At 36.6% G+C, this 70,934-nt stretch overlaps 5 protein-coding genes across 6 annotated transcripts; 3 read left to right on the forward strand and 2 right to left on the reverse strand.

The window, feature by feature from the left end:
- The first annotated feature begins 6,258 nt into the window (after window positions 1-6,258).
- LOC578099 (translation initiation factor eIF-2B subunit alpha) lies at window positions 6,259-27,714 on the forward strand. Its single transcript, XM_778287.5, has 9 exons — window positions 6,259-6,369; window positions 7,642-7,743; window positions 8,261-8,400; window positions 8,908-9,024; window positions 9,834-9,946; window positions 10,334-10,402; window positions 10,799-10,874; window positions 11,290-11,418; window positions 26,097-27,714. Exons 1-9 carry the CDS (start codon window positions 6,357-6,359, stop codon window positions 26,250-26,252), a joined length of 915 nt encoding a protein of 304 aa, XP_783380.2. The 5' UTR covers window positions 6,259-6,356; the 3' UTR covers window positions 26,253-27,714.
- Window positions 12,626-19,837, forward strand: LOC105442605. Its single transcript, XM_030980236.1, has 4 exons — window positions 12,626-12,989; window positions 13,716-14,624; window positions 15,100-15,354; window positions 16,073-19,837. The coding sequence occupies exons 1-4, from the start codon at window positions 12,840-12,842 to the stop codon at window positions 17,189-17,191; spliced, it is 2,433 nt and encodes an 810-aa protein (XP_030836096.1). The 5' UTR covers window positions 12,626-12,839; the 3' UTR covers window positions 17,192-19,837.
- LOC100890460 (probable Werner syndrome ATP-dependent helicase homolog 1) lies at window positions 19,640-25,320 on the reverse strand. 2 transcript variants are annotated; one of them, XM_003725771.3, is made up of 3 exons: window positions 25,105-25,320; window positions 23,401-23,992; window positions 19,640-23,105 (listed from the first exon to the last, which is right to left on the reverse strand). In XM_003725771.3, exons 2-3 carry the CDS (start codon window positions 23,922-23,924, stop codon window positions 21,830-21,832), a joined length of 1,800 nt encoding a protein of 599 aa, XP_003725819.1. In that variant the 5' UTR covers window positions 23,925-23,992; window positions 25,105-25,320; the 3' UTR covers window positions 19,640-21,829. The 2 variants fall into 2 exon arrangements, with proteins under 2 accessions (XP_003725819.1, XP_030836111.1); XM_030980251.1 differs by lacking the exon at window positions 25,105-25,320 and having other exon boundaries at window positions 23,401-24,667.
- Window positions 27,715-28,773: 1,059 nt separating the features above from the next.
- LOC115922138 lies at window positions 28,774-32,191 on the reverse strand. Its single transcript, XM_030980270.1, has 4 exons — window positions 32,050-32,191; window positions 30,761-30,951; window positions 30,145-30,286; window positions 28,774-29,747 (listed from the first exon to the last, which is right to left on the reverse strand). Exons 1-4 carry the CDS (start codon window positions 32,188-32,190, stop codon window positions 29,472-29,474), a joined length of 750 nt encoding a protein of 249 aa, XP_030836130.1. The 5' UTR covers window position 32,191; the 3' UTR covers window positions 28,774-29,471.
- Window positions 32,192-32,225: 34 nt separating this feature from the next.
- On the forward strand, window positions 32,226-47,764 carry LOC100890524 (microprocessor complex subunit DGCR8). The gene is made up of 16 exons (XM_030980278.1): window positions 32,226-32,295; window positions 35,888-36,853; window positions 37,322-37,464; window positions 39,261-39,399; window positions 40,273-40,440; window positions 41,080-41,149; window positions 41,705-41,765; window positions 42,113-42,164; window positions 42,602-42,703; window positions 43,354-43,452; window positions 44,148-44,221; window positions 44,541-44,641; window positions 45,110-45,209; window positions 45,637-45,693; window positions 46,339-46,422; window positions 47,368-47,764. Exons 2-16 carry the CDS (start codon window positions 35,971-35,973, stop codon window positions 47,569-47,571), a joined length of 2,337 nt encoding a protein of 778 aa, XP_030836138.1. The 5' UTR covers window positions 32,226-32,295; window positions 35,888-35,970; the 3' UTR covers window positions 47,572-47,764.
- The last annotated feature ends 23,170 nt before the right edge of the window (window positions 47,765-70,934 follow it).

A 70,934-nucleotide genomic window follows, 5' to 3' on the forward strand; every position in this document is an offset into this window, starting at 1 on the left:
TTTCAGTATTGGCCCTCATATCTCAAAAATCTCTCCACGTGCGAATATTATTAACATGAGCATTACACACGTTAAGCTTTTCACCCCTACAAAATAATGAACTCATCCGTAAGGGACATCGCATAGCGATATGATGCCAAAAATAGAATTCACAGAAGTTTGTTTTGGTCTGTATGCAAATCAGCTTTCGAAGGAAACCAAATCTTAGCACAGCACGGATGGACTTTTAACCTTGTTGAATTTATGATTATGTTATTGTTTGGTTAGGACAGTGAACCGTTAGATAAGGCGCGGGTTTATTTCTAAAATCGTTTCTTTTGGCGGCAAGGTCGAATGATTGTTTCATTGTAATTCACTGATAAGTCTAATCTAAAAGAGTCACAGAGATTGACCATGGACCTACTACGAAGTAGGTCTATGGATTGACCAATGAAATTCTGAGAAGATATAAACTTCATATATATCAAGAATAAACCATATCATTTCATGAAAAATTACCGTAAGACAAAAAAAAAAAAAATGTTTACGGGCAACAGCGTACATTGTATGTGCACCCCATTAATCGGATGAGTGCATTAAACAAATGAAAGGAAAAAAGCAGAAGAAGAAGAAGAAGAAAAAACGCGTACAATTTGTTTTGTCTAAAACTGGATCGCTTTGCTTCCTCACAAAATAATGATAGGCCTGTTGTTTCTTCATCATCTCGTAATTATGTGCCAATAGCGCTAGATGCAGCTATATACTTAGTGGCGTAAAGAGCAAAAGCTTTTTTGGGGACAGAATAGACGAAAGTGTGACAATAAAAAACGGAAAATCATGTCAGTTCAGTAACATTTGTGAGAAATAAGCCACGCTTGAACACAAAATTGAGGGGGCAACTCTTCCCTCGGCCTCCCACCCCCGCCTCATCAGTACGCCAGTGGAGATGCATGCAGTGCATGGATAGCATTTTGAAAATTCAGAAAGAAATCCAACATTCGAACACTATCTTCCATAGAATTCAGTTTTCATCAGTATTTTTGTTACATTTTGCGCCTCAAATAAATGATAAAGACTGTGCACTGTTAGAACAAGTATTACAATTTTTAATCAAGTTGGTTAAAATTTTAATCAACACTACATTTTTAACCATGGTTGAGCGTTTTTTAAATCAACAATTTTTTAACCCGCAGTTTTGTAATACTTGTTTTAACAGTGTGTAAACAAAAAAGGCAGCAATTCTATTTTCAACTTGAACTTGAACTTTATTGGAACACCTTTTAGCCCCGTGAGGGGGGGGGGGGCAAAAAAGGCTTGCAGAAGGCTCAACATTCAACCGAAATCCAACCTTGCCTTGTTAGCTAGGTTCATGACGTATACAAGTCTTCAGGATTTTCAACAGGCCTGTATAATTGCGCCCAATAAATCATAAATAGTAGGCTACCGGCATTGGTTTTTCCAATTTACAACTCGATTTACTTGTCTATAGGTCTGCATGGGTATACAACTGGGTATTATATTTTGAGGCTAAGAAGTGAAAAATTAAATAATGCTCAGTCGTTAATTGCCCCCCCCCCCCCGCACTCTAGTATATCTATTTATATCAAGGTCTTTTCAGTGTTAGATGCAATTTCTTTATTCAAACCATGCATTGGAGAGAAATCTAACCTTGATAGCAAACTACTTCATATAGAGGAAAGTAAAGAGAAGTAACCTGGTGAAAATTTGAATGAAATTAGACAAAAGATGAGAATGTTATGAACTTTGAAAGTAATTGTCATTGTGGGCTCTTCAAATTGGCTGAATCGGTAATGTGTCTGCATGTGAAGACATGGAGGTGTAGTGACGGACATTTTTCCATTTGCTCCAACAGACAAAATGACTAAAATTTCAAATTTTCTTCAATGTAAGACTCAGGGGTGTTCTTTAGCCATTATATATTTTGAGTAGTGCTCCATGCTGGGAGAGAGTAGAAGAAAAACAGAAATAAATGATATTGAGTTATTTGCGACTATACGTCACAAACTGCCAATCAAAACATTCATATCTTTCTGATTATTGTTCCGATGTATTTCAAACTTTCACAAGTCTGTTTATCTTATTATGCTTTCATACTTAATGTTCTTAAAACAAGGGTTGGATTACCCTTTAATCTGCTTTATATTTTCAACTGATAAGTTTGTGCAGGGGGGTGCAGGGTACCATTCAATTTTATTACATGCTATAATCCCTCGATATAGTCGATACGCATCTGGAGTTGTAAACAGTGCCGTATTTTCTTGTTTTTATAACATCGCATCTAACTGTCGAATTGTGACTTTCATGATTTTTGTTTTTAATTTTTTAAAGGGGTGTAGTTGACGAGCCCTCGGTTTAAACTCTCTCTCTCTCTCTCTCTCTCTCTCTCTCTCTCTCTCTCTCTCTCTCTCCTCTCTCTCTCTCTCTCCCTCTCTCTCTCTCTCTATATATTTTTCTAGCTCACTTTCTTGTCTCCCCTTCTCCCTCCCCTATATTTTCTTTGAAGAAAAAAAGAAATCGAAAGGCAAACAATATTATTAATACTAATGCGTCTAGGTGACTAGTAATCGGGAATGACTAACAACCCAGTATAATTATGAACACTCTTGTACACCTTGAATACATTTTTTAAATGATCGATTATAATTTTTTTTTAAATAAACCTGTATAAAACACACTGATCTACATTCCTTACAAATTCGTTCAGGACCACAAACAAATATAGATGGCGCTATATCTAATGCAGATACCTATTTCCGATTTGGTTGAAATGCGGGAAGAATCCTAAGAAAAATATTAGATATCCATTATAAAATAAGGAAAGGAAAGTTTTTCTTTCATAATTATTGTCCTTATAATGCGATTTTTTTTTCTTCAATATATGGAAAGAGTTTTTTTTTCACTCAAATTTTAATTTTTGAAAGGAAAGTGCCAATGATCAAGAATAAATTGGCCTTCATTTGTTAATTTTGCTCTAGAGACAGTTTAATTATAGAATGTGAATACTCAAACTTGAAAGTTGAATCAAACTCTCGAGCTTTATTCAAACATGACATTTTAAACATATTATCTCTGTTGAAGAATAGTAATGTTGCCAAATTATATTGCAGTCATGTGTGTCTCTAATTTGTTTTGCTCTCTTGAAGTGACAGTACAGCTTGTTGCCATGTTGGGAAATATTATTTTTAACCACTTTGGCAATCTCAAATAATAAAGAATTATTATATAGTGTGCTGTACAACCAGTTGAATTCTTTATAACTTAAATTAATTTAATGTCCTTCAAGTCAGTGATGCTATGTCGGGAAATATTCCTACATTTATCTTGTAATATCAGCCAGAAAATATATCATTTTCTGGCGGTGATTGCGTTGTCCCTATAAGTGGTCTTTCCTTGACTTCACCTATTATAGGTTACTTTGTGTTTATTTTCTGCGCAGTATTTGTAGGCCTATTTTTCTATTTATGTACATTTTAAACTAAAGTTAAAAATAAAAAATCTTCCTCTCTCAGTCACTTTGGAGCTTGAACTATTTGTATATTGAAAATGCTTGTAAATAATAAATGAAATAATATACCAAAATAAATACAAAACCATGTAGGTCTATATTTAAGCAACAAAATAATAAATTGAAAAACGAAAGCAAAATTTATACATAATGGGGCGTTGTCATGTTTAACAAAAATATAATGTATGCCAACCGGCCAACCGTTATGATATAGGTCATTATTAAGTTTTGATTTGATTTTATTTATTCATCATCAATAACATCAGTGATTAAACATTTGAATACATCGTGAATGGTACATGTTCATAAATGAATATTATAGATCATATTAAAGAAAAACCTAACAAAGTATTGATATGCTAGACATATGTCTTTTCTCATAGAATATAGAAGGTGATGAAAAGGAGCCAAATAATAGCACATGTGCTAGTCGAGTCTGGCCCCTGTTCTTAGCACACACTTGGCAAAAATAAATATATCATTATCAAAAAATAAAACTTGACAGTAGAAGTATACATGTTGAGTAATACCGTAGCACAATTTCTACACTCCAAATATAATTATGAAGAGGATATACCAGGTTAAAAAGTCATAGATACATGTATCTACAGATTATTTATACAAAAAATTGCATTTTTTTTTGACAAAAAAAAACAACAAAAATGTAATATGGAGATTATTTACAATATATACATGTGTACTTGCATAATTCAATCACTTATTCATCAAGTAATCGTTGAGATGTTTACGAAAAGTGTTTCTAGACCCTTTGTTTTTGATTTCATCGGGAAGTTCATTCCATAATCGGGTTCCTACACAAGTTACTGAAAATTTGCCTTGTGTTGTTTTATACAGTGGTATACGTAGATGGCCCTTTTCTCTTTTTCTTGTATTGTATCTATGCTCAATTTTATCACAATAATCCGTCAAACAGTGAGGTAAATTATTATGTACTAGGTCATACATAAATGTACATAGAGACAACTCATAGAACTTGTTAATATCTAAGATTTTCAATTCGTAAAACAATGGTGCTGAACGACTCATAAAATGGCTAAATGTGATTGTCCGTATGGCCATCTTCTGTGTATACAGTATGCAATTTAAGTGAGACTTGTAAGTGCTCCCCCACACTTCAATTCCGTATGATATATGAGGTTGAATAAAGGTTTTATACAACAACACTAGGATATTTCTAGGCACAAAATGCCGTAAGCGGAAGAGGATTCCTACTTTTTGTCTGATGCATTTATTAACCATTTGTATGTGGGGTTTCCAAGTCAAGTGTTTATCAATCTTTATCCCAACAAAGAGCGAAGAATCAACTTCTATTATTTCAGCTTCTGATATAGCCAGTTGCCCTTGAACATTAATCTGCCGTCTCTGGTTTCTTATTAGCATATAACTCGTCTTTTGTAAATTAATTGTCAGTTTATTAGCATTACACCAGTCTGAAACAATTTGAAGATTTGTGTTCACTTCAGTCATATCAATTTCTTTTTGCCCTTCAGGAAATGTATGGAATAAGTTTGAGTCATCCGCAAAGAGTCGAAAGTTAAAGTAACGTGTAGCAAATGGCATATCATTAATATAAAGTAGGAAAAGCGTAAGTGTAATGAGTTTAAAAACTCCCCCAAATTAAAGGAAATATCCTGATCGAAATGTGTGGGGTTTTTTAAGGCCTACTTTTTCAGTTCAGTCTACTGTGCTAATCAGCCAATCACAACTCGACACAGTGGTAGAGTTCAGCCCCCCCCCCCCCTAAATTCAATCTCGGAAAGTAAAAGATCCAGATTTTTCTTTTTTCGACATGTATTATATATGAGAGTGAAGAGAAGAAATTCAGTTTTTATATGATGTGGTCATTTTTAAAGTTTAAAATGTCATCACGATTTCTGTCCAATTCACCGTGTTGTGTGATATTAAAGGTAATACAAAGTTTTGGTATGGGGTCATGAATTTGGTTCAAATGAACGTATTGGAAGCATATACGATATTACAATATTCAGTGATCGTTGTCGCGGTCGAAATCGACTCTAAAGTTATGAAATTGTGAATAATAAAAACTTTATGTTGAATAGCTCCCTCTCAAGGTCAAGATATTAATTAAGCTATAAAACAATGTTTATTGACTAAAATTGACAGATTAGCTATTCTCGTTCGGAAATTATATACCGCAACTACATACTCTGAGATGTTCATGGTCGCAGCTACCATTGTACGGCCGTAGGAGCTATTTGAAATTTATCAAAATTTACCGGGAGCACCGGTAAATCTTTATATTCAATTTTTCTCGAAAGCAGAAGTGTTTTAGGGGCTAACATTTCTGGTGTTTTTAATACATCCACAGGGGCATCCAAATATATTAAAATTGTAAAGAATCACTAACCACCCATTTTTCAAAATTTCCCAAAACTTTGTAATACCTTTAAGCCCTCCGATTTGCCGATGAGATCCAGACACGATGCTTTGCATGTGATATTTATGAAAATAAAGAGCAAATATAGGTTTCATCTCATAAAAATTATTATTTAGTTGAATTGACATACAATCATTTTAGTATCCATATAGTTCGTTCGTTCGTGTCTCCTTAGATCAAGATAGTTATGTAAAGTTAATGAATTAATAAAATCTAGTCACTTCCCCTAATTGACATTTCTGTAAATGGAGTTTGCAAAAAAAAAAAAAAAAAAATTCTCTACGATTTGACTTTTGACGACACTATACTAGTGTATCCCTACCATCGAAATCCCTACGGATTGCAATATTAGTCGCCAGTTTCAGACAAGGAAAGTGCAAGCATATGTCGTCAGATTAATTTTAGAATAAACAACGAATTCCCACAATAGCAATGAACAAAGAAGGTAAACTAGCACTATTATGATGTGTTCTTCTTAAAGTAAGATTATTTGTGTGCATATTGTCTTGAATACAGATAAACGCGGCAGATATCTGTTACGAAATATTTATCCTTCTGTCCCAGACGTTGGATTTGATGTTAGGTTTTTATCTTCGGTTCTCTCCAAATGTTACTTGTTACTGTTACTGTGTTACGGTCCCCGGTGTGCGGCCAGCGGTAAACATCGAAGAAAAAAAGTAGTCAATTTGCAACTCATTTATATGCGATTGAAAACTAGATAGGTCTGATATAAATTCGGGGAGCCGAATAGGAAGAAAAGGCGCAGGAGGAGTAAAAAAAACAGGGAAAAAAGAAAGAGATTGAGAAAGGAAAGAAGGACATGTCAATGTCATGATGATATTTCTACAGAAAGGGGGAGAGAGGGGGAACAGAAGACAGAGCCTCAGGCGCAGCTCGAGTCGGACTCCGTCCGGCACGGAGAAAAAAATGAAGGAGAAAGGAAGTATGGCCGAGGTTTGTGTGTCCGGGCGCTTAGCGAAAATAAGGCTGTCACTTTTGCTTTTGGATTTTTTTGAAAAAAATATGCATCAAATAGTCTAGCACAGACAGTAATATAGATATATTCAATCATTCATCCTTTATGATATTGCCCAACAAAGTCGCAAGTCATATACCGAGACGTGTGTATGGTCAAAATTTATAAAAAAATTGTATGTGATTTTTTTCTTCAAATTGTCTAGACAATGTCTGGTTACTTATAGACTCTACAGTTCAATTTGTAGTTTGAATCGCACCGAGGGACTGACGCTAATGTAAATCGCTCATAATTTGATATCAAATTGGCTATGCCTAATGCCTATGCTTTCCAAAATAGACAGCCATTGCAATTCAGCTGTCGAGATGCATGATCAGGAACATTCATGCAATAGTTTTCTTTCTACGATTCTAGTTGTCGGTTTCCTTAAAAAGGGTAGAGTAGTAATACTGAATTCTGAATTTAAAGGCAATATAATATCATCCTAGCAATAAGCCTGTAGGGTCTATACTAATTGTATGCATATTTTTCCACAGATCTATAGACACAGAAACACACACACCCACAAACAAACACTCCCATGAAATACCAACAATCCTTGATTTTAATATTTGTGGATCATAAATTTCCTACTTCTAGGAGTTCATATCATTACCTCTCTCATGCCATATTATTTTATTTTCGTTCTTGTGTCTGTTTCACTTGCCTTTCATACCTGTTATTTTGTTATTTTCCTTTCAGATGCCATTCGCTATTTTACAGAGTACATGTCCACAAACCAGGACATCTCTGCAGCTGTGGCAGCTATCAACACACTCATAGAATACCTCAAACTTAGTCAAGGTAACTGACACAACCGATTTATTACAGGGAGATATTGTTGTCTGCACTGATCGTATGCCTGCATTGAATTTGTAATGCTGTATACATAGTGTTGACAATCTTTCATGTAACATGTAACAATGCTATTACTAAGACTTAGCATATCCAAAGAATCCCTTTACAGATAGATCCATGTATCTTCAACATGATGTTGCACAGAATGAGAGACCAAGAAAAGGTGTTTTTATATTCAAACATTTAAGGATAAACATATCTTGACCTCATATAACTAGACCTGATAAGAGACATGCTATTCAAAATGTTTCTTTGATCAGAATTTCTTTGGGTACAGAAAATATAGCATTCAAAATATTTTTCTTTTCTTTTCCAATGGTTTAAAAAATTGTATTGTAGCCAATTAAAATCAAAGTGTTCTGTGAGCAAGTGAAGGAATATATTTTTATTAATCCATATTGCAGGGTATTTATTTTAGAAATCTGAAGTTCATAATGTATGTTTTGCTTATGTTGATAAATAGCTGAGACGTTAGCTGGTCTAAGGGATGGCTTGAAGGAATGTATCAGATGGCTGATGGAAACAGACAGTTCAGTGACAGCCATCTCATCAGGATGTGAGCTCTTTCTAAGGTTCATCACTCTTGCAGCTTTAGATCACAAGGTATTTGTCTTTTCCAGTAATGACTGTTGTACAAAGGAAGAGAGAGAGAATGAGAGAGATGAAGATAGAAGGAGAAGAAGAAAAACTGAAAAACAAAGATGACAGGAGTTTTCACCATCCTGATCTGTGCTATCTCCATATGATGTAAAAGCAGCGTTTGTGCTCCACTCTCAGAGATGAATGAGGAGAGAGAGAGAGAGAGAGAGAGAGAGAGGTGGGGGAGGGGGGACATAGAGATTGAAAAAAAAACACATCTTCAGATTATGTTAAGGTATCTGCTCCTTCTGCAAAAATGAATTTGAGAGAGGGAAAGAGAGATAGTAGAAAGACAGAGAGGGAGAGACAGAATGGTAAACAAACTAGCAGTAAAAAATACCGCTATCTCACACTCTATCCGACACTCTATCCGATAAATCTCATGCACATTCTCTTTTACCATCCCCCTCTTCTCTCCCATTAATTCCCTCGACCTACTTCTCTTTCTCTTTCTTCATCTTTATATCTCAGAATTTTGATGAATGCAAGAAGATCCTAGTGAACAGAGGGAATATATACCTAGACACGGTAGCTGGATCAAGAGATAAGATTGCCAAGCTTGGTCATCCATTCATCACACATGGAGCTGTAAGTTCAATGCAAGGTCATATTTTATACATTATCCTTAGTTTATTGTGTTGTGTGATAGGCATGCTTGAAACTTGATGATCATATATTTTATTTATTATTTTTTTTATTCAAGTTTCATTTAAAATAGAGGGTAGGTACATTCAGTTTAACAAAACTGCTTTCCAAGTACGCCCTCTATTTTCTGGTTTTTCATAGGAAAAGTGCTGAAACTAAAGACAAGATGAACCTTTTTGTCCATCAGATTTCAATTTAATTCATTGGTTCTTCCAAATAGAAGAAAACTATAGAATGGAACTCCTTTATATTATATGTTCATCTATATTATCTAGCAAATTGCAGAGTTTGCATTGTGAAGATAGACTTGAAATATTAAACCTTAAATAGGATAGCCAGTTATAAGGAGAAATTATTATACAGTGTTTTAACACATATAATAGAGATAAGCCTTTGTGATGAGTTGTAAATATGTTCATTTGAAATTCTGGATACAAGACAATTTTGAGACTCAACCTGCCTTCTACCAACTACAAGTTCGGTGTGTAGTTTTGTTATTTTATGCTGTTCTTTATTATTTGTAGAAGTAAATGAACCTGGGAATACAGACTAGGATTAGGCTCGTGACGACCTTTGATCTCACCAAGCCAAATTATATCATCATAAAGTGAACTTATTGCTATTTGTTAAATCAACTTTCAATTTAAGAAATTTTCTGGTGATATTCCACTTGCTGTTACTGGTAGATTACAGAAAACTATGATTTGCATATTTTTATATAGTTCCATATTTTACTTTTCTTTCTTTTTCAGAATGTTCTGACTCACTCCTACTCTAGGGTGGTAGTGAAGGTGTTAATCGAAGCATTCAAGGCTAAGAAACGATTCAATGTCTTTGTCACAGAATCTTGCCCAGACAAATCAGGGTAAGTAGATGCCGTTTTTGTATAGAGGGATATGATACTTATCTGCTTTTTCCTCTTGAAATGTAGATGATTTTGTTGTACCAGAATGTGGTTGTCTGCTGTGTTACTGACTCTAGTTTTCTCCTCTACTTCTCTCTTTCGTTGCAAAATGTATGAATGTGTCTAAAGCTTTCTATTTTGTCCTCATTAATAAATTGCATACCTAAAACTTAGGACACTCATTGATGGCTTAGTATAATAAATTACTGTAATCACAACCTGTATTTTGCTTCACAATGTAATGTAAAGATGTACATTTGATAAGAGATCATCTATTTCTAGGCAGCTTTTATTTTGATGTATCATCTCTTTATGTTATATTTGATTTTGTTTCTTCTCAATTCATAGACTAAAGATGGCCAAGGAGTTAGAAGACATTGGGATTCCAACTGTAGTTATCTTGGATTCAGCTGCTTGGTAAGCATAAGAAACATTGTAGGAAACCGCCTTATGGATTTCTTTTCGATTTGTTTATATTCACTAATGCCTTTCTTTTACATAGTAGTATAGCACCACCCATTTTGGAAAGTTGTGTACATTGGGCACTTAATTCACAATTTGGGGATTAAATGAATGCAGGCAATTCATATCATCTTGTTTCTATAGGTCCTGTGGGTTGGATTGTAGTCATGTATTATTGTCTAGTCCTTGGCTCTAATTTAAAGTTGAGGGATATCTTGTTAATGAACAAAAACATATATGATTGCTTTCCTTCCATATAATGTGAGATATATATATATATATATATATATATATATATATATATACATTCATGACTTATTTACTCCTGCATATATTCCTTGACTGTTCTAGTTACCTAATGGAGCAGATTGACTTGGTGATAATGGGAGCAGAAGGAATCGTGGAGAGTGGAGGTATCATCAATAAGGTAAGTCTTTCAAGATTTGTAACCACCAAGAAGCATTTTAGACAAATCACAAAATAGTTGGGTTTGAATTCCATCCCAATGCCTATTTTATGCCCTTTGACATGGCATTTCATTTATAATGATTTCTCTAAATTCAGGTGTCATACTGTATGCAATTTCATATACAGTCAAACCTGTCTACAGCGACCGCCCATGGAAAACACAAAAAGTGGTCTTTGTAGACAGGTCCCTTTAATACGTGTTTCAATGAGAAACCATTTTCAAGGGAAACAAAAAATGTGCTTGTTGTAGACAGGTGGTTACTAAAGCAAGTTTGACTGTATATGCAATGCAATATTCTTAGAAGTCTGACTGAGTAGCAAGACAGCCCATGAATGCAAGCTTCGTACTGCATCTGTGTTTTGTTTTATTTCAGATTGGAACCTACCAGATAGCAACCTGTGCCAAGGTGGTTAATAAACCAGTCTATGTTGTAGCAGAAAGTTTCAAGTTTGTTAGGATGATCTACCCACTCAACCAACAAGATGTCCCTGATGAGTATAAGGTAAGATACAGTTAAATATGAGGCTGAGTTCTAGTTAACCTAATAAATCTAAATAATAATAATATTATTGGATACTTATATAGCGCACATATCCACCTAGACCAGCTTATGGTCGTTTTAATCTTTCGCCCTTTCCCAAATGCGCGCGCGTGTATGATATGCGTACTCCCCACGAATTCACCTTCCCCGAAAAAAAACGACCAGCTAATCTCGGCAGCGAGGCCCGAATTTAATGAGCAGTGACCCCATGACCCCGCTTCCCAAATAAGGATCCTCTCATGAATGATGCATGTTTCGTTCCGATCGGCTGGCCTTGCTCAGCTGACCGGCCTGTGTATGCGTGCCTGGGAGCCCTGGGCGCTGGGTGTATGTTGGTGAATGTGAAAGTTACGTGTAATGCTATAGGCCTATGTACTTAATGCGTGCAACACGTGCACTATTGTCCGAATGCATTAAGCATGCATGCATCGTATTGGATAAAAGTTCAGTAGCAATTGAAACTGAGTTTGCCAATTATTGCTGCTTAAATAATGGATAGCGTGAGACCTGTTAGGTGGTGTATGATTTGTGATACTGCCCTAGTTACCTGCAAACACTACATTAATATAAATTCTACGAAGACTTCAAGGAGTGGCTTGCAGAAGAGTTTTAAAGACATATTTGGTGACTTTTCTACGAACAAATCGCAGCATGCATGCGACAAGTGTGTGAAGAAAGTTATAAATGTACACTCCATGAGAAGTCAACAAGTCGAATTAATCTCATCTTACGAACGAACACTTCAAAACCACACCGTAATTGCCTCTTCTAGCTCTTCTAGCCCTTCTACTCCAAAAAGGAAAGCAACGACACCCAAAAGCAAAAAAGGGTCAAATTCGGAGAATAAAAGAGAAGCTTGTTTTTCACCTGGCACACCATCAACAAAGGTAACTAGTAATCAAACAGACAAATTTAAATTTCATCTCTAGATCTAGATCTAGATCTAGGTGTACCTTTCTTGTCGGACCAAAATCCTTCATCGCTTGGTCGAATGTAAAAAAAAAAAAGTGCAATGTCATGAATGTAGGCCTAGCCTACTCGATCTTGCGTCTTGTGACAATCTTTGATTTGTTTTTGTTCTTTACTGTTTCGTTTCTATAGCTTTCTTCCCACTTAAAAAAAAAAAAAAAAAAAAATCATTTTCGCTTTTTTTCTGCTAGATCTACTTAACTCAATAGGATACAGTGAAATGCAAATCTTTGAAATTAGTTTATGTTTGTAAACTCTTTCTTGCATTATTGTGATATTTGTTCTCGCCTTATGTAATGATACAAATATTGTATTCCTGAATGTATGATTTTAATTTTAATTTTATTTGCAAATCAGCACCATCACCTAGATCTATGTTTTTGTATTTTTTAACAAGCAATTATTCATACTGAATGTGTATTTTGATATCCTTACAGCATGTTACTAAGAGGCTACATGGTTCTTCTGGAACACCCAAGTCCAAGACGAGGATCAACTTCCAGCCATTGACTGACAATGAATCTTCAATTGGTCCAGTGCCACAAAGAGGAAAACAAGTTCAGGTGGGGTTTATCAATCTGACATTTGGTGTAAGACCAAGGAGTGCCAGTAACTCCTCGGTTAGACTACAGAATCATATATAAAGGCCAAGTCCAGTCCAAGAATTTCTTGGTATTAATAAAAGCAGACAAATGGACAAACAAATTTTTTTAAAGGAAAATCATACTAATGATAAACAACATATGTATATATATATATATATATATATATATACAAATGTAGGGAATACTAATAGGTAGGCCCTATAGTTATTGCATTAGGAGAAAATTGAAACTATTTTCTTTCTCCCTTAATATCTCAGGTCATAAGTTGACTGCTAGCAGCTATGCACTTAAATATGACAGTTGTTTACTACAGGTACTGTATGTTCCATTCGCAGGCCAAAAAAATGAAAAGGTTAAATTAGAACAGCATTTAAAAGAATACTAATTTAGAACTTCCCTCAAAACAAGCTTTTGTTTTATATTACCAACAAATTCCTTTTTTTTTATATTTGCGTAAGCCTACTGGTATGTTAATCATATTTCAGATCGATTAGCATAATTATGTTGATTTTTCAAGCACTGTGGATGTATTTTTTTTACACTACCTGCCTTATAAATGTATTCATATTATATATTGAAAAAATATTTTGCTATTCATACTTGCTCCTGTTTTCGATAGAACGGGCCTTATTTTTTCTTTAACGATTGATTTTTTTTGCTCATTTTATTACTCATTTCTTATAGGTAAACAGCCAGTATGATTTCTTCAAAGATGCGTTCCTACAGCAAATTCGTGATGAAGTAGATGTTTTGTGCAAGCCTGCGAATAAATCAGCTTTCCGTGAATCCTCTTTGAGTGATTTGAAAAACTTCAACATCAAACAGCAAGCTACTGAATTAAAAAGCAAAGCTCCAACATTACTTTCAGTACTTGAAGCGGCAACCGAGACTCCTAGAAGAGACAGGAATGTTGAGAAAACAAAGGAGAGTGTGCTGCCAAGGGTAGTATCGGCTGCAAGTGTATTGTTGAACACGAGATCACAAAATATGAATGCTCATCAAGTCCTCAATTCACTAACGTTGAAGGCAGGTTGTTCCAAGAAGAGCACTTTCTCAAGGATGCAGAGTAAAGGACTTTGCGCATCCTACACGACAACCTTGATAAAGCAAGTTGAATGTGGGAGCAACTTTGATGATGAGGTAAAGAAATGGGCAGAAGAAGCCCATCAAAATAATGAGAAAGAAAAGGAACTTGCTAAGGAAGGCGGAGAGATGGTAGAAATATACAACAGAAGTAGAACTGATAAGGGGTATACACTTGTCATGGACAATGTGGATATGGTTGTCCATGCACGTCACCCAACAAGAGACAATTATGGCAAGGACTACCACATGGTACAGATGATTGCATATCAAAACAGAGTTACTGCATTCCACTTGTCTAATGCGCCACCTACACGATCAGTGGATTCCGTGGACTCATTAGAGTTCCTGCCCACAGCACAGGAAAACCTAATCCTCAGAAGAGACTGGATGATACTCGCTGCAAGAATGATTTCTCAGCATATTCCTGCTCTTAAGGAAATGATGAATGTCTTCCCATCTGAGATTACGCATGAACATATGGCAGAGATGTCAAAAAAATCCAAAGTGGTAGGTAGTAATAATTGATTATAATTTGTTCCCATGGATGATTTTTAAAATGAGTATATTTTTCTCATAAAAACTGGAATAAAAAAATTAATGTTAAAAAACATTGATTGTTCAGAAATAACTAATCAAAATGGGGGATAATACAATTCTGCATAATAGATTTTTTGGAATGGAAAGAAATCTACAATTTTTTTTTTCAATTACTGTACATTAATAAGTGTTGGAAATGGATTTCCCTTTTGGCTGAGTGTGTAATTACATTAGCCCCAAAATTATGCCCTCCTTTATGTTCAATAATTATGAGTGCCTAATAGATGCTTGAATCATCAGTTTGAACGTTGTTATTGCTAATTCAAATCTTAAGCAAATATGTTATAACTGTTATTTCATGCTTTGTACTGCATAAGTATTGCAAATGATAGACATGAAATTAGCCATTACTGATAGCCTGTTCTTTTTTCTTACCATCATATAGGTCAACTTAGGCGTTCTTAATGAGAATGAAAACACCACTGATGGAATCCTAAAGATTATGCACCATATGCATCAGTACGTTCCAGGCCATTCATCAGAACAACCAACCACCATTATCAGCGCTGGAGATCTTCTGACATGCGAGAGAGAATCCAACTGCATCGAGGAACAGAGAAACTCGTCAACGCCTAGTCAAAGGCTCGAAGGACTAATGCCTGTTATAGCAGACTTTCATGCTTTAGCAAACTTCTATCAGGTATTGAAATTCAACCCCTACATGTAGCTGTTAGGCTGTGTACATTTGTTCATAATGCTGGTGAATAATGAATGAATAAATTTTATTCAGATTAATAAAAAAAAATAGTTTCAGCTTCAAGTGAAATTCCATTCAATGTGAATACTACTTTACACTAGGGCAAAATAAGATCAATTTCATTACTAATGTGGGATTAGGTCTTCCATGTTGTATTTTCATTGTATGTAGTTTTGCTCCACAGTCTAATCAAATTCAACACAAACTTTTGTGATGTGCTTTGATTGGCATATGCTCAACAGAGCCTCAAAGCCATGACTTATGTTACATCATTGTTTGGATGTCCTCAGATTCTTCTGTTATTTCTAAAGTTTCAAATCAAGATAGGGAAAAAAGGCAATAAAAATAGGCTGGCTAAACAAAAGGGGGAGGCAAAAAAAGAAAGCTAGAAGGAACAAGAAAGTAAGAATCAATTATACTTGGCATATACTTGACTTCTTACTTTCAGAGATGTTGGAAAAAAAAATAGTGTAAATATAATAAAATTACACTGGGAATTAGACATGGACTCCTTCTTATGCAGTTTTATGTAACAGTGCATTTTATATACCTAATTTTACACAAACCGACTTGTCTTAGATGTGAAATATAGGATTGTAACGTAGTTGATTATTCCTTATAATTAATATTTTCCAATATTTTATCTTTTCCCCCCTGAAAGGTTATTTGGAAATCTCTTTATGACGCATCCTCAGCTGCTGACAAGGGTACATTATACTCGGCAAGAAACTATCTGGAGGCTAGAGGGGTCACAACAAATCCCATGAAAAACATCAACGCAGCAGCTGACCTTATTGAAAAGTATGCCACTGCCTTAGTTCTTGCTGCAGCTATGGACTACTTTGGCCTTGACAGTTTGGATGCTGAGCCTACAAAGCACACCTTCAACCTGGAAGAGCATCATGACTTCAAACAGTATGCAGAGAAAGAAATGGAATCGTTCATATGTCACTACATGATCCCATCAAGTGAGGAGGTGAAGCTTGATGAGCAGTCCTGGGTGTGCAGCGATTGCAACAAGAAATACGCTACCAGGAAAGGTCTCGTAAACCATGGAAAAAGGGCTCATTCTGGGATGAAGGCAGCATCTGCATCAGCCTGCGGGCCTCAGCATCAAGGAAATCATGATGGAGTGCTGAATTATTCAAGATGTGCTTTGGGAATGTGTATGGTGGCACTGGATTTCAATGATGCTCGTCAGATGGGAGATGGTGGACGTATCATACGTCTCTACAAGATCCTTCTGCTCCATTGCAAAGCAGCTCAAAAACCCAAGTATAGCTTCAACATCTTGAGATTGTTAGCTCAAGTGCAGTGTTTCCTTTCACCAAGATTGTCATATGAGCTTGTGTGGAACAGATTCATTAATACCAAGGGAAAAGCAAAGTGCAATGTTGAGCCTGACCGAGTCCTCGAGCATCATAACGGGGTCTTCAAGGAGCAAGCTCATGGATTTCGTGGCAAGATTACCCAGAAAAGCGTTGACAGGGTGAGCAGATCAGCACAAGCTGTTAATAGTGTACTGACAAATGTTGATCGTCAGTTGGAAGTCAAGAGGCCATCAGCCAAACGGCAATCAACAGGGGCAAATGATGTTGCCTCACTAGCAGTAGAGTTACACCAGGAACAGCTCTTTAGAGAATGTCCTGGTCGTAGGCATTCAGCATTCCCAAACTTCCCAGTCACTCTCCTTGGAACGCTTGAAGTTCCTGATCTTCACAGGTGGATAAGTACCACTTTGAGAACTCTGTCAAGACAAAATCAGTTTGCTTCACACTGAAGAATCATCGGTCAATGTAGTGCATTATCAATTATCAATATAAAGAATAATTGTGAACATTGTTTCATCAAGATTTATACCCTGAAGTTCTTGCTTCAACATTAGTATAAAAATGCTGTTTGTACATGTACCATTTTTTGGTTCTATTGTGTCATAATTTAAAGCATTGCCTACAGAAGCCAGGCATTCCTTGAATTTAGATTATTTGGAGATTTAAAGAACTTGGAATCCAATTCTGTAGTTTAAATGTCCCACCTACATCTTAGCAGTGAAGAAGAGAGATACATGAACGGGATACAGGTGTACATGAACTTTAGTGCTGCACCCATATTTATCTCATTGCTATGAACTTCATGTTATTTCATTTGAAGTATGGTGCTGCATGTATATTCATGGGAAGATAAGATATATATTTTTTTGTTAAATACTATACAGCAGTACTTTGCTTGGGTTTGTGAGAAGGAAGTTCAAAGGCATGTACCAAAGATTTATTAAAAAACACACATATTACTATGTTCTTTCATATGAAGTATGTGTGTGGTATTGTGTGCATTCAAATGCATATTACAGTGTAGATGATACATATTTTGTTTATTCATCAAATTTCACAGTTAACAGTTTGACAAAGTCTATACATCAACATTTTTCTTGATTTTGGGAGAAGGCAGTTCAAATGGATGTACCAAAGACTTTTTTAATGATATTACTATGTATCGTGTTCTTTCATTTGAAGTACATGTATGGTGATGTGTGTATTCTTAAGATTAGATGATATATTTTGCGCATTCTAGAAGTAATGAGATTTGGCAAATTTCTTGTTAGAAAAGAAAAGAAAGAAAAAAGTTCTATACATCAGTTTTCTTGAATTTATGAGAAGACAGTTCAATTACATGTACCAAATATATATATATATATATATTTTTTTTTTTTAAATTCCCATTTCTATGTATCTCATGTTCTTTCATTTGAAGTGTGATGAGCTGCATGTATTCAATAGAAGATTAGATGATATATTTTGTTTATTCTTAGAAGGTATCAGATCGGCAATGAACCTAAAAAGTGAGAAGGCAGTACAAGTACATGTACCAAAAATGAGAACATACATGTAAGTTTTGCTAGATGTCATGGCGATAGAAACGATGCAGGTTATAGTTTTCAAGGTCAATTTCAGTACCGTAAGCTTTTTGACCAATTTTTTTTTTGAAAATGTATTTAAATATAATCTTATCCTTGTTTGTATAAATGCATTATTTCAAGAGAATGATTATAGACATTTCAAAGCAGGATTTGTATGGGGTTTTTTTTGTAGGAAAGCCGTAAGTAGGTGTTTGGTTTGATCATTTTTTACATTTGAAATAAACTGTTTCTCAATTAATATATTTATGTAATTGTTAAGTTCTCCAAATACTTTGCTTTCAAAATGTGATATCATGATAGACATGTTATAATCATTGGAATGACTTTTCTCTAAATCTCATTTCTTGTGTCGTCACTTTGTATGAAAGCCATACAAAGAAGGAAGTAGATAGGTATTAGATTCTCCTTTGAATTTGAAGTAACTTTACATGTACACCCAATGATTGTTAATTTAAGCTACATATTAAAGCTTACCTCATTTACAGGTTATAACAGTTTACTTTGATGTTATTAACATGTTTTGCAGATGATAACATGCTCTAACTATTATGCTCGTTGCCAATTTTTTGTCTTCAAGAGATAATCAGTATTCCACATACATTGTTGTACTTTTTATGCAAGTACACTATTGCTGAGCACTGTTCTTGCACATAGTCCTTGATGGCAAATTACATTTATCTTAAATCATGCACTACAGTGTGAGATACTATTCTGCAAAGGGTAAGGAATTCAAGTTATTCAGTGTTTAACCCATTTGCGACAACAATCAGAGTCCTGAATTCCATGTTTACATATTTATGTTCATCTTCAAGTGAGTGGGGACATAATAGACTTCAAAATGGGGGTGTTTCTTCAGGTGCCTTTGTCAGTGATTTTGACTGACAAATTCGCTCTCGGCTAATCAGATGCAAGGATTTCAGTAAAAAATAACAGTTTGTCTGTAAAAATCACTGACAAGACAATTGATGAAATGCTTCCTAGTTTGAAACATATCATCTGTTACTAGTGTAGTTTAATAGCCCCCTTAGGTACACTATGAAGTTGAAGTCTGTAAATTGGAATGAAAAAAATCTTGGTAAAATGATTACATGCACTACTTTGTGTTTACATCATGTGTAGTGTTCAGAGTGTTTGTGTGATTGAATGATGGAAAAACGAAATTGTTAGCAATTCATACTGTTTTGTAGTGGTTTTCATTGCCCGGAATTCACACTGGTGGTTTAGATTTAGGGTTGGATTTCCCTTTAAAGAGTCAAGGAACTGTAGCAAATTGCAAGAATGCATTGCAGTGCAAGAATGAAAATCTCAATCTCCTTTCCTCAAATATGTTTCATCTTTATTCAGCATAATAAACAAAGAAGTATAAACGTTTCAACCCAGGTCCATGACACAATGTAGTATACAATACACAACTGTGTCACTGGCAGGGTATACAAGACAAGTACAACATAGGAAACATATAAAGCATAAATATCAAAAATGGTTAACAAAATAATGAAAAAAAAAAAATTACGAAGCTGAGATTCCTCAACGGTAATAGGCAATCCGATTCTATTCTATCTTTGGCGATCTTAAATACCAGTATAAATGGTAGAAATGTAGCCATGAATAAGTGCATTATGCTTGATTTTATAACCATGATTTTGATACTAATACTAGTTTGTTGTACGAATGTGGGTCATGATTATTAATTACACCATCATTTTGTGGCTCAATTGTTTTTCCTATATACTCGGATAAATATTATTTACACCGAACATAGAATGATATACATGGAGTATTTAAATACTTAATGGTTTCTTAAATATAAACATTTTTAGATTTGTTCATAGTAAAATTACATGATATATAAGTTCATAACAGGTATTGCATCGTTGTAAACATCATTCGAGCATTGTCGTATTATACATGTAGTTATACATATTTTGAAGAAAAATAAATAAATGAAAGTACATCTTCTTCGTACATGCACTGTTATTCCTCCTTGTAAGATTATTTGTATACAAAATGCAATGACCCTCTTAAATAGGATGTGTTCTTCAACATGTTCAGGGGAAGGGGTGACTATTTAAGCACCTGGGAGTCAGTGACTTATATTATTTACACTGAACGTAGAATGATATACATGTACATAGAGTATTTACAAACTACATGTAAATGGTTTCTTAAATAATAAATATACACATTTTTAGATTATTTTGTTCATAGTAGAATTGCATGATATATAAGTTCATAACAGGTATTGCATCATTGTAAACATAATTCGAGCATTGACGTATTATATTTATACATATCAAATCTACAAGGGAAAGGTGGGCCTAAAGCAAGAGGACTACATACAAGTATCAACAGGGTCAAGGTTAAGAAGAAACCACCATCACTCAATAGAAATCCCCTTTGCCAGAAAGGACGTATACAAATACTCCTTTTTTCCAAGAACTGGACGAGCATGGAATACCCTCGACCAGCAGTCTGTAATAGCTACATCAGTTGATAATTTCAGAAACACACTCTAGCATGCATCACCTGCCATACAAGTTAGCGACATGCGGAATACCGCCCTGCTGACTCAAATTTCAGAAGGTTCAGAAGATTACTGATAAATGATAGAAGCATATGTACCAAGACATATTTATTAATCCCTCTATTCAACCAACACTAGAAGAGGAACTCAACCTTGATGTGACCTACATGTACATCTGTAGAGTTTTGAGAAACTTGCAAGTGGTCCATGCAGATTGTACATTTTTATGATGCAAATCAAATCACAGTTTTCATAAAATGTTATACTAAAAACATTCATGCCCAAACTGGCAGCTACATGGTTCTCTCTCCTTCTCTCTTTTTTTTTTTGGGGGGGGGGGGGGGGTTAAAAATGAATACATGTATGAGTATGCACTGTTGAAACTTACTATAACGAGGACCTTTGGGCCACAAAAATTACCCTTTTTTAATATCAGGAGTCTCCTTATATTCAGAGCTCTTTATAACAAGTTTTCACTGCATAAGATATCATACCACATCTATTTAAGTATTGCTTTTGCTAAATTCATGCATCAAAACTTAGGGGTAAGAAGAAATAAAAACCAGTGCCACACCACATACCGGTATTTGCCATATTTCTCCAAATTCACACAGTTCCAAAAGTCAAAATGCAAAATTCCAGAATATGTTTTGGGGAATGAAAATGGCATGCTAATTATAGGAGAGTAGTACAATAAACGAGGTACTTATTTTCTGCCAACCCTGCTCATGTTTGTTCACTAATCTTACATTATTAAATTAACATCAGTAATTTAATATTTCAAAGAAAGTACCGGTATGTCTTGTTTTTTTAGGTTTTTGATACTGTTATTACATGGGTGCATTGTTGTAACTAAATATCTTTTACCTAACACATGTAATAAGAGAACAAAAGGTTTAAGATATAACTCAAAATATATAACAAATATAATGTGAGTAACCCTGGAATTGCCCCCAAAGATGGACAACCAATGAAATTCATGAAAAAAAATAGTCATCTTCACTATCGGATCCAATCACTGCTTCCTGAAATTCAGAGTCAGACCACATGTCAAATTCTTCTGAGTCAGTGTCAACACTATAAAATTGGCCACTTACATGTAGCGATGTTGCATCTCTTCCTAGAGCTGTACACAAAATTGACCACACATCAGATGCCATCTGACGACTTGGAAAGTCATATCGTGCAACAAATCCACTATATGAAAACTCAACATTGCAATCTTGTACAATTTTCTTAACCATTCCATCTGAAAATCCAGTGACCAAGTCCTCTCCACAATAAATGTGTCCTTCAGTTACAAGACTAGTTTTGTAGTCTTCCAACGCCCTTTCAAGGTGATCTACTTCAGCAGGCGAAGGGATATTGAGTGGCAGCTCTTCTGTTGGCCCTTGACATCCTAATACATGTTGCAAGCCCCTTTCAAGGTTTGTTGCCTTAGCACTACAAGTATCACCGTTGCATTTGCAGGCATTGGTGCAAACATCGCAGCAGTCATGGGCGTCTATGGGAGTATCTGGTCCATGTGGAGTTCCAAACACCTCCCTTATGATCTCCCTGCGACAACGAATTCCTTTCAAGAAGTCACTCATACTCTGTGAAGTGCTCCTTCCTACACTATCGCCAGGATACAACAAAGAAATTGCAATGCTGGGCCTGTTGTCTCTCCCAATCCTTCCACTCATTTGCATGTAGTCTTCCATGTTTACAGTGCGGCCAAAAATAATAGTTTGAGACAGTCCCTTGCAGTCAACTCCCATGCCGTAAGCAATTGTTGCTATTAACAATCTTATGTCCCCTTCTGCATCTGCAAAGCTGTTGACAATTGTCTCCTGTACGTCTCTCTCGGTGTTTGTATGGAACATATTCACATGTTTCTGACAAGTTTTGGGAAGGTAGTGTAGGAACGTGGAGTACAATTCACTGACAATCTTGCGCGAACTGCAATAGATTATTGTCCGCTCTGTAGCCACTCCATATTTTATGATGTCATCGGCCATCCACTTGAAAAGATGATCGAGATTCTTTGTTTTAGATTTCATCACAATGTGCTTGATGTTCTGCCTCTCTGGAGATCGGTCTATCAAGACAAAGTTTCTCAGTCCTAAATTATCGGAAACATCCCGTCGTATCTCTTTGGTGGCTGTGGCAGTCAAGGCAACAGTAGGAATAGCAGAATGGAATCTGGCCCTCACTTCTCCTAGTTTGCCATATGCAGCTCGAAATGCCTTTGTGTCCTTTGATGAGCATCCCCTAATACAATGAACAAGATTTAAAAACATTAATCATGCGATACAGCAATGCCAGATAAAAATCATGCGAGGGCCAGAGAACCTTTAAAAAAAGTCATCTTTAAAAAAACAATTTATCCACAACAAACCTCAATGTGGCCCAAATATAAATTTGTTAATAAAATAATATTTTTAATTTTGTTGAGATATAATATATTTAGGGAAAATTTGATTGTCCAATGAACACAAAGAATTAAAAAAACAGACTGTTTATCTACATGTATGTACTCATGAAAGAAAATGTGTAGAAAAATTACCATTTGGAGACACAGTGACTTTCATCGATAAATAGTCCGCAAAGCTGCTCTCTAAAGGCTGGTATCCTGAACAGCTCATGACCATCATCTCCCAACAATCCCTCGGGACTTGCAAAAAGGAGCGAGTACTTGGAAGAAGAAAGGCCCTCACGAATAGAGTCATTGATACCTCCGGTTAGGTCTGCAGCATCAATATTCAATTCTCCAGCCCTGCTCATTTGATCTGATATTAATGATCTCAAAGGCATGACAATGAGAGCAATGGCCTTCTTACTGGCATCTTGTTGTGGCAGGTGAAGTCTGCGTAGAAAGTCGACACAGAGCGGTGCAGCCTGAAATATCACACTCTTACCAAACCCTGTTGGGAGGCTCACAAACAAATCATGTCCACGTAAGTAAGATTTCAGCGCAGTTGACTGTTCAGTCCTGAAACCATCTGGAAATCCAAGTTTGTCAGAAGCATACCCAAGGGCTCTTATAATATCGTCATCTGAGAATCGATGTAGAGTATCTGAGAAAGCCATAATGGATCACAGTAGTAAGAAAGAGCTGGCAGCAATAACTCTTCAGGCCTGAAATTCAGACATCCAATCTGAAATGCATGAATAAATTGTAAATTAATAAGTTGACAGAAATCATCAATACCATCCATAAGCTTCTAATTTCAATACCATACACCAAAATTTACATCGAGTATTATAAACACTTAGTGGACATACAGTACAAACATAATGCAAAGGTTCTGTTGAATGACATGTGTAACACATTATGATATTGATAATCTGTGACAACAAGTCTGTTGCACAACGATTTTCTTTGCACAAATTGTAAATCTATTGGAAAATAACTAATGCAAGAAATTGGAGAATCTTAAGATAAATTAAAACTGACACGCATCAAAGTTGCATTGTGCAAAACACATGTACATCTACATGTAGTATATTTTTAGTTCTTTAGACTTAACATCTATAAATGGAAAATTGAACTTTGAGTCATGAAACATAAGAAGAAAAATTAAATTTCAGTTTCATGGTCATCATTACAAAATGAAGATGAGTAGAAGTCCTTGCTGAAATCCTGAAAGATGCGTAAGTGGCAGGTTCTCGATGTCCCATTCGATTTGATTGAAATTCAGGTGAAAGGTGATAGATCTACAATGTTAATAAAAATTTGTTCGCTAATGCGAGCTGGATACTACGTCAAACGCATTAGTGCTGACTCATGTACAGTGTAGAAAAAGGTAGACCCTACATGTACGCATGTACGCATGTACTATGCCTCAGTCCGCGTCCGCCTACCCAAAAATAAGGCATTATTAATTTAAAGCAGAGCCAGATCTAGATCTAGTACTGATTGTCGACACGAGGACCATTTAATTTATTGTAGATGTAGTGTAGAGTCTAGGTCTATTTTTTCAATTTCTACATTAAATATTTTATTACATTGGAATACTTGAGAAAAATGTTCGCGTCAGCTAGTCAGGTTACAGCATATAGCCTACAGGGAGGTACGCGTACGGTCAGCACTTGTAATTTCAGCGGTAGCTAGCGGCGCTGCCTTAGCCGCCTGGCAGACGTAGGTATGCGGCAGATGCAGAGAGAAGTCTCGCTGGATCAAAGTGAAGAGCGGGGAAAAGATCCCTTGTACACTCATTTTTCAACAATGTTTGCATGTTACAATGAAAATTAAGAATGGCATACTCACTTTTCTTTTCATTCACTACCAGTTACGAAAACGTTGTGTATGTATAGCAGATAATTGAGGAAAAATAGATCAAAACAAAGCAGCCAAAACCAGCATTTTATTCACGCACGTCTTGAATAGTCTTTCAGCAACGCATGTTTACTAAGTCTTTGCCGATTACATCATATCTAAACTTTACAAACTGTTTGAAAAAAGAAAAAAAAATCAACAATATCAAATTAAATACTATTTATTATTGTTTAAACAAATATTGAAGATATTTTTGCTGGTAATTTGTGTAAGATCGTACAAATATTTCATAATATTTAATAATTATGGCTTTGAAAAGAGCCTATAGGTTGACGATCGTTAAAGATTGCGCAATGACCGAATCTTTTGATGGGCATGAGTGGGAACCAATCACAACTAAGCAAGGTCTGACCAAGGTGAAGTGGGAGGAATAAAAGTTCCCCCTGAATTTAGGGGGAAACTGCCAAGGTGTACTGGACTGTTCTCAGGTTGTGTGTCCGTACGTGTATAATTATTATGGTGTACTAGTATGTGAGCGAGCACGGATCATGTAGAGAACAGTCCAGGCAGTGGACTAATATCCACCCTGCAAGGTGCTCAAAGCGCTCCAATATTACCCCGGCTCTGCTAGGCTACTGATTTCGGTGCTCACAGCATTCAAAGAATTCCTTCCTACAGGTCCCTATTTAACACCTGGGTATAGTGTGTCAGCTTGTCATTCTTTTTATTTCTATAAAGTGGAAACATAGTAATAGAATATCTTACTAACAATGTCTTCTGGAAATGCCCCCATACCCCAAGTAAATGTATAACTCATTCCCATATACCTAAATATTTCATTATCAGCAATTAAGATACAAACCAATCATCGTTTTAGTTATATTTCCTCCTGCTTTTCTCTTCCCCTTATCTGTACACTCTTTCCACTATATCCTCATTCTCTCTCTCTCTCTCTCTCCCTCACTTTCTTGCATATCCTGCAGTACCCAGCCTCTAAGATGAAGAACAATGCAGATCTAAACCATGAGCATCCACTCATTGACTACACTCCTCCAGCATTCATCACCCTGCTCTTCACTGACCTAGGAGTTCTTACACCGTCTGGGATCAGTGATGAACTCATCAAACTCTATTTATGAGGATGGGTACTCTTCCTTTTTTGTGGTTATCACCATCAGCAGGCATCAGCAGGCATCTGCTAGGAACTCATCAAACTCTATTTATGAGGAAGTCATTCTTATGTCCTGCCTTAACCTGTGAATGTTCCTGTGAAATGGGAATGTTGCTCAGTATTGACCGAGATCTCAGCAATGAATTCATCAAACTCTTTATGAGGCAGGATTATCTCTCTGCCTTGTTGGACAGCCTGTCTTAGTTTGATTCCTTGATGAATGTAACATCGAGTTGTGGATCTGGATATATCACACAAGCAGGAATCAGCAATGAACTTGTCAAGCTATCTTCTGTGAAAGCTATAGACAGATGGAACATTCCTGTGATCTGGACGTCATCACGTCGGTCATCACACTATCAGGCTTATAACTCATTGAACTATTTATTAGGTAGAATATTCTGTCTAAAACTTCAAACATACTGTCCAGGTCTTCTTAAATGATTTGAGGATTGCGTGATGGGATATCCTTGAAATGTCACACCATAATAAAAAAAGGTGTGATTAAATGTAACTTGATTTTCAACCAATCAGGATAACATATTTGGGACCTGTGATTAATTTCTTGAGTTGCATACAATTTTAATTTTCTATGCAAGGGGGCATACTAGGGATACTTCTGTTTTTGTCTGAACCTGGTTAAAATAGACATGTTAAAAAGATAAAACATATCTTATAGTACCTTCAACATGAGTAATGTAATGTCATAAATATCCAAGTAGTGAATAATTGATTAGTGTTTGTCAAGGCCATATACTTCTTGCTTCCTTAATGTGGATTACTTTGTTTCTTATCACTACCAGTCTTCCATTAGCAGGGTTTAAAATTACACTTGCCTGGGTGCCATTGATGTTTGATGATTATTTTACCTGACTGCTAAGAAACCACCCAATATGGGGGATATTAATAAATGTAAAATCAAGAGCCCTGCATTGATCTGGAATCACTCCAGTTTCTTAATAGCCATTTACTGTATCTTCTTTGATAAGATATCATTAGTTATTGAAACAAGGGGTTGATATATGATATGGCCCAATTTAAATTACTTTGAAAGAAGTGCAACTGTAAAGTACAAGAAGTATCTAACTTTCTGATCTAACATCAAACGAATATAATAAACTGGTTATGGGAGCTTTAACGTACCGCCGTTTATAGCACATGGGCCTTAAGCTTATCAGGATCTCGTGCTATCAAGAGCATTATAAATGGTGGTTTGCTTTCAGTAACAGACAAAATAAGATAATCAGTTAAAATTATTTCTTCTCTGATATTTAGAAATTCAGATATGAGCATGTGGGAAGTAAATAACTCGTGCTCTGGCCAATAGTATGGGCTGGTAGACTAAGAAGAAATCATGTTCTTCAGAACTATAATAAATATTATTATGTTTCAATTCATGTGAAAATAAAGTTGAAATCTTTTATTACACACAAGAATGTCCTATGTCTGATACTTTGCTGAACATATTTCTCTTGGTATATTAGATTAGATAGTATGTCAACCATTTTCTAAAAATCATTAAATGAAGTAAAGACCGATGAAGGAAAGACTGAATGAAAGCACAACAAAAAATAGTGATTTTCCTTTGCAAATGTCAAAGGTCATTAAGTAGTTTAAATGAATCTGAAATTGGCATCTGGGTAATCTAGCCATTCAGTGACCACTTCAATATCCATTTGGTTTGCATATGAAATGCAACGAACATCAATTTTTCTGTAAGAGAGGTATTTTCTTCTCCATGCATTGAAAATGTATGTTGTGCGAAATAATGTTATTTAATTTCCATTTCTAATATGAACCAATTTGTCCCAGATAAGCCACCAAACCAGGATGGTTCATTTTATATTTGTGTACTAAGAAACCTAAGTTAGACCTGGGCCTTTTAGTTTTCCTTTCACCTACTGCAGAACTATTCAAAGTTAGTACATAGTTGAAAGGCATGGAACTCTTGTATACAAAGCTCACATAGCATGCAGGGTTGCCAGGTTTCAGGCCATAGCCTAACATTCATTAATATTGTTCACATCATATCATGCTACGACAGATGCTTCGACAGCGACTGCTCAGGAGTCCGTTCCCTACATTAACCGACCCAAAAGCTCACTCCAACTGAAATCCGAATTGTAACACTATATTTTTTCTACTAAATAAAATCCTGAACAAATGTTACCAGAAAAAAAAGTTTGATCATCACTCCAACAAAAGGTAGGTCAACATACTTTTCCTATCCGTCTCTTTTTATCTTCCTCTTCTACCTCCTCCCCCCCCCTCTCTCTCTCTCTCTCTCTCTCTCTCCTTCCCCCTCTCCCTTTCTCTCTCTCTCCTCTCTTTCTTCCACCTTCTACCTCCTCCCCCTCTCTCTCTCTCTCTCTCTCTCTCTCTCTCTGTGTTCCTTTTTAAAATCTACATCACACAAAGCCCTAAGCCTTTAACCAATCCTTATAACCAGCTATTAACCACTGCTTATACAAAGCTAAAACAACTTAATGTTGTATGTGCACAAAATTTTAATATTTGATGTATGAATAGCCAAGGCCTTTCACATCGTTTCAATACAATAGGTTATGAAACTTTCTTTCGCGTCATAGATATATGAGAGCTCTTAAGGTATTTCACACGTTGTTCAGACTTTCCAGTGCTCATAGAGAATTAAATTCATGTCAATTTGAAATTATTTTAGAATGAGTCTTTGTCCTTGAGCATTAAAAAAAAAAAAAATCATTGCATGATGTGCCCTATGATTAAAAAAGATTTGGCTCACAAAACATTTGGATGTATACTTCCAATCCTGGTCCTGTTTGCATGTAAGTTCATTTTGTATTTTGTATTTTATTTTTAATGATACTGATATCCATCTTCATCATTTCTTTTCCTAATGATTTAAATAACCAAAGGAGAAGTTACATTTCATTTGCTCATGATACATGTAGTTTATCATCACATCTCATCCAGCAGCAATGCTCTATATAAACTTCATCAATGCACTGTGCATGCTTGAATGTAGAGGCTCACGTCAAGCATCTGTATCCCCCATGCTATAGCTCTGGCATGAATAAAGTCACAGAAGTTCTGAACATCAAACTACAACTCTAAAGGCAGGAGTCTGTTGTCAGCTAACTGTAGGTGCAAGTCCACACACTTCTGCTTGGCCACACATCAAGTCCAAAATGTTCTTATCATAAAGCCTTCAATGGGACGGCCTGAACGGCCAATCAGAAGGCTTTCTTGATTTCTTCAACTTTATATGTTCTAAGTATTCTTCATAAACCTCCAGCTTGGAGTCATTGTAGTCCCACTGTATACGTAGATTTGGCGGGAGCTCCTTGGTACTCAGTTCATCGTACACAGAAGTATCCTTCACCGGTGTCTGGTAGAAGGTTAGCACATCCTCAACAGTCTTCATCTTCCTCAGTTGGTAGCTAGGGACAGAGTGTTGGAAAGTCTGGGAGCATTTGGACAGGAGCTGTAGCGTTTATGAAACATACAAAACAAACATGATATTAAAGCAATGTGTAAGACTACAACATAAGACATGCTTATGGGCCCATGGGTAGTATTTTTTTTTAAATATTGAAGAGCTAACAATAAGTAACAAGCTCATAAACGAAATGTAGACTTATCAAGAAGCCTTACTAAATGAACTAGGTAGACTAAAATATGATAATTAAAACATACTCATCCAAACTTGCTAGTTGACAGCCTTGTAGCCTTGTAGCTGATGTTTTCTGTATCATTGTTGAATGAATAATCATAACAGACAATTACGAAATCATTTTGAATTAATATCTACATACTTCTATGCCACAAAATTAAAATTGCTTGGTTTGGTGAAAAATGAAAGATATTGACAATCTTCCCACCTGAAATTTGAAAAGATTATCATCGAATGAGACCTCTTTCCAGTTGACTGGATCTGTCTCAGTAGTTAGCTGAAGGGTCAGTTCTTCAAGGCTATCTTCAACATCATGAGGAGGAGAGTAGTTTCTCCTCCTAGTTTCCGGTCTGGAAGGATAGAGAATAAAGCAGAGAAGAGCATTTTCAAAGACACAAAAGCATTAAGATTAGCTACAAAAAACTTGAAATAAAAGGAAAATTAGTTAAAGCACAATGAATGGCCCTTAAAAGAGTCGTAAGTTTCTTATTCATAGTTCAATTTTTATCTGACTTTAAAAAAAATCTGTTTGTACTGGAAGCAAGATTTTTTTGCAATGATGAAACTACTTTGGTGATAAAGACATTTTCCTTAAATTGAAAATGGGCTTTAAAGAGGGTGAGAGTACAAAACCTCAAATGAAATAAAGTTAGTGAGAGCGGGAGGCAAAGAGAGAGAGAGAGAGAGAGAGAATGAGAGAGAAAGTAAGGTCTAGATGCTTTACTAGTCATTTTAAGACTCATCTAGATAAATAGATGTACTGTACACCATCTAAAAGCTCATGAATTCCTACTTCATAGAGAATGTACACCAAGGGCACTCACTTGGAGATGAAGTTAGTTTGTTTCTCTTGTAGTATCTCCATATATCTTGGTTCTACTGCTACCACTTCATCTTCCAGCGAGGTTTCATCCACATCCGCACTTGGTCCACTTCCTTGAAGTATCCTCCTCACCCACGACATCTCCTCATTGGTCTTAAAACTTGCATCACGCTGGATACTACTGGTACTGATCTACATCAAACAAAACAATACATGGCTTGGACTATGATGAACAGTAAAATAAACAAGTTCCTGTGGTCATAAGTTTGAGTAGATAAATCAATGGAACTGCTAAATTTTCATTTCATTCCAGGCATAAAACGAAAAGTTCAACATCAATCCGCTTTAGCTTCTGAATTTGGAAGTTTTCAAAAAGGTCATTTATAAATCTCTCCATCTCTCTTTAAATTAAAATGTAGATTTTGTGTGAAATTTGGTGACTTTCATTAAAATTGAGCAAGTTGAGGTGTGCGAGTGTGACCTTTTAAAATTTAGAAAGACTCCTCCTTAAACAGTAGGAGTGCTGAAGATCGTACGCATTTTTTCCTCATAAACGCGGACTAATTGCATCTTAAAAAATAAGGATCGTCTGCAAATGTTTTTTTTCATCAGCGCTCAGCGGGTTTCGGGTTCCTGAACTGCGCGCTGGCTAGGCGAAAAACGGATTCTGCATAATGAAATAACCCCAGTTCACTAACTACTATTATAGGTTGTCCGTCTTTCCAAGGATTTATCGCTCATAATGTGAAAGTCTCTGTACAAAGTCAAAGTGAAATGCATCAAGAAACTCATTGTGGAATCTGTTTTTCTAATTGCCTTTGCACAGATCAGAAATTTGACACGTCTGCGAAACTGCAGAGAATCCTTATTTTTGCGGACGCATCTGTCCGCGTTTACAAAGACGATCCTTATTCTCGGACCAGCTGTTCAATTTCAAATCCAATGAAAAATTAACGACCCTATTTTCACATTTTTTATTTGTTTTTTGTTTTTTACATGGCTCTCCAGCTCCACACAGCACAGGCAATTGCATACCAAGTAAGGTTTGGTGATATCAATATCTTATTTCATAAATCACCGAGCCCGTAAGGCTACCTTGGCCATGTGAGTGGATGATTACAGATATTCCAATTCAATTATTCGATTTCCAATTAATTCCTGATCCTGTCCGATCACTGGACTACTAACACAAATGTGAACGCATGGGACCTGCCTCACTACAGACCTGGCGGCTCTATTTTTCTGTTAAAAGGGGTAACCTTTGTCATATCAAACAAATTTAATACTTACAAGTTGATGATTTTGAATTGGAAGACAGGTCCAGTATTCATGTGTGTTCTTCAGGCCACGTAAACCAAGTAATTTATGATATTGATAAATCGACGAGATCACATTTTTGCGAATGGAAAACGCCATTTTAAATACTGCCATCTATCGGCAATGACAAGTTATGCTCGATTTCTCATATCTGGGACGGACGTACGTACCCAGGATTTATTTCGAGAGGGCTTGGCGGGGGATCAGCTGAAATATTTGGTAAAATTACGGTTATTTTGTCAATTTCAAATCTTTAAACTTATATTATATGAATATTTATATCACCCAGATTAGATAATTGTCCATATATTTGTGTGAGCGTGTTCTCACACACACAAAAAAGTGATTCCATGACATTGTCATGAGAGACTGAGAAGTGAGTGAGAGAGTGAGACATGAGTGAGTGAATGATGTTATTGATATTAACTAATTCAGATTTACTCATTTCATTTACAGAAGATGCATATAGACTAAGTTATGAAGGCTCGCCATCAGCATGGTGTTTAATTAATTCACAGACCCTGATCACCTGGCGGATCTATCTAGTCTGAGAGACTGTGAGACTGAAGTTGTAGACCTCGCTTAGCTTACCTCGGTCTGAATTTGATCTCAATTCTAACACGACACTCCATATACAGTAGGCCTACACTACAGCTTGATTTACATGAGAAATCTTGACTATCAAGATATTGTTATTGAAAACCACTCGCTCGTCTGCACGCACACACCTTTCTCATATAAAGGTTGTGGGATCGAACCCCGGCCGCGTCATACCAAAAGACGTAAAAGACGGGAGTTGCTGCTACCTTGTTTGGCGTTCAACAATAAGGGATAGAGCAACGTCGATCTGGCACTGCTCAGTGGCTGCCGGGCTCACAATCAATTGGGCAAAAAGAATTTCCATTTTCGGTTTAACTTAATAAAATTTGGAGTGGACTTTAAATGATTATTAAAATCTAGAGTAGGATGACGAAATGAAGTGCTACTGTGCTAAACAAATGGTTTCCTATTTCATGAAAACGCGAAAAACCTTTTTTACTTCTTTTTTTTATAGTTTAATTCGTCGCTAGTTTGACCCATGTCTTTGTTCTTGTTGATGAGCATGTGCCAGACCTTGCTCATCGATGTGTGTTGTGATGCATGACATTTTATTAGTTCAGGTCTGTGTAGTTTTATTTCTGACTTTGACTTGTGTGAACAAATTAACACCCTTTTCACTTTTAGACTTAGATTCTAGATCTAATTTGAATTTTCTTTAAATTTAGGCACTTGGTTGGGTAATCCCTTTGGCAGCTCACCCAGGAAGCTATACTATTTTATTAATGCAGCACTTTTGCAAAGATAAGTGAAATTTTGACTTCCACGTTGATGCTTTATCAAAGTGCAAGGCCAGGTTGACTAGATATTTCAATCTTGGCAAAAAAGAAAAGAAAAAAAGAAGTAGACCATCTGAAGTGTATGTAGGAAAATATGTTTAGCAAAAATCAAAATATGAAACTGCTGTCATTTAAATCTCCTACATGAAACAATAATTAAGATTTTAAAAAAATTATTTGTAACTTTCCAGTCTACACATTTGAATCACTTGTATTTCTTGATTCTTTTCTTTATTAAACCTGTAAAATAAGCCCTTTGATTTGACAGTTGGGTTTATTTCAGTTCTGGTGATCTATGCCCTGTTCTATGGAGTTTCTGTGGAGGTAAAACTCAGAGGTGCCTTATATACATGTATGACAGTAAAACGGTGCTCTGACATACTCTCTGGCTACAGTTGCCCCGACCTTAAGCGGTTGGGCCTTTATTTCAGAATGCTGTGAGGTAACTGAGGTTAATCATTGTTGTTATGGTTAGGGTGCAATTTGGTTTAAGGTTAGGTTTAGATAGAGTGTTTGGTCTAATTAATGTTGGTGTTCAAATTTTGATCAGTGTAAGATATAGACTAGAGAATGTGTCATTCAATGTACAACCATATGAAACACTTATTTTAAGATACATTGTACATTTAGACTAGACCTACCGTAATACTTACCTGGCACAATTCCTCATTGGCAGAAGTATCAGCTTTTTCATGTCAGCATCTCATGATGGGCTGGACAAGGAGTATTTCCTTCATTATTCCCACCCTAAACTGACCTGGCTCCTCTATGTGATGATGATGATGAATGTAACTTGACTGTACTGATTTCTCACTGGTCTAGACAAGGTCTGATCTTACCTCCTGGGTGTGTTTCAGTGTGCCTTGTCTTTACTAGGGTTAACTACAGTATAGCTGAGTAAGCATCCCAATGTTAACAACGCGTTTGCTTCGTCTTCGTCCGTCACACATCAAATTCATGAATTGGAGAGGACATAGCATGCCAATGATTATTATGATTTTTTATTTCATTCTGAATTATTTTGGATGATTGCTTCTACAGTTGTTAGGAGGAGGTGAGGGGGTAGGGTACATATATATGACTGCATGTTTATTTTATTTTTTGATATACAAATTAAACAATGAGATACGATGAACATGTGCAAATGCCTTCCAAGTTAAATCTCTGTAACAAAGGACATTCTTGCAAGCATCAAAGCTATCACAGATCATGTTGTTCATATATGTCAAATAAAAGCTAACAAGTAGTATTATTTGTATACATTATCCTTTCTTTTCTCTGTGCATGTGTGTCTAAGATCACTTAATTGATGACATGGTTAGGTGGATGCCATGAGGCAGAGCATGTTATCACAAGACGAGCATGGGGTTGTACATTGCCATGCTGTTTTTGCTGGTAACATATCCGCCTAATATAATCCTCCACATTTTGTACCCGGTAATAATTTCTTTTGTATGAAAACTGAAACATAAGAGAAACAGAAAAGGTAAAGTTTGAAATAAGTTGGACCAACAATGAGAAAGTTATATTTAAGTGTTTGAAATATGAGATCACTAAAGCTATGTAAATCTCGAATCCACAATTTGGTCACTGGATTGTGACGTATTACCTGTTTCACTGATAACTCTTCTGTTTGTCGTGTACAAGATATACCATAAATTTATGTTTCCTCCTAAGCGTCTTCTCCCATTGGGGCACTTATCAAAATTGATTGTGGGTAGCATATTATAAAAGGTTCTCAAAAAGGAAAAACACTCTCGAGTCCTAGATTTTGCAAAATTTGACATTTTAGATTTTAGTCATTTTGTGTGTTGGAAAGGATGGGAAGGTTGTCAGGCACTTTGGTATAGTGTCATTACAGATTCAGCCAATTTGAAATGCCCATATGTTTAGCAATTACAACTTTAGAAAATTGATTACTTTTCTTGTTGTTGTCAGAGTTCATTCAAACTTTCATCTGCCTACTTGACTGCTTTCTTTTAGATTAGTTTACTATCAAGGTTGGATTGCCCTTTTAGGCAGTAGAGTGTAAGTTTGTCTAGTATACAGAGTACCGGGGGCTTTTTCAACTTGAGCATATATCCTTTGGCTTACCATTGACAGGTACCATGCTTTGATGTTGCATCCAACTGTACTAATTACTTAAATTGTAAATGACATGAGTGTTAGTTTAGTTAATTCTTAGGATCAGTTAATGAGCCTTGAAGGGATAAATTGCTGTGAATCATTGAAATGAATATCCGAGTGCTCATTTTGGCTGAGTGTTTCATGATTTTCATTCATTTCAAGGAAGAAGAAAGTTAACTAGGTCTGTGACTTCTTCATTTTGAATATCTCGGTATTGTGTACACATTTCCCTGTGCACGTTGATTGTCATTGCTAATCATGAGTGAGCTTGTTACTGATTTGTCTGTTTTCCCTTTTAACATTTGCAGAGAATTTGTTTGCCATTGCATGATCCTAACAAATCATCTTTGGTTGCAGATGAGGTGAAGTAGAACCTTTCCTCTATCCCCCAATGGAAGCTTTAGATGAATCCCCACCTACCAAGCGACTCTGCCAGCCGGTCGACATCACTCCATCAAACATCGCCTATGATCATGATGCTTGGGATATTGCTGAAGCCTTTCCCGATGTAATCAGAGACATCGAGTCAAGCTTGAAAGAAGCCAAGCCAGATAGCGCAGCAGCCTTGCTCGGATTGGATATAAACTTGAGTGACGACGACGATCACCATTTCCGTAGACTGGATAGCGTAAGATCATCGTATCAAGAGATTGGGAGGGTTGGTGAAGCCAATGACTTGTGTATGATGGAGGATACAGAAGAAGGGTGCAGAGAAGTGGAGAGAGGGAAAGAAGAGGAAGAGGATGTTGAAGTGTTTCCGGAGGAGGATGACGGAGGATGGAAAGATGAAGTAGGAAGTGATGATGAAATGATAGTGATTGATGAAGACGGCGATGATGAGGATGCCAATGACATTGATGATGAAGGTGACATAGAACTGAACCATTCCACAGGACAACATGCTAGTGGTGATTACATCCAATCGAACAAACTCAGTGGTTTACCACATAGAAACAAACCTAGGACTACTGACATCGGTGATGCAGGAGGAAGCATTGCGGATGGTAGCCTTGATGGGGAAGGGGATGACTTGGAAGAGGAAGGGGACGATGATGAGGAGATGATGGAGGAGGAGTGGGATTCTGACAGTGAAGGTGACCTTGATGCTCTCCTGGATGAAGGCCTACCTGAGCAGTACAAACAGAGTAAAGGTGATGGCCCACGGCAGGGGAAAGGGGGACGGAAGAAGGCAGGAGAGGCATGGAGAAAGGTCCTCACTCAAGGTGCACTTCCAGAAGGCCTTATTGGTGTCAAGGAGAAAACAGTACTCAAGAGTGAGTAATAGAAATTTAATTCCATCAGAGCTGTAGGAACAAGTTGTGTTACTCAATATTTTAAGCACTTACATAAGAAGAGCTCAATTTTTCAAGGAATACATGTTCAGGTTTGCTTATTGTAAAAAAAAAATAGCAAAAGAAATAAAAAAAATTGACCCCTCCCCCCTCCCCCCTCCCCCCCCCCCCCCCCAAAAAAAAAAAAAAAATCATCCTTTGGTGTGAATGAATTGCTTTTGATTTATTTAGCTGGGTGTTATCATTTCCCTATATTTGGGAATGTATTCCATGGCTCATACCAGGAGTCTATATACATAATTGCATTTAACTGCGAGTCTACAACACAGGAAGATGAATCTAGTGCACTTTAAATGGCACGTATGTTATCTTAGGTTTCATCTGTATTCAGCATTTTGTAAAGATTATGCCACAGTACCACTTTTATACCTATTTTCTCTCTCTTTGGAGGACATGGTCAAGAGCCCTTAGAAGGTCTACCTGATGGTTGGATACGTATCAGTCATCAATGCGGGATGCCTCTCTACCTTCACCGGTCATCAAGGGTGTGTTCCTGGTCCAGACCCTACCTCCTAGGGTCTGGCAGTGCTAGGGTAAGCCTAGGACAGCATACATGTCAAGGGTTCAGTGGCACAAAGACGTAACTCCATATATTGCCAAAAGGAATATTTGATATCAAAGAGTTCAGAAAAATGTTGGCTTTTCAGGAAACACAAAGACTTTACTCCACCCAACACCAGGGAAAAAATACTTTAACAATTTCGGGGGCTACTTTTCAAGCTTGCTTGCATGAATTTGTTTTGCATTGAACTCTATGCAATTTCTTTTTGGCTGTTTTATGACTTTCGGGGGCTAATTTGCCCGAGCCCCCGTGTATTTTTTTCACTGCCCAACACCCCATTGAAGTCAATAGCTAGTGAAACACAGACTTAACTCCTTAAGGCCCAAGTGCTCAGTGACACAAAAACCACTTTTTCTAAAAATGGAGTTACGTCTTTGTGTCACTGACCCCTCGATGTAGCTTTCACCTGTTGAACACTAAGTATGAGATAACATAGGTTGGAGGTTATAGGGAATAAATAACAATATAACAAAATGTATCCAATACGTTGAGGTGGTCTGACATTGATATATTGTCTGTTCAGAGCCTGAAGGGCATTAGCTCTGTCCTGATAGTATGTGACTTAACACCATTCTGGCTGCAAACATGATTTTCTCCAGCAATATTTGCTTCAGATATAAATTTTTCAAAGGCATAGGGTGTTGGTTAAGATGGCGATAGGGTTTTACCGGTAGGTGCTTTTTCTTAGATCACTAATTAACACTCGGGACGCAGGATCTAGCCTTGAGGATGAACTCACTCAGATCTTCAAGAGTGCAGGAATGTAGAAAAATGGGGCAGACTGAAAGATTTTCCATTACTGTACTCTGTTCCTCTCCAGATTTGCACTTTGTGTGGGTTTGAGTTTAGTTTTACTTTTAGTTGTAAGGCTAGAATTACGTATAGTTTTGGATCACCGGTTAAAAGTCAGAAATATAACTGATTTAAGAAATTTACTGCAGAGCAACCTTCACCATATCATGTGTCTTACAATCATGGAGTATCGGGTGTGGGGACTTTTTGATACCATTCCCCATCTCAGCCAACTCCAGGGGGCTGTTTCACAAATCTTGTCATCAATGACAAATGACAGTTTTTGTTATAAGCTACAGAAATCCTTGCTTCTGATTGGTTATCAACAGATTTGTCACTGATTTTTTTCATTTGTCATTGAAAAAAGGCTTTGTGAAATGGGTCCCAGATCAATTCTCGCTACCCCAAATAGCGATTCTGCCGAGATCCGGGGAAAATCCTGAAAATGCGCATTGCATTATGGGATAGCTTTTCGACATTACAGCTTCCTGTGCAGGCGCTATATTACTAGGCGCGATAGCGCAAACGTAAAACACAACGTGTATGCACCGAATATGTCGTCTGCTCGGTCTTGTTTTTTTTTCGCAAATATTTCAACGTTTATTTGAACATTTCATTCGTTGTTTTTTGCGTCTTTTGACATCAGTGACGATGGTTTTCTTTTGTGAGGCTGCACAGTGCTGGGCTCATGATTCCAAGCGTAAGAACCCTGATTTTAGCGTGCGTGAAAACTCTGCACAGCGAACACAGGCGCTAGCGCCAGCGGGATGGGACTCTATACCGGAAGTTGTAGTGACGACCCGAGAGAGTGAAAATTACCTCGTCTCGCGAATTTCGAGATTTTCGTACCTATTTAGGGTAGCGAGAATTGTTCTTCTTTCTTCTCTGACACTCTATTCAACTGACTTGTGTGTAAAGAAGATGTATGTTACATCAAGAAGCGGCTACATTGATTTGATGTTTTTGTATCTACAGAGGCATCGTGTTCCAGTGGCTGCCATACCCTGTATGCATTACAGCCGAGCCCTTGAGAAGGAGAAGGAGGCACAGCTGGAACCAGAAGCCAAGGAAACTGACATGAAGACAGAACCTCCAGATACTTGTCATACTCAAGGTAACATGATGAATCATTTCAAAGAGATCTATTTATTGGGTCGGAATGCTCCCCAGGGAGTGGCAAATGTGCATACATTGTGTGCGGGTAAGCCTATATCCGATTTCTGGGGTAATAATATATATCTGTTAAGTACTTTGAGAGGGCCTGCTGCCCTGAAATGCGCTACCGGTATATAAGAACAAACTATTATTATTATATGTGGCATTCCACAATAAAAGAATTCTCCTGCAACTTTTTACTTCGTACATGTACTTGGTAGATGATCCTCCCACAGAAGTCCTCATGGAATTTTGACTGCAAGAGGTGGTGATGGAGGGTGAACTTCAGGGGAGTTGAGTTTAGTATGGCATCATCATCTTTTGCGTAGGACAGAATCATGGGAAATTCTACTGCTAGAGTAGAGCTGTAGTTGCATCCTATTTGGGAAACTATTGAAAGATGTAGTTCGTTCCAAGCTTTAATCGTGCTAGGATTTTTTTTTCCTTCTACTATATTTATACACCTCTGACTTGGATTGAGTTGAGTTGATTTATCCAGGTATGTTTCTATCAGGCTTGGGTTGGGTGTAGTTATGGTAGGCTATATGAGCTATAGGCTATATCAGTTTGATATAGCTATAGGCTATGTAGCTACCTTTTTTTAAATATATAGCTCATCAAGATGTTCTCATTACAATCGTCTCCAGGGGGGTGTTTCACAAAGCCTTTTTTCAATGACAAATGACAAATATCAGTGACAAATCTGCTGATAACCAATCAGAAGCAAGGATTTCCGTAGCTTATAACAAAAGCTGTCATTTGTCACTGATGACAAGTTTTGTGAAACGGGACCCTGATGTTTGTCTTGTATCCTTTCTTGTGCATCGTGCAGATCTCCCAAATGGAAATCTACCTGACCAACCGTCCCCTGCTGCTGGAGGAGCAGACGACCAATCAAAGCCTGATGTAGACATGAAGGATCAGGGGTCAGAGGTCAAAGGAGAGGGGTCAAACGGCAAGAAGAAGAACCGTGTTCATATATGTGAAGATGATTCTGTAGGTAGGTTTGACTGCATTACTGTTGTGTTGTTGCTATTTTTTGTTTTTGTTAGACTTAGCACTTGTTCATTGCCTGTTGAGTGCTAGAATTATGGTTACTTTGTAATGAAGGTGACACCCATCTGGCTCTTAACAATCTATATTGTTTACTCTACTAGGGGAGTGTTTCACAAAGACTAAGATCAACTTAAGCTGGACTTAGACTGTGGCAGGCTGTTCATGCCCAGGTCTATTCCATACCTTGTAGATTCTCATTCACATTATAGTGTCTAGTAGGCACGACTGAGTTTGAGGGCAGAGTAATTGTTGTTAGACATGTCAAACAAATTAAAACTCTTGAAATATATTACTGTTGTATACAGGTAGGGATTAAGATTTTTGGTACAGATGTATCTTCTTTTTGAATACTTTTATGGTTAAAAACTTATCATGAAATTGATTAGAGCAACTGCCATGATCAGAGATTTAATGCATTATATTCTCAAATTGTCTTCCTCTTAACCATTTATGTTTGATGAGGTAATGTGTGGAGCAAATATGGGATCACCCTTTTAAGACATACAACACATATAACATTCACAAGCATCATGATTTCTATTTTCTCTGCCCCTTCTCTATCTTTAATTTACTTGCTGTACAGATGGAAAGGACCTTCAAGAGTACTTATCAAGATTATTCCAGTTTGAGAAAATTGCAATCAAGAGATTCAAGTGAGTAAATAATATTTCATTTGTTACTGTTTAGTGTTTACATATATATGTATCTATGGTTAAAAAGTCAGTATTTAAAATATGGTATGTATTGTAAAATTGTATACAACTGGCATTTCATTCTCAACAGTGCATTGTAAACAACTTGCATTTTAAAAGTCTAAGTAAATCTTGCTTAAATAGTATTGAACCGCATTAGTTTTTAGGATAATATGAATCATAATTAGAACATTGCTTGTACTGTGTATAGCACTAACATAGAAAAAGTCCCTTTGCAGTTTTAATTGGCAGGGCAGTGTAGGAAATAAACATAATAAGCTTTCATACTTGGTGCATTTGGTGAATGTATTTGCAGTATACTGTAATATATAACTATGAGAGAATTCATTTATGATTCTCTAAGAAATCATATTCAAACCATTTCCACTGTTTTGTGTACCGGTACATCAATTTTGTATCTGAAATAATGAGGATGTATACTTTAAAAAACAAGAATTGTTTGTTTCATAAAGCAAAGTTTCATTAATATTTTCCTCATTAATTTCTTTTCCGCAGCTCATGGGCAGCAAGAAGGAAATATACCAAGGCAGTAAAACATAAAGATAGACCTCAATTTGTAAGTTTGATAATTATATCTCTACTCTGTTTAAGCTTTCTGATGCCTATCTATACCTCCATCTCCTTTCCTTCTTCCTTGTCTTTAATTTTTAAATGTACTATATTACTTTGTTTGTTTGAACATTTATGTAAGAAATCTTATGTGAGATAAGTAGGTCAGTTTGTGGGTGGGCGGATGTGAGATTTTGTGTTATTCAATTACACTTTTATTGATGCATTGTTGACTGTACAATGCATATCTCTTTAATCCTTTCTTGTAACTTGTAGACTAGATTATAATGATAAGCTTAGAGAGTAGTTTTACTGTATGGTTGATTATTGTTCTCTTTGTCTTTGATGGCTTAGCCTGGAGGTCCTAAGGTTCTACGATGTCAGATTCCAGGAAATAAAGGAAGAGGTGAGTCCAGTGATGCATCCTTGTAGCTGAGAATAATAAGAAAGAGAGAGAGAGGGAGAGAGAGAGAGAGAGGGGAGAAAAGGAGAGAGAGAGAGAGAAAGAGAGATAGAAGAGACAGAGCAAACGAACAAACACGCACACAGAGAGGGGAAAGGAGGAGGAGGAGGAGAAGGGAGAAAAGGAAGAAGGGGAGGAAAGAGGAAGATGGGAGGAAAGTTGGGGAGGAAGAAACAGAGAAAGAGAGATTTAAAACAACATCTGTTTCCATAACTCCCCTATTCCCCATCATTAAAATGGTGAAAGCTGTGAGTTGCTATTGTGGGTCTGGAAAGTTATATTTTATACATCAGTTAATATTCATTACATATAATATTACTTATATAATGATTTCAAATGTAATTGCTTTCATTCTTTATCCTCTTATCTCTTTTTTGTAGAATTTGTAATCAATGCACAGGACAAGACCCCAGTGTGTATACTGCATGAGTATGCACAGAGAGTCATGAGAACACAGCCACAGTATGTCTTTGGAGAGAGCAGTGAGTCTTCTTTTCTTTCTATCCACCGTTATGAGAGAGTAAAGTAGTAAAGAGCTTCATTGTATATATGCCATGTTAATCGATGTGTCGATACATATATAGATTAATAGAAAGATTAACTGACGGATTCGTATACAGGTCTTACTAATAGCTATTTTGCAGAATGTTAGAAAGCTACTAGGGTAAATAAGCAATAGGCAATATGATGTTAGGATTAATAGTTACATTCAAGGCCATATTGACACAAAGATGATTAGATCAGTAGAAGATCGAGTATTGATTGAAGCTTGGATAGATTACCAAGTACATAAATGGATGTTTCTGTAGTTGTGATAGCAGTTTCCTTGAAATCCATTAAACAAATGTACCATATTTTTTTATTGTTGTAGACTTCTTGATTCTAATAATGATTATGAAGCAGACTGAAATTATTTGTGAAATATGGAAAGTGCTTTATGAACTCACATTTTTTTTATTTGATAGTGATAGACAATGAAACCTGGACAATTTTATATTACTTGCAGATAAAATACACATTCATATATTTGTTATCATCCAAATACATTAACAGTAAGGAAAGAGATTTTTACTAAGTGAAGCGAATGACTGCATTCCCATTATTTACCTTTGTTGCTGTTGTCCTTGTTCAGGAAATGCAAGTGCTCCATTTGAAGCTCTGGTAGAGATCAAGGGTATGAAGTATGGTCGAGGTGAAGCTACTAGTAAGAGATTAGCAAAAGCTGAAGCAGGTCAGTATCCTGTATACACACACACTCTCTCTCTCTCTCTCTCTCTCTATATCTATCTCTCCCTCCCTCTGTCTTTGTCTTCCTCTCTCTCTCTCTCTATCTCTTCTCTCTTTCTCTGTCTGTCTCTCTGTCCCCCTCCCCCCTCTCTCTCTCTCTTTCTTTCCTTTTCTCTCTATCTCTCTCTCACTTTCTCTTTCTTCCCCTCTCTCTCTCTCTCTCTCCCTCCCTCTCTCGCTCCCTCTCTCTCTTTCCCTCTCTCAGAGTCATCTTTAGTTCTTTCTCTTTCGTTTCTCTGTCGATCTGTCACATATCAGGTCTGACCACATCCCAATTCTTAGTCTTTCTCTATCCTACAGTTTACCATCCATCTTCCCTTCCAGGTTGTCTCTGAGCATGTGATTCCTCCTTTAGGATGCATGTACATCCCATCCATCTTTACTACAAGTTTTTTTTAATTTGTTAGAACATATGACTAATCTTTGCATTTGCTTTTCTTTGTAACCCAATATTAATGCCAATATGTAGATTTTTTGTGTAAACGAGATGCTGTTTGTACAGGAATTTCAATGTGTCGGAATGTTATGACATATCTCTTCTAAAAAATGTTGAGTTTGTATAGAAAGCAAGACTGGTTTTTTATCATGCTTTTCCTGTATAACTGATACTTTTGTGTTTTTTGTTCTTTCTTACTTTAGCAAAGAAAACTTTAGATATCCTAGTGCCAGAACTCATCTCAGACTTTAAATCAAAAGCGCCATCCGATACAGAGGTAATTATAAATACAACGTCATTGGTTTATATAATTTAATGATTTAAAACATTTATGCATGCAAACATTATTGTAATTATAGCTGATATCAATTTCTATTTGATATTCTTGTAAACTTTTTATGTGTGGGACATGTCTATTATTCATCTTGTACTTGCCTTGTACTCTTTAAGTTTTGTTCATTTGATGAATGTGTTACAAATCATATTTTCCTAGTTACTTAAATCTACAATAAACCAAAGTTGTGTCATGGTCTATGTGGAAATACCGTAAGGGGAACCAGTCAATGATGATTGTTTGTTCTTTGCATCTTCCTCAGTACTTTGACCATGTATCCATTGATGACATCAGAATCTATGATCTATGTATGAAGGCAGGACAACTCACTCCATGGCAGGTCCTTCAAGAACATATACAAAGGTATGACTTTCAACTTACAATGTTAAATTATTAAATTGAATAGCCAATTATTTAATTATTTTGATGTTTCACTATTCAATATATTTATATTTGTACTTTTAGCTTTTACTTGAGCTTTTACTTTTTATCCAAAGTGTTTTCTCTATCATTTAGACCTTTTATCCGTTTGCCAGGCAGTACAAACAGTCATTGAAAATAGTCATTGAAAATACAAAGTGGTTTTGCCAGTGTACATGTACATTATGTTCCCACTAATTGATTTAATCATTGTAGGGGTAGGTAATATACTCGCTCCCATGTGAAAAACAAACAAACACACAAAGATATTCCCTTTCTTGCACATAGATGGCTCAAACATCAAAAGACCATTGGTAATGCAATTGCACTGATAATCAAAATGAAAGCTTAGTATACTTTTTGTAAAAGTGGAGTTTTCATATTTTTTTCCTCTAATTTTGTAATCTGTAGGAGTCATGGTATGGCAGACACAAAGTTCAGTATGAACATTAAGCTAAAGAACCATCAACGGAGCGAGTACACATTGACTCTAGGTCCTCATACAGTAACGGTGAGTATAAAATGTGTGCTCATCTAGTCTTGTTATTCTTATTGTTATAGTTTATTTCCATATTTCTGTTACATTTTGTATGAGGGGAAATTGTGGAAGATGGCCTCAACTGCTGAAAATGTTTAACTCAGGAAAAATCTCAGGACTAAAACAATAATTTCATGGAAAACTACATTAGAAATATTGCTTGCTGTTAAAATGAATTCTGAATAATTTTGCTTATTACTAAACAAGAAATATATCAGTGATGGATTAAACCCCCTAATTGTCACTAATAATGTTATTTCTAAAAAATTGCAGACATTCCATTCCATGGATTTCATTGGCTGTGTTCTACTTCCAAGCATACACAAATAGAAAAAAAGGACAATTATTTACCATCTGTCTTCTACAAAGTGTTTTAACCTCTAACAATTTCTCACTCTAGGGCATGTGCAAGAACAAAGCTAATGGGAAACAGCAAGGAGCTCAGAAGCTTTTAAAAGTAAGTTAATTCATCAATTCAAATGGTCTCTATCATCTGAAATAGTATTTATTAGTTCATGTATAACTTTGATTAGCTTGATGTAAGTTTAACATGAAATGACTGGGTTATTAGGCCACTCTTGCATGGTACAAGGAGGAAAAGAAATGGTATCAACTGTACAAAAGGTTGATAGACATTTTTATTGTATAGATATATCTTCATGTCTTCTCTTCCTGCTGGTGGAACTCTTTGGTGAAATTGAAAAATGGTTGAATTGCATGACCTGCGAGGAAAAATAAAATGATTGAAAAACTGTGGAACTGTTGAGTTTGTTGTATGAGAAATCTGCCTCTTTATTATGTTTTTTTTAAATTGATATTAATTTAATGATTGACAGAGCAATTAAAGAAGACTTACATTATTAACTGTGAAGCGTAAAATGTTTTCTATATTTTTTGCTAGCTAGCCCCTACCCCAAGATTGTTGCATTAAACCTCTAAGAGGCCATTTATCCTTATGTTACAAGCATTTTCTATTGGTTCAATTAGAGTGATTGTGGGCTTCTTTTTCATTTGGTCAATGAGATCTGTGCTTGCTACACGATGTACAATAGTTCAGTTCATGTTGTTTTCATGTAACTGTTAATTTTGTCCATTTTTGTAGCAACTTCATCCAGAGCTGAGGAGCTGGGGAGCCATTATCAAGATGTATGGCAAGGGATCTAGTGAAATAAACAGAGAGAAAAAGGTAAGAATGATGTGGCGGAGGCGCGATAGCTCAGTCGGTAGAGCAGTGGTCTCGTAATCCGATGACCCGGGTTCGAAACCAAGTCGATGCGCTAGTGCCCTTTGGTAAGGCATTAATCCTCATTCCAGGTCCCTCGGAGAAGACTTAAAGCCGTTGGCTGTCTGGTTGCTTACTTACAAGCATTTATGCTTTCTTAGCAGTCAGGTAAAAAAATTAACCACCACCACCAAATATATCTGTTTGATATCTTTGAAAACAGACAATGACAAAAAGCAATTATTATACCCCCCCCCCCCCCCACACACATACGCAAGAAATTGTTTCTTTTGATCGAGTATTCAATCTCATCCATCAGCTTACTCCAGGGGTTCTCAAACTGTTTTCTTGATGGTCATCTAGCATATCAGTATTTGTGTGTACTGCAAGGTTCTGGAATCATCAAAAATGATAAGAAATTAGGCCCAGTCTTGGTAAAGCTATAAGCACTGTACACAGAAATATGCATGAACATGTGGCATAAAAATCTGTCTGGATTTTTATGCTGTTACATGCCATATTTAGAATATTAAGGCATTTGAAGAGCCATGCTTTTCAGGGAGCCCCTTAGCAGCACAAACAATAGAAAGCCAAGTAGAAGGAAAAAGAAAAAGAGGCAGACAGAGAAAGCAGTGGTTTGATAACATCAAATAATGGACAGATCTCACATATTCAGAAGCCAAAAGATTAGCACAGGATAGAATCAAATGGAGAAAGACAACAGAAGATGTACAGATGTGGTTGCCAATCGCCAGCACATGACGGTGGCAGCCAGGTAGCTTTTTAGGGAATTTTGTTATCTGATGTTCTTTGACACTTGTATAATAACAATGATAACGTTTACAAATTATTTTTCACCTCTTCCCAGAACTCAACCTTCTCTTTAATCTCTTGTCTTGGTTTTTATAGGAAGCTGAACAGAGCGTGACAGAGCTGACTCACGACACACCCCGAGCCCGACCAAACCGCAAGATCCTCAACAAACTACGCCTTGAGATGACCAAGACGTACGCAGAGAAGGGTTTATTGGATGCTGAGGTAGAGAGACAGAAGAAACAAGGAGAAGATGGAGAGCAAGAGATGGAAGAAGATGATCAAAAGGAGCATTCATAGTCATTCATTGCTGATGATGTTAGTGCTACTGACTGTATGGTGCCGTAAGAGCCTATAGGTGTCAGGATCAGCTCTGTGGATATCATGGGATAAGTACAGTCAAATCTGCTTTAGTGACCACCTGTCTACAAAGACTACCTGTCTACAAACTCAAAGGCCACATTTGTTGTTTCCCTTGAAAATGGTTTCTCATTGAATCATGTACTAAAGGAACCTGTCTACAAAGACCACCTGTCTACAAAGACCACCTGTCTGCAAAGGCCACTTTTTGTGTTTCCCTTGGGCGGTCGCTATAGACAGGTTTGACTGTAATTGTATTCTTTGTATGAAAACAGAATGGCATAACAGTCATATTGGAGAAATGGAAGACATTTTGTTATTCTTCTGTGTGTGGTTCATAGCCTTGATCACACCTTACAAGGGAAATCCCCCCCCCCCCCAAATTGCCTGTTGCACGATAAAGTGGCATGAGTGTAGTGTGCTTAACGTTTCTTTATCTTTTAACATAAAGATGAGTAAGAACCCAGCGGGCTTTATTGCACTCAGCCAATTTTTTTCCGTCCGTACTTGCCAATAAAATGTTTTTTATTTTGCCGCAGTGGTATTTTTTGTATAGTTTGTTTACCATGTAATGTATGAAGAATGTTTGATAGTGATAAAGGAAATGGTTTTGGTGAAAATTATTCTCATATTGAAGCATTAGTAGAAAAGTGGTATTAGAAATGGAAAAGGTGGCATAAATAGTGAGGTACAATCCAGTAGTTGTATTTCTTCTTTCTGTTTTTTTTTTTTTTTTTTGGGGGGGGGGGGTAAATTAAATAAAGAAAGGTTGGTGATGATACAATGAACTATATAAGATTGAAAGAAGGATTTGAGAAATTGCGAATAGAAGAAGCCAAGAAGGTGAACATTTTACAGCTCATTTCACAGCTCATTTCAATACATGATGATTTAAAAATAGTAGAAGGGGATGTTATCTGTTGTTTTTGCCCGGTGGATAAATGTAGAGAAAGTGTTGCAATATTTGACTCATTAAGGCATACAATCATAACAGTGGGATTGTTTTAAATGTGAATATACATCTGCAATGTCATTTGCTTGCCTACATTTATGCCTTATTTAGTTTGATCAAATCAGAAATTTGTTCAAGACCCGTGGATTTTCTTTCCTTTTCTCACTGCTGCAACTCTTTGCCATCCGATATTGTTATCTTTGAGGTGCACCAAGTGCAAAGCATGGGCCTGTGCTAATATAAAACCATCTACAGTAATTCACTGATATAAGTTTGTCTTTATTTGAGAATCTCATGAATCATCATTGCAAGGTGTCAAACACAGGTTTTTCATCCACAAGGAAAGATTTAGTGATTCTGAATAAGATATTAATTTGGTGTGAAAAATATTTGATATGGATGCAATGCATTATTCTTCTCTAACTAGTTACCGGTAGTAAATCACAAGTTTTCCCAAAATGTGCAAGTTTTTTCAAGGTATTTTTTAAGATGAATCATGATTGGAGCATTTTCAACTGTAATTAAGTAAAAATACATATTTTTTGTTCGAAGAATCAGGACATAGTACCATAGGTGCCAAAATAAATTATGAAGGAAGAAGGAAAAGAGAATGAGCTTGAAAGATATTAGTTCATGGTTTAGGTCTGTCTCATGGTGCTTGAATGATTTGCATGTCATTCAATTGTATGGTATTCATTCTTAATATTGACAAGAATGTACTTTGCAATGGTGAAAACAAACTACTTATTACATGTTGGAAATATGCTCTGAGATTACCGGTATTTTAATCTCATTCATATTTTATTTCTCAACATCCATGAATTGAAGAAGTGTCTGCTGATTTTTAATGACAAATTTGCTGATATAATCCTATCGATGTCTTAACGAAATTGTTCCACTCTTGTCTTGGAATTGTATTCGCTCCTAATAATGTATACAAGTGGGAAATTACTGTATTGCTAGTTTTGTGCAAATATATTATTAAGTACTACAGCATGTTATGTGAAAGTATTTTACTATGTAAGTTGTTTTGCTGCCTCATGTGTGAAATCTAATTCAGGAGAAGATTAAATGAATTAGAGGCATTTTCAGATTATTTCGATTAGAAATGATTTAATTCCTGTTGGCATTTAACGGACAGCGACACTGGCATTGTATTTCTTCAGCAGTATTATCCTTCACTTCAACGTGATGTATGAGGACCATGTTTGAGTGCCTTTTTAAGTAGTGATCCAATAACCTTCAGTATGTGAATGTACATTGTGTATTGTACTGCAAGCGCGTAGCTAGGATTTTATTTAGGAAGGTAGGAGTTTCTGCCCTGAAGCTTTGACGTTTCATTAAATTATTAGGGAAAGAAGATGATTCGTTGTACCGTTTTTGACTCTTACTCCTTGTCTGAATTTTCAAAAATAATATTGTGTCCTTCCCCTTAAGTGCAAGATATTTGTTTTAAGTAATGTAATTTATTTTTCACCATTGTTTCATGTTCAACCTAAGTATGCAAAGAGTTATGAAAGCGTGCAATTATGGTACATTTGCAATAAAATGTGTTGTCTTTGATGAGTATGATAAAAAGAATTAAGAACTCTAAAATGCAGTTCAGCATTACAATGATTTGATATGCAAATATTAAGTTACAATCAGTATGCAAGTTAAGATAATTTCTTCATTGCTTCTTTATTACATTGTAATTAATAGTTTTTTAATCAGTTTTGTGAATTGTTCAAGGTACAAGTTCCTAATGGTGGATAAGACAAGTATGACATTTGAGATGTTGGTTACTGTTTAAAAGAAAGATTTTTGACAAGGCCTTTGTAGGTATTCAGTTATGATTTACAAGATGATAGATGTTCATAACTCATTGAACCAGTGTGAAAGATACTTTTGAAAATTCAAAAGAGAAATAAAGAGATTTAGTAGTTTGGTTTAAACTGTAAATTGCCTGGCAAACACAAGTTTGAGTATTAAATGATTTATTTACTTTAAAAAAATCATTTACTTGCCTGTGAGGTGGTGGAAATGAAGAGTGTTTATATGTCTAAATCGTAACAGAAAATAATAGCAACATCATTGGCTTTCCTGCATTCTTCTTTTAAGATAGGCAATATCCTTTTAATATTTCTCGTAGCTTACTCTCGTCTGTTAAAAACAAAAATCGGCAAAGACAGTTACTGTGGAGGAATAGGTCAAACCATAATCTAAAAGAATAGATGTTCTGATTTTTAGAATGAAGGTTTGAGAAGCTTTTGTTTTTTTATCTGTGCATATATACTGTTTTCTTCCTATGCTGAAGTGTACAAGCCAAATGATTAGATAGAATTGTGTGTTGTGTCTGCTTAAGATGATTAGCAATGCTGATGTATATGTTACCATGCCAAGTCTATGTATTCCAATGATGTGAGTCTATATGTCACCGCATTCTTATTTTTGCAATGAAATATATTGTATCCAAAACAAAAGTTCTTTAACATTGTTAACCATTGTTTTATTTACTTTATGATGATACTTCAAGTTTCAAGTTTTATTTCAATTCAAATCCATAAAACACATAAGATGTAGATTATATACAATATAGAAAACACAGAACACACACAAAATAGAAACAAATATACTGGAATTATACAAAGTTACTCAACAAAGAAATTAATTGGGGAAACTGCAAATAGAACCATACTGTTCTGTGGAGGCAGTCCCTGTTATTAAAAGGTACATACAAGTTCCAACAATTGCCTATAAAAGATATCAAAATAACAAAACAGTTTACTGAATAAGTAACAAAGTTTTGTTTCCCTGTTGTTATCATTTTTATTTAATAAGGGTTAGAATAGTCATTCCTGGGAGTTCAAATTGTTATAACACATAACCATCCTTCCCATTTACTACAAAGTCTAGTTTCACTCAGTCAACCCACATTCTTTATGAATTAAAGTGTATTGAATTTATTTTCACATCTCAATTTTAAAAACATGTATAAAGCATGACAAAATATATGTAAAAGCAATTACACAGTACAAGCAAATATTAAAAGAAGAAAGATTAATGTAAACGTGGTGGGATTATATAAAGTTTGGTACAACTTGTAAACGTGGTCGCATTATGAAAACAAAACAAACATAAGAAAAAACAAAAATACAATAGTAAAACAAAGTAGCACAGAGAATGGTAAATTAACCATATTCAAACCTTTTGTAACAATATAACAATTCCAAATATCTAACATATTTAGTAATTAGTAGTTTTAGTACTTTTAATACGTTTGAAATAGTATATCGAATTAGTGTTTTTGATGTGTTGTGGTATATTTTTCTGTAAAAGAGGTTCCTTGCATGTTATTGATCTTTATAAAAATGGGTTCAAGAATGTAGCCAATGAGAAGCGTCGAAATGGATCTACTGTGCGTGCATTAATGTTTACCATATGCACGGGGAGTGCATTTTGGTGATGACCGTGACAACAGTCAATTTCTCGACTTTATACTCATATTGTAGATGCATCTTATAAAACAAATAATCCATGTTTTAGTTCGTGCATTAGTGATATGCACTGCACTCGGTTAAGTCATTATCTCGTTCATTATCCTACCGTGACTTAACCTGCGTTCAGTGCATATTCACTAATGCACTCGCAAACATGTTTTATTTGTATAAGAAAAGGAGGAACAACCATAATCAATAATCAAATTACCTCTTGTATATAATCATGAAAAATTTTGGGCAAGAGTTTTTCATTATACAGAAACATAAAAAACCTCAATTGTATTATTATGGAGATTATCCAGAGAGAGGTGTGGAAAGATCAGATTATCGTAATTATCCCAACTATTCTTTTTTGTAACTTCAAATTATGTCATGGAAGTTTTAGTTTCTTATGAGCCACAGTGTTATATTGCACTCTTGAGGCAGGTATATGTTCAGTTGTTATTTTCTATAATCATACCTTTTCAGCGTCGGCTTTATGGACAGATAACCTTACTGATATTGTGTTTCGAGTGATATACTTATATTATAGTTGTGTACACATACGGCTCCAATAGGTAAATGGTGTTCACGTACTAGGACCTGTAAATTTTCAAGGACTTAACTCTGCAGTTCGCAACCGAAGTACAGTTTGTAATCTTCTTTAGATTGGACATGCCTGTCAGGTTTTAGATATCTGCCTTAAATTTCAAGGGGTAGAAAAGGAGATGCACGAAAAGAGGGATACAAAAGCATCAAATATATGAATGAGGTATGTATTGTGAATACATGAATAGTTTTGCTAATGTATCCGGAGTGCATTGATAGGAAAGATTAAGTCAAATTTCTGTACCGCATATACAAAATTCATATCAGATATCTTTATAAAAATAGATTTTTTTTTTCTTCCTCGACATTCAAAAGCGATTTTTATGATATGGGAAAAAGATATTCTTTAAAAAAAATGCGGACTCCACCAAATTTAATGTCTGAAGTAATTCACTAGCTAATACATTCAAAAGTCAATTTTGAAATTAAACCGTTATACTCGAAAATACCGGCATGGTTTAGCAGTCAACTTTTATTGTCTTATAATCCATTATAATAGTGTCCTTTAAAGGCATCGTTTTACGATGTTAAATCTGTGATGCATGGATCTACGTGTTACCATTGTCTGTGAAATGGTGTAAAATAAATATTGAAGCCGTAAAAAAATTGCGCTTCAAAATGATCATGAAGTGCCAAAGTAAAAATCTTTGAGTGACCGGTTTTACCATACTCATTTTCCACAGTAGACTGTATAGTGTTAAAAAAATCCATTAGGAAAACGCACAATTTGATTTCGGTTTCCAATCATAAATATCTTGATAATTAGACGGGCGATCGGCTTGTAAAGTTCATGGGATTCTTGATTGACCTAAAGGTTTATAATTATCATTGCAGCATGAGCTAAATCCAGGATTTTGTTTCAGGATCTAAAGGCAATGTTACTGGGTCACTTTAAGAAAGCAATCCTTGAGAAAAAGAAAGGTTGGCTTTAACAATTCAAAGAACGAGGGAACACATTTTAAAAAAATCACAGTGACACTCTATTGAGCAGGCGTGGGGGCCCAATTTTTTTCTTCTTTTTGCTCCCGAAATGCGCTCAGTGGGGTGGGGGGAGGGGGGGGGGGGGTAATGAGCACATTTCTTTCGGGAGGCCCTCGAAAATTTGAAAATTTGCACCCCCCCCCCCCCCCCCTCTTGAGCGCCAGGGGGGGCATCTCCCCAAAAAGGTAAAATTAACATGTTTTTACACGTTTTTTTCCCAGGGGGGGGGGGCGGGATCCACTATTACACAGGAAAGGCATCGTACGATTGATCAGAAAAGACATACGCAAATTTATACCCGAGGTCTCATATCTCACTTTCTATAATTTCTCATAGCCGTTCATGCAGGAACTGGTGTTTAAAAAGCATGTATTCATTTCGACAGATGATATGATGTTACCGATGTCTTATAATGTCTTTCAACTCTTTGAATTGTGCTTCTGCTATTGCCCCGCTCTAATTGGTTCTGAAATATCTATATAAGCAGCTAGAAGCCAACCTCTTGTCAGTGAAACCAACGGGAGGAGAACATTTCTTTATTGAAGATAATATCTAAGTGCCGGGCAGTACCCCGCTCTAATTGGTTCTGAAATATCTTTATAAGCTAGAAGCCAACCTTTTGTCCGCGAAACCGACGGGAGGAGACCATTTCTTTATTAATTATCAAAGCGATGGGTGTTTCCTCAAATATTGGTTTAATTCTCTACCTTAATATGTAAAAAGGTTCATTTGGCTTTGCAAGCACCATATAAGAAGACATTGATTAGTTGATCATCTAGCTTAAAAGGATATCGGTTCGTATCTAAGAATCGCATTAAATTTTCTAGATACTTGTACTTTCATTCCATAATATTGCTGTATCATTTTTGCACAGAATGGAAACCAACTTTTCGAATTTTACTAGTGGAGGGCAGGTTGAATATGGAAGTCAATCGATGACCACTATTACATATCCAATCTACATTTCGATGGGTTTATTGGGCGTTTTCGGCAATGCACTCGTTCTCCTCGTCATCGTGGTCGTTCGTGATCTCCACGATGTCGCCAATGTCTTGATCGGCAATCAATCTTTGATTGATCTATTGACGTCTCTCCTTCTCCTAGCCAGCTTCGTCGCACCTTTACCACCTCTACCAACCAACAACCCAACACTTGCCCGGTTCGTGTGTGCATTTTGGTACTCCGGGTATTCATTCTGGTCCCTGATCGTTGCTAGTTCGCTCAATCTAACCTTAATGACATTAGAGCGTTACTACGCCATCGTATTCCCTCTTCATTACCACAGTCGGACCAACTCAGCAAGATTCATCTGCCTTGTCGCTCTACCCTGGTTGTCTGGATTTGCCTATCACCAAAACCTCGTGTGGTTTACGAGGGTGGAACAAGATCAGTGCCTGGGGCTCCAGTTCCCGAACGATGCGACAAGAACTGGTTTCGCTTTCGGCGCCACGTTCCTGCAGTTTGTCTTGCCGCTCGCAGTCATGGTATTCGTGTACACCTCCATATCCATCAAGCTGAAGTCAACGGTGGAGGAAAAATTCAACAAGAGGGCCAGAAAGAACCGAGAATCGGAAAAATCCGTTTCGCAAAACCGTAAAACTCGACGCTTCGACCACCGAAGCCGTGCCCGAAGAAATGTACTAAAAGTAATGGTGACAGTTTCGGTTTTATTTCTTATTTGTTGGGTACCGAACCAGATGTTATATTTGGCATATTGTTTCGGGTATCCTCTGGATTTCAACGGCTTGATGACCAGCCTGTCTGTGTTGATTGCTTTCGGGAATATGTGGGTCAATCCCTTTATATATTCATTTCAATATCGAAGATTTCAGAAAGGTTTGAGGAAGGTATTTTGTCGATGGACAAAAGACAACAAGTCCACGAAATCAACTGGGGTTTTAAAAACAGTTTCTGCAATGGTTTGACATAAAAATGTTGACGCTCGATCATTATTTAATATCACATCCCAGTCACATCAATGAGATCGACACCAAACTGACCAATCAAACAACTTTATATACCTCACTTTAGAAATCTAGCCATCTGATTGATCGAAATTGGAGTCGTGATTTTAGCCATGCCCCGCCTACCAGTCAATAGTCTTTTTAATAGCGCCCTAGGGCACTTTTCAAAAGACTATTGACTGGTAAGCGGCATGGCCCTGGGAAGCGGGGGTGCTGGATTACTGGAAACTGAATTCAGACAAGGACACGATACAACGAATCCTCTTCTTTCTCTAATAATAATATGAAACGTGAAAGCTTCCGCGCTTTGCGCGGGATGGGCTAAAATGAATTCAGACAAGGATTAAGAAACGAAAACAGTATAACGAATCGTCTTCTTTCTCTAATAATTTAATGAAACGTCAAAGCTTCCGCGCTTTGTGCGGGGCGAAACTGAAAATTCAGACAAGAATTAAGAGTAAAAAAACAGTACAAAGAATCGTGTTCTTTCTCTAATAATTTAACGAAATGTCGAAGCTTCCGCGCTTCGCGCGGGAAGGGGGGGGGGGGGGAGCTGAATTCAGACTAGGATTAAGATTCGAGAACGATCGTCTTCTTTCTCTAATAATTTAATGAAACGTAAAAGCTTCGCGCGGGATAGGCGAAATAAATTCAGACAAGGATTAAGAGTAGAGAACGGTACTACAACGAAATTATTTATGAAACGTGAAAGCTTCCGCGCTTTGCGCGGGAGGGGGCTCAGGGGGGAGACTGAATTCAGACTAGGAATAAGAGTCGAGAACGATACCACGAAGCATCTTCTTTCTCTAATGATTTAATGAAACGTGAAAGCTTCCGCGCTTCGCGCGGGAGGGGGAAAACTGAATTCAGACTAGGATAAAGAGTCAAGAACGGTACAACGAAATTGTTTATGAATCTTGAAAGCTTCCGCGCGAGGGGAGAGACCAAATTCAGACAAGGATAAAGAGCCGAAAACAGTACAAAGAATCGTCTTCTTTCTCAATTTTAATGAAACGTCATTACTTCTGCGCTTCGCACAGGAGGGGCGAAACAAGAATTAAGAGTCGGTAACGGTACAACGAATCGTCTTCTTCCTCTAATAATTTAATGAAGTGTCAAAGCTTCCGCGCTACGCGCGGGAGACGGAAAACTGAAAAATAACTTAGTTCCTGGCCCCGGGTTAATAGTGTTAAATTTGTAGACATTGGGACATTGGAATTAATATACTTGTCGGTAATTGGTGGCTAGTTTTGTCGGTAATCGGTTGCCTCCACCCCCACCCCTACTGAAAAGGGTATAGCGATCGACGCCTCTGATAACAACACAGTTTATACACTCGAAATAATTTTTGCAAGTACTACTGGTGAAGTACCGGACCACCGTCTTTGTGCATTGTGCAGCAACGAAGCATATGCAACGTCTCAAGACGTGACAGATCCCTTTTCTCTAACTTCTAACTAATCAGAAGGCCTCGTTTTTTTTCTCCAGGAAGTGCCTCTGGACATTAATGCGCCAAATGTGCCTCTCAAATTGCAAAAGATCCCTACTCTTAGAGGGGGTAGGAGAAAGCAGTTTTACGTCATATTACTCAAGGAAGTGCCTGCAAATGCGCCTAATTTGTGTGACATCCTTTTAAGGCAATGTGACGTCCAGCACTGATAAGCACTGATCCTTTATTAATTTATATATTAGAAATATTTGGTTATGCTGAGGAAAGCACAGAACTCTTCCCGCTTTTTTCTCGACCAGTTACGATATGTTTAGCAAAATTTGTAGCTTAAAGATAACCCTCGTGGTACCGGTAATCGTATCCTTTAGTAAATATCTTATGTTTATTCAGATATCCTAATTTATATACAAACCTATTAACTGGGACCCACATAATACAAGCTTTGCTTTTTAGTAGACCCCCCCCCTCCCACTTTATTTAGCTTTTTTCAATGTATTTATCGTACTTATGATTGTATCCTTTGTTATAACTATTACCATGTACATTATGTTTTCTATATTTTATGTTTAGTTATAATTATTACCACGTGTATTATGTTCAATATTATTGTGTTATCTTCGATAAAATGGAAAATAAATAAACTTGAAACTTGAAATAAGAATGTAGTTTCGACTCACAAATTTCAGCTAAAACTAGAACTTTCAAAACAAATTTGTAGCACCTGCAAAAGATTACTATATGAATATGAAAAGATATGTTGGAACTAGATAATCTTAATTCTTTTACTCGTGCGTGATTAAATATAAGATACATTGAGCCAATTTACCTTTTCTACAATATTTTGAAATATGGTTTCTGAATCATCAGAAAGGATTTTGAAAACGAAATCTCCATAATTGTTGTTTTTACATAATATTGTCCTTTTGCCTCAGAAGTATTTGTTGTCACAATGGTGACAATGTTTTGGGATCCATACGAAATAAACTCATTATAAACTTAAAGGTTTTGACACGTGTGTATCATAATTTCTGGATAATATAGTACCGCTTATTCTAAGAATGATGGAATATTCGGAACTTAGTTCATGACTTCTGTTGCACCCTTGTCGGGTAACCTGAAATATGACGATCCAAACTACAAAAATGAAGATATATTGGAATCGAGCATTTGCAAAGATATTATTTTGCTTTATTACATGTACAATTGTTGTTCAGTTACATTTAAACCATTTCTTGATTCTATTCATTTCTGCTTTAGCCGCCTTGCGGTATTGTCTGTTGGTGAGTGTAAAGATGATTCTTTTGGTCCAGGTGTTAAAGGTAAAGACCAGTATTGGAAACGCCCCAATTTCTAAAAATGAAATGGAAGCTCTCATTACCAATCATGTGAAAGAATATGTTTTGACTAATACATGATGATAACAAATTTGCCGGGAAACCGCCTACTAATTCATATATTTGGTAAATTTGTTTCTCTCATGGTTTGTGAGAGATATAGGGTAGTCCCATATACATCTTTCTGTGTATAGTGCTTGTAACTTTACGAAGAATGGGCCAAATTTCTTATCATGTTGATGATTCCAGAACCTTCCAGATGCTAGATGCTAGATGATCAACCTTTTCTGATCGATTCCTCAACGTTTCTTTCACAATGCAATCGCTTGACCATAACTGGTCTTTACCTTTAAACGAGGCCAGCGTGTCTGCCATTACGAGTGCCCAGAGACCTAAACCATGTACTAATATATTTCAAGCTCATTCTCTTTTTCTCCTTCCTAAATAATTAATTCCAGCACCTTTGGGAACATAAAATATGTAATTTTACTTCAATACAGTAGAAAATGGTCCAATCATGATTCGTCTTAAAAAATACTTTGAAAAACTTGAAATTGCTCATTTTGGGCAAATTTGTGATTTACTAATTAGTTAGAGAAAAATAATTTTCATGATCCATTAAAATATCTTTCACACCAAAACAATATCTTATTCAGAATCACTGAATCTTTCCTTGTGGATGAAAAACCTGTGTTTGACACCTTGCAATGATGATTCGTGAGATTCTCAAATGAAGAAAAGATTATATCAGTGAATAACAGGAGATGGTTTTATATTAGCACAGGCCCACGCTTTGCACAAAATAGAGTTTATGGCAAAGAGTCGCAGCAGTGAGAAAAGGAAAGAAAACCCAAGGGTCTTCAACAAATTTCTGATGATACACTCATTCTCATGTTCAATGTTGCAAATAGTTTTTGATCCTGTCAAGTTCGCTCCGAGCTGCATCGCGGAACTGCCTATTGGTCAAGACGAAGATGATTCCCTTCCACCAGGTACTGAACGCTATGGTCAAATCCACTGCAACGTTCGGCCAAAATGTTCTCTTAATGCTCGTCATGATAATGATATAGCGGGGGATTGCCACCACGGCACTACTCTCGATAACAACAAGTACCGTCCTGATGCATTTGAGGAGGCGATGCATCATCTGGTTAATTACAACAAGGTAGATATGATTGGTTCGAGCTAAGCACATACTCAAACTCAACTCTCCATTAACATCATCTCGTGCAGCTACCGAGTGCCAGCATCAATCAGAGCACAATCACAATCGCTCCCACGTCAACCATTGGGATCATGTCGAATTCAAGCGAAGTACATGGTTTCCTTGAGATATTTTGGTCGGAATACGGGGTATACTTTATTTCACCACAACTGATTTTGGCCATCTTGTGTAATTCTTTCACCTTTGTCGTGTTACTCCGAGACAACTGTGGTTTTGAAGAGCATTCCAAACTAATTTGTCGTGCCCTCTTGCTCTCAGATACATTCGCAATCATTATTCTAACCGTCATATCAATTTTGCGAATCTTTTCGGGTGTAAAGGTACGATCAGCCTGCGCCTATGGTACAATACTGCTGAACACAACATACATACTCTCGAACCTGTACATGTCCCTTTGGAGTTTTGATCGTCTGTTAAAGGTATGGAAACCCTTCCTCTATATACGATATGTAACCGTAAAAGCCGTCATGTTAGTTCTTCTAGTTACGATCACCTTGACGCTTATTTATTTCGCTGTACAGGTTGCAGCCTTGAATCTCGAGTATCCAATCGGTAGACTTGATTACTGTTTCGTGAGTTATGGACTGAAGCCAACCCATGCTGTATACTCTTCAATAGTGGCAATAGTTGGTGCGGATATGGTGGTAATGGCAAATATCGTTTTGCTTATCATAGCTCTGAAAAAACTGAAGGCAGAACGGAAGCTACACCCAGCGGTAATTCCAGCAGCAATTGCAACACGACATGACCTACAGACGCCTGAAGATGAAGCGCCCTCTCCCCCTCAAGCCCCTGCAAATGACCAGATGAACTATCGGCTCCTCAAATGCATCAGGACGGTTCTTGTCGTTATCGTGGGTAGTTACGTGGCGACAACCCCCCGTCTTATCGTTGTCATGACAAGCAATGACAATGACAGACCATTTTGGCCGAACGTTGCAGTGGATTTGACCATAGCGTTCAGTACCTGGTGGAAGGGAATCATCTTCGTCTTGACCAATAGGCAGTTCCGTGATGCAGCTCGGAATGAACTTGACAGGATCAAAACCTGTTTGCAACATTGAACACCAGAATGAGTGTATCATCAGAAATTTGTTGAAGACCCTTGGGTTTTCTTTCCTTTTCTCACTGCTGCGACTCTTTGCCATTAACTCTATTTTGGTATCTGATATTGCTATCTTTGAGTTGCACTATAAAGTGCAAAGCGTGGACTTTTCCATTTCACGTCACCATCTAAATGTTTGTTAATACTCTAAAAATATACAGTTTTCTGAGAACTTAGGCCTATATATGTCAATTAAAACAACTGGGTGGTGGTCGTATTTTCAGTATACATGTGGTACTTTGTAGTCTTACCAGACTTTGCTGGCCTAAGAGAAATTTGTGAGATCATAGTAAAACATATTGGATTTTATAACTTTCCTTTTGTAATAAGAATGTAGTTTCGACTCACAAAATTCAGCTAAAACTAGAACTTTCAAAATAGATTTGTAGCACCTGCAAAAGATTACTAATATGAGAAGATATGTTGAAACAAGATTATCGTAATTCTTTTACTCGTGCGTGATTATTATACGATACATTGAGCCCATTTACCTTTTCTACATTATTTTGAAATACGATTTCTGAATCATCAGAAAGGATTTTGAAAACGAAATCTCCACAATTGGTTTTTACATAATGTGTTTTTGCCTCAAAAGTATTTGTTGTCACCATGGCGACAAGGTTTTGGGATCCATACGAAATAAACTCATTATAAACTTAAAGGTTTTGACACGGGTGTTTCATAATTTCTGGATACTATATATAAAACCGCTTATTCTGAGAATTGTGGAATACACTGAACTTAGTTCGGGTAACCTGAAATAAGAAGATCCCAACTACAAACACTGAAGGGATATTGGAATCGAGCATTTGCAAATATGTTATTTTGCTTTATTACAATTGTTGTTCAGTTACACTTAAACCATTTCTTGATTCTATTCATTTCTGCTCTAGCCGCCTTGCGGTATTGTCTGTTGGTGAGTGTAAAGGTGATTCCTTTGGTCCAGGTGTTAAACGAGGCCAGCGTGTCTGCCATTACGAGTGCCCAGACCGGTACACGGCTCTATTGAGAAAAGTTACCAATACATATGACAACCACCATGGGGATAGACGCAGACAGTGTGGAGGTGACCAGGATGAGGACAGCAATGATGCCTTTGAGCTGACGAGGTACCACGGGAACATTCCCAATGCCGCTGGGTGTATGATGGGCGATGCAACCAACGACAGGATATGCATTACCACAGTTATTCCAACTACAAGCATCATCAGCATGTATGACAGGATTGTCCAAAGAGTTTTCCTTGAGGCATCTAGACGAAATTCGCATTGAATTTCGAGCATGTCGTTCTGTGGATATGTGAGTGCAAGGAATGCAAGGTGAACCATAGGCAAGAGTGTCGCGACCAGCAGAACTATATTCACTCGTCTTTTAGTTACAAGAGCCTGATAGATGAAAGGCCTCCACACCTGTAACAGTCTATAAAAACTCAGGAGACATGTATAGAATAAGGAGAGTGTGAATATCGTGAGCAATGACAATAAGCCTGATATGATATGCATAAAGTTAGCCTAACTTTGTGTTGAACAGGTATTAATATTATAGCTGACACAAAGACGGCATTGAGCATGGCGAGATCATCTGCGAGTAGAAGCGCATAACAAACCAGCTTGCTAGTAGCTTCAAATCCGCTGTCCTCCCGTTTTAGTACGAGTAATGTAAAATAATTCAATGTCAACGCCAAAAGGAGTTGAACCGGGTCCATATAACAGGAAGTAGCTATAGATAGGATCGTATTGACTACCGGTGGTGAAGTTACCCGTCTCCATCTCTGGAGACTGAGTAATTTTCATAAACGCAGTATTTCCGCGAGTTTTATATACAACTTAATATAGGCATTGCTATTTTATCCTGTTCTAATATTTGATAATTTTCCATATCTGTTGAGTCCCGCGTTATGGTGGTCAGATTGATTCTAGTGATTCCCAGAGTGTTTCACGATGTATTCGATGATCAGAATCAAATCGGTTTCGATAAGAGCGTGAACTTCGCGATAACTTTTTGAAGCATTACGGATTAATCTGTAAGGTTCATGTAATAAACCAGGCATTGCTTTCTCATAATGTATGTGATTTCGATGTTTAGTATTAACTCAGCCCTGGCCGCTCTGGTCGAAAAATTGATAGATTCAAACGATTCTTAGAAACGTGAAATAACTTAAAGAAAGCATCGATGATCACTTTGAGAATCTGCAGAAGCTCGTTAGGCATCACAATAAGTCTTGTTCAAATGCATGTTACACATCAGACCATATACGAAACAAACCTACTTTACTGATTTTGGAATGTTACCAGCGCCTAAGAATTCAAGTTGCAACAATCAAATAGTTGACGAACAATCTTTGCTATTGCTGCATGTTGATGAAGATGTCAAGATGGCTCCATTCCAAAATGTAGCACAAGATGATCTGCGGAATAAACTAGAAATCTAGGTTCGATCATTGTGATTAGCTCAATCATGAGAACAAACATGAACTTCAACTTCAACATCTATGATTTTACGACAGAGCACTCTAAAATCGCCTTTGATAAAACGTAGGCCTCGACGAAATGTCGATCACCGCAAACACTTCTCATTATAAGCCTTGACATAATTAATCTAGACTTGTATTTGGCGTGCAGAACACAACGAAACGGAGCAATAATGGAGTAATTAAAATTACCTTTAATGCACTTATCAGTGCGCTGTAAGCTTGTCGACATTTCGTCGAGGCCTACGTTTTATCAAAGGCGATTTTAGAGTGCTCTGTCGTAAAATCATAGATGTTGAAGTTGAAGTTCATGGTTGTTCTCATGATTGAGCTAATCACAATGATCGAACTTAGATTTCTAGTTTATTCCGCAGATATATTGGTCCATATATTTATGTTTAAATCTTATTTTACATATCTGTTATTATTATACGACACCGGTTTATCAGTATCAAACTTGGGGGTACTTGTATTCAAGCTTTGTACATGGTATTACATTTAATTAATAATCATTATTGCCAATTTTATATTGCATTAAGGTGCCGTTTAGATGTTTTACTTAAAATTGCACACTTGTTTATTATATGTATTTTATAATAATTTATAATGTAACAAATTTAATACCAATTGAATTTGACTGGATATATATATATATATATATTTTTTTAATACGGATAATGCATTATACCACCACTCAATTTGGGTTTACTGTCTCTCTCTTTCTTTCAAAATATTTCTCAATTTTAATTGTTGGACAATACGTTGATGTCAGTTGATATATGATTATTGGTCCTGTGAAGTCCTATGTACCTTTTAATTATGTTTAAATGTGATTGCTCTTGAGTGTTTTTTTTCTTCTTCTTTTCATATCTATGTATTTAAAGTGTCAATTTATACAGTTTTATTGTACAAAGTATATATACATATAACTATATTGTGAACCATTTATATGCCTGCGTTTTTTACTGTATGAAATCCAACTTATGGTTGCAATAAATGAATGATTTAATATATAAATATATATAATGTTATCAGAGTAACAAGGCCATCCCAATAAACAGAACACTAAAAAATACGCCGATAAAACGGGGGCCTCGACGAAATGTCGATCATTGCAAACATTTCTCATCAGAAGCATTGATAGAGTACATAATTAATCTAATATTTGGCTTGCTAAACAAAGAAATGGAGCAATAATGAAGTAATTACACTCCCTTTAAATACAGTCATTATGCGCTGTACGCTGGTCGTGATACATCGTTATCAGATTAACTACCCACAGCCAGAGGCGGATCCAGCCGGCGGCGAGGGCGGGGTCTCAAGAGAGAGAGGGGGGGGGGGGGGGGGGGGGGGGGAAGGCGCCCAATTTGTGAGAAAATATTTAGCGGCGAAAAAGTGGGAGGGGAGTTTGGTGATGGGCACTGATTTTTTTGGGGGCCAGGGATGGGGGCCCGTGCACCCCTGCACCACTGCCCCCTCCCTGGATCCGCCACTTCCCATATCAACACACCCATATCAACAAAGAAATGACACGAATATGGGCCATCCTATATCAGAACTCGATGGGGATGGGAGGAGGAGAGGAGCAGGAAAACAGTATTTGAGCGGATGAGGAAGAGGCAAATTAAAAGGGTTACCTTTATTTCAGTTTAAATCTTCTAATTTTGAAGATGTGTACGCTGTTGGGTTAGGGGTATTCTGGGGAATCTCGAGTTTCTCGGTTTCTCGCCCCTCCCCCATCCCACCTCCCAGTAAAATTTATTTTAAAAAAATCAAAGGTTTTAAATTCAGAAAAAAGAGGATAAAGAAACCAATTATTCTCACGTTTCTAAGAAAATATATTTGGGTATCATTTACCGAATATGTGTACAAGGGCATAGGGTGACTGTTGAAGGGAAAGCCCCTTTCATTACATCATGGGAACTATCCTAATAACCCACATTTTATACTTTCGAAAGAAATTACAAGCAGAAATCACAGCATGAACAACATGAAAATTCATTGTTTTTCTGTCGATCTACAGTTGTTGTGGATGTAGTGGCATGCTATACTGCTCTGTGCTCAATCAGGTTTGATTGGAATCAAAGTATGACCGATTCCAATAAGATCTAACAATTCTATCGAGGACAGCCACCTGGTTGGTGCTTGCAAAATGCCTGTCCAAACAGTTTAAGGGCATTCCAACCCTCGTTCTAAGTTGATTTGTATGAAAGCAGAAAAATGAAAGAAACAGAATGGCAAAAGTTTAAAATGAATCGGATCAATAGTAAAGAAGTTATGAATGGTTGAAATATGAGATCACTAATCTATGCGAATCTCAAATTGGCAGTTCGGTCAGTGGATTGTGACGTAGGACGTGGATAACTCTCCCATTTGCGGTGTACAAAGATATCATTATCAATCGTTCTTCGCGTAAGTTCCTTTTCCCCTGGGGGCACTACTCAAAATATATTAAAGATAGCATATTAGTATAGGTCCCCTGAAAAGAATAGAGCCTCCTCATCGCTTCGGCCAATTTGAAGTGCCCATACATATAATGATTACAACTTTCACAAATTCATATCTTTTCAATATTTAGTCAGATTTAATTGAACTTTCATCAGTTTGCTTCTCTGATTTTTCTGCTTTCTTTTAGAGTAGTTGTCTATTATGGGTTGGATTTCCCTTTAGGGACTTGGTAATGAAGATTAATGCCTTGCCGAATAAAAGGGCAATAGCGCATGGATTTAGTTTCGAACCCGGGACCTCCCTGTTACGAGACCACTGCTCTGCCACTGAGCCGTCACGCCTCCTTAATTAGGAGTTAATGAATCAAGTGAGTTAGCATAACAGCATTGATGACTTCTCATTTGTCGAAAGTAAAATAGCTGCCATAATTGCCCTAATGGAAGGATATATTTATATTTGATAGAGGAGCGAAGTTATTAAACACGATACCCTGTCACTCAATTAAGATCCAGTATTACCATCCATTATCTGAGTTTTCAACATTTTCATTTCAAATGTCATTTTCATATTTTCATATTGAAAGGATTTGCGGGAGTGTGTTTTCCATCTTTATAAAATTTTAATTTTGTTTCCAAATGGCTTACCAAAACACGTTTTCCAACGTGTGAACAGACCTTGTTGGTCGATTTTTCAAGGGTCACGAGGATCAGGGGCGTCACCATTAAGAGGAGGTGTGGGCGTTTGACAACCCCTCCCTTGCAGCTCCCGTTAACTAATAGTTGCAAAATCAATATATAGCGCGTTTTCCACTTCATAAAAAGTGTAATGTCTAAAAATTCGCTATTGCCGTTCTTCATTTCTCCCCTTTTTAATTTTTTTTTTAGGTATTCTGCAATTTTAAAAGAGATGTGAAAATCGATGTTTTGCATGCTGGAAATGCTTCGCTAACTCCACAATTTTGATCTGAACTGCCCTCATTAAAATAGTCTAGCAACCTCCGGTGGGAGTGCTTTAAGTGAGCAAACTGTATGCAGATATGGAGTCCACCTACTAAAGTTGGGCTGTCCAGTCATGTCACATTTTGTAAGTCCCTGCATACTTTGGGTTTCTATGGAAAACTACCAATATCATTATCATCATGATCATCATGATCATCATCATCAATATCATTATCCTCATTATCATCATTATCATCATCAAAATCAACATCACCATTCTCATCATCAAAATCAATATCAACATTATCATTAACATCATGATTATCACCATCAACACCATTTTCATCATTATCATCATCATCATCATCACCATCATCAGCATCATCAACATTATCATCACTTTCATCATCACCATCATCATCATCATCATCATTGTCATCATCATACTTTTTTTTTATTACTTCTGTTTTGTCACTCCGGCAAATATTCATAATTTTGGGGACAAAAAAAAATAAATGTCCTCTTACCCCCCCCCCCCCCCCCCCCCCCCCCCCCCCCCCCCCCCCCCCGCTCATTCAGCGACTGGCTGAGTCGTTGCGAAATTTCGGCCCGATTTAAAAATGTTAATCCCCCCCCCTTGAAAAAATCCTGCGTACGGTACCGATCATAACACAATGTTTATAGACATAATAAGTCACGTAGTCACGTTGTAATATGTCTGTCGTACATCGAACTTCTGATTTGCTTATCGCTTTAAGAAAGAAAATTCAATGTAATAAAGTCGTAAACAAATTGAATATGATTTTTTTTTAAGAGTTTATGATAAATACGTAATAAATTTTATAATGGCAAACAAATATTATATATAAAATACTGCTATCAATATAAAGGACCATAACACGTCAGTATATAGCTAAGAGATTATTGATACCCTAGAGAGAGAGAGAGAGAAATAGAGAGATAATACGTTTCACACTTGTCACCAGGGTGGCTGGTCGTTCTCATACTGTGGCAATTATGCCATCTTTATTTGGATTCTATGAGAGTGAACTTTCATTTACAATATAAGCCGTGGACCATAACACAATGTTTATAGACATAATAAGTCATGTTGTCACGTTGTAATATGTCTGCCGTGCATTGAACTTCTGATTTGCTTCTAGCTTTAAAGAGATAGTTGAGTTCTGTTGGAGAGGGCGCTACATAACATAATTTTTTGGGGGGTGAAATTTGAAAGAATATGCAACTTAAATGACAAAATGATCCTTCTTTGATCAAAATCGGTTCAGAGACGGATGAAATATCCAAACATATAACGATTTCTAATACTTGTGTGCCACCAAAAATATTTGATAATTTGAAAAAGCCGTTGAAAAAACGAAAAAGCGCCTTTTATGTCGTATTTCTGCCAATGCCGATGTTGGCTATTTTGTTGGCATTTTCGTGTCGGTTATATTACGCACAACCAGCCGGCCCATGTATTGTTATTTTTAATTAAATGATTAATTAACGGTTACTGTATTTTTTTTAAAGTGGAGCTGAATTGGTATGATCGTATTGGCCAAATATCACACATTTAGGGGTCTAAAATTACCTTCATAGCAATTTTAGGTTATAAAAGGGCACTAGAAATGTCATATCCCAATAAACAGAACACTAAAAAGTAACCTCTTTTGGGAGTGTATTTTAAGTGATTTTAAAGTATAGTGCCTTTTGAACTAGATTTAAACGTTATCGACACGTGCCTTCATTTAAACAAAAAAGGTACTCCTGTTCACGTTTTCATCTAACCTAAAAACCACCAGTTTATCACGCGACTGGAGTAACGCGATTCCACTTACCTCTGTAAATCAAGTGTTTATGACCAAATAACCACTTGACCAAGCAACGAGTTTTTTGTCCGTTAACCGATGGTGGCGATAAATACGTAATTATTTGGTCTTGTAAGCACCTTTATCGATTGGTTTCACAGGTTATCTAAGGTTGATGGTAATAATCACGTTACTTACACCGGCTAATCGTCTTATTGTTCTTTCCGTGAATCTCTGGTTATATTAAGCTAGTAATTCTGAGGTGTCTTACACACCTCTTTAAATGGTTTCAAAGTTACCATATATTTCTTGGTTATGATCACGTGGCTCAAGCTGATTACTAATCTAAGCTGTGAATACGTGATATGTAGGTGTGGAAATTAGTAATTATTAAGTGTTTTAAAACACCTTTTTAAATGGTAGTCAAAGTTGCCATAAGTTCCGCGGTGATGATCTCGTGACTCAAACGGATTATTAATCTAAGCTGGGCATACGTGACTTTTAGGTGTGAAAAATTAGTAATTATTAGGTGTCTTAAAATACCTTTTTAAATGGTTTCAAAGTTACCATAACTTTCCTGGTGATGATCACGTAGTTAAAACTGATTACTAATCTAAGCTGTGAATCCGTGATATTTAGGTGTGAAAAATTAGTAATTATTAGGTGTCTTAAAACACCTATTTAAATGGTAGTCAACGTTGCCAGCAATTCCGCGGTGATGATCTCGTGACTCAAGCGGAATATTAATCTAAGCTGGGCATACGTGACTTTTAGGTGTGAAATATTTGTCATTATTAGGTGTCTTAAAACACCTATTTAAATGGTAGTCAAAATTGCCATAAGTTCCGCGGTGATGATCTCGTGACTCAAACGGATTATTAATTTAAGCTGGGCATACGTGACTTTTAGGTGTGAAAAATGAGTAATTATTAGGTTTCTTAAAACACCTATTTAAATGGTAGTCAACGTTGCCAGCAGTTCCGCGGTGATGATCTCATGACTCAAACGGATTATTAATATAAGCTGGGTATTCCGTGTTTTCCAGGTGTGAAAATGAGTTATTCTTGGGTGTCTTGATGGTTTCACAGTTACCATTTAAGTTCCGTGGTGATAATCCCGTGGCTGTTGGCATATTTCTATGTTCACCTGTTGATAACTGACTGTTGGCATATTTTCATTGCACCAGTTGATAACTGGAGTGTGCATATTTCCAGTTGCACCAGTTGATGAGTGAGTGTTGGCATATTTCGAGTTGAACCAGCTGACACCAATTAATTTGCATATTGAATATGGGGTGCGTGCAGATCTATGTTTTTTAAACAATTTATCTGAATTTACAGCATATTTCTTAATTACTGATGATTTAGTTATATGCAATTCATTTCGAAAATACTACAAATATAAATTACCAGTTATTAGGACATTTCGCTACTTCGTATAAATCACATTTAGTTAAACATGAATAAGGGAAACATTAACTATGAACTAAAATAATTTCAATAAAGTACAAGTATACGAAAAACTTTCGATTAATTTAATTATGTAAGTCTACTTATTACCAATGCCTTTACATTGGAAATACAGACGTACCGGTATTGGAGTATTGTTGCTGTTCAACTGGTTGGAAGTTTTACCAAATGGTTCTAATGGCTCAGCTAGACCAGTTGAATTATAACTGGCCTGGATCAACTGGATCATTTAGCCCATTTCAATTTCCAGGGTTACCAGTTGGCATTAACTGGTTCATCAACTGGACCAGCTGCAACTAGCTTTCTCTTCTGGGATGTTTGCACCCCCCCCCCCCCAACCCCCTCTTATCCCAAACTGCTTCCGGCGCGCCTGGACGTAATTATGGAAGATCCAAGACAACGGGATGAGAACGTCATTATTTTGGTTTATTTATTGTGTAACATTTGCGTAATTATTGGGTTGAACGCGGGTTACATTAACATACTTCCTCTTCGACGTAAATTTCACGTGAATGAAGAACATGATTCATCTCAAGTCAGCCTCGTAATATTCACGTGAATTTCACGCAGATATTTTGACTAAAACTATCACTAACGCTTCACGTGTTTCTGTGACGCGATAATTCCGTTTATGAAGATGTAATTTTATAACCAAACAAACACGGGAGTATTAGGTTTACAAACCATGGTCTCCAAGGTAGGGATAATCACGTTATTATAATGGTGATATTGCAGTGACAATTGCGTGATTTAGTGTACGTGTGTTTTAAGTTACCTAGTGCAATAAACGTATTAACACATTTACGTAAATGTCAGGTGTTTGAAGAACGTAACTCTCCTCAAGTCGATACCTTGATATTGACGTGACTTTCACGTGATTTTGTTTATTGGGATATAAGAATAAAAGCAATAACCATGCACTTTGAAGGCATTTGCGGTCTGAAAACAGAACTCAACTATCCCTTTAAGAAAGAAAATTCAGTGTAATAAAGTTTAACCCGTCGTAAACAAATTTAAAGTACAAGTCCACTCAACAAACTAATAAAAAAAAAATTTGAGCAAAATATTTAATAACGAAGTTATGAATTT

The sequence above is a fragment of the Strongylocentrotus purpuratus genome, unplaced genomic scaffold, assembly GCF_000002235.5.
Source record: "Strongylocentrotus purpuratus isolate Spur 01 unplaced genomic scaffold, Spur_5.0 spur5_contig_818, whole genome shotgun sequence".
In the NCBI taxonomy this organism is placed as follows: Eukaryota; Metazoa; Echinodermata; class Echinoidea; order Camarodonta; family Strongylocentrotidae; genus Strongylocentrotus; species Strongylocentrotus purpuratus.

What these genes read in the sequence shown, in the direction of transcription:
- LOC100890524 (XM_030980278.1), top strand. Translation starts at nt 35,971, where the DNA reads ATGGAAGCTTTAGATGAATCCCCACCTACCAAGCGACTCTGCCAGCCG. An exon ending in ATGTGAAGATGATTCTGTAG is followed by an intron (nt 40,441 to 41,079) that starts GTAGGTTTGACT and finishes CTTGCTGTACAG; the next exon opens with ATGGAAAGGACCTTCAAGAG. An exon ending in GAGCTCAGAAGCTTTTAAAA is followed by an intron (nt 45,694 to 46,338) that starts GTAAGTTAATTC and finishes CCATTTTTGTAG; the next exon opens with CAACTTCATCCAGAGCTGAG.
- LOC578099 (XM_778287.5), top strand. An exon ending in TCTTGCCCAGACAAATCAGG is followed by an intron (nt 9,947 to 10,333) that starts GTAAGTAGATGC and finishes CTCAATTCATAG; the next exon opens with ACTAAAGATGGCCAAGGAGT. An exon ending in GTGGAGGTATCATCAATAAG is followed by an intron (nt 10,875 to 11,289) that starts GTAAGTCTTTCA and finishes GTTTTATTTCAG; the next exon opens with ATTGGAACCTACCAGATAGC.
- LOC115922138 (XM_030980270.1), bottom strand. Translation starts at nt 32,190, where the DNA reads ATGGCAGTATTTAAAATGGCGTTTTCCATTCGCAAAAATGTGATCTCG. An exon ending in CAATTCAAAATCATCAACTT is followed by an intron (nt 30,952 to 32,049) that starts GTAAGTATTAAA and finishes TGTTTGATGTAG; the next exon opens with ATCAGTACCAGTAGTATCCA. An exon ending in CAAACTAACTTCATCTCCAA is followed by an intron (nt 30,287 to 30,760) that starts GTGAGTGCCCTT and finishes CTATCCTTCCAG; the next exon opens with ACCGGAAACTAGGAGGAGAA.
- LOC105442605 (XM_030980236.1), top strand. Translation starts at nt 12,840, where the DNA reads ATGTGTATTTTGATATCCTTACAGCATGTTACTAAGAGGCTACATGGT. An exon ending in AAAGAGGAAAACAAGTTCAG is followed by an intron (nt 12,990 to 13,715) that starts GTGGGGTTTATC and finishes CATTTCTTATAG; the next exon opens with GTAAACAGCCAGTATGATTT. An exon ending in CTTTAGCAAACTTCTATCAG is followed by an intron (nt 15,355 to 16,072) that starts GTATTGAAATTC and finishes CCCCCCTGAAAG; the next exon opens with GTTATTTGGAAATCTCTTTA.
- LOC100890460 (XM_003725771.3), bottom strand. Translation starts at nt 23,924, where the DNA reads ATGGCTTTCTCAGATACTCTACATCGATTCTCAGATGACGATATTATA. An exon ending in AGTCACTGTGTCTCCAAATG is followed by an intron (nt 23,106 to 23,400) that starts GTAATTTTTCTA and finishes TCATTGTATTAG; the next exon opens with GGGATGCTCATCAAAGGACA.